The sequence below is a fragment of the Miscanthus floridulus genome, chromosome 18 (assembly GCF_019320115.1).
Source record: "Miscanthus floridulus cultivar M001 chromosome 18, ASM1932011v1, whole genome shotgun sequence".
Taxonomy (NCBI): domain Eukaryota; kingdom Viridiplantae; phylum Streptophyta; class Magnoliopsida; order Poales; family Poaceae; genus Miscanthus; species Miscanthus floridulus.
In genome coordinates, this window is record NC_089597.1 from 3,196,791 (window position 1) to 3,268,879 (window position 72,089).

Consider the following 72,089-nt stretch of genomic DNA (forward strand, 5'->3'; position numbering starts at 1 on the left):
CCTTCCCTTCTGGGGGTGGCGCCCCTCGGGTCGGTTGCTAGTACGGTGGTAGTGGCGGTGTCGGTGTTGGCGGTTATCTCAGTTGTGATGGCAGAGACCACATTGGAGGTAACCCTTGTGGCCCCTCCTCCATTGCCTGTGGTGGAAGAGGAGAGGGAGACCGGGCTCCCTGCCTCACCGAGCGGAGGGCCACATGACTCACCCTCTTGGTCGGAGCTAGACGTGTCGAGGGGAGATACAGCCGAGCTAGAGCCAGAGCATCTATCGGTGGCCCGTGAAATCGAGGTGGTAGAGATCCCCTCTGACGGTGAAGTAGGTGATGAGGTGGAGCCACCGGTGCCATCATGGGAGCTGACAGTGGTTGGACCATCAATTGGGGCCTCCTATGGGCTGGAGGCCACCGACCTGGTGTGGCCCTTCCTCGAGGACTCAAGGAAGGTTCGATTCATCCTTCAGGATGCGCAGGAGTGTCAGCTCTAGGACGTGCTTGGGGGGAGAGGATTTGCCATGGAGTCCGATCTCGCCCAACTATTGGTGAAGCTTGAGGAGACCCAGGAGCAGGATAAGTCCGTCCAGCGGGTGGTCAAAGTCAACCTACCCCACGAGGCAGTAGTGAGTTTCCTACGTTCGTTCTTGACCCCTTGGTCCTTCGTCGATTGCCTCAGCATGCTTGCTTCTCGTTTTTGCATGGTCTGGAGGAGATGTCAAGCCGTAAGTCCCATTTCCTCTAGATGGAGCATGCCCAGATGGTCGAGCTCAAGCATGAGTCCCAAGACTGAGCGATAGAGGTAACCGAGGCACGGGCGGTAGAGCAGATCACGGCGGAGCGGGCGACCGCCATCGAGCGAGGGCTTGAGGCGACGAAGGTCCACCAGGCAGAGACCGAGGCGGCGCTGTAGAAATCCCTGGTGGACACTAGGGCGGCACTCCAAAGTTCCCTAGAGACTCTGGAGATGGAGCAGAAGGCCCTGGTGTTGGAGCGAAAGTCTCGGTCGGAGGTCGACCAGGAAGTGCTCACACTTCAGGGCCGGGTGATGGGGACGGAGGATGCGAATGCTTGGCTATGCGAGCAGGTGACTCGGCAGAAGGAGGGACTCTCCATCCTTGAGAACACCCACCTTGATATGTACTTTTTCTATTTTTTGACATGTTGGTTTCTTCCTTTAGCTGGCTTCTAAGCTTGTCGTCCTTCTTCCAGAGCTGGGTGGAAAGGTGGAGTCATTGGAGCGGGACCTAGAGATGGCCAAGGCGACGATTAGCTAGAATGCGGAGGTGCTGGCCAAGTCCCTTGAAGTGCAACATGCTCTTGTGGGGGAACTTGACCAGATACGCAATGTTGCCTAGCTCGTCGTCTTAGAGGTCTTTGGGTCAGCGCCAAGAACCAGCGCGCCCGCCATTCGGCTGGCGGAGGTTCTAGATGAGGTTTGGGCCCTCATCATCGATGGGCTATTCTGTGGGATGTCGAGGGTGTTGACCTCAGTGGTGATGTACCACCTAGACCTGGACTTCACCACCAGCTATAGCGGGTATGCCGATGGCTGGAGCATGGAGGACATCTACTCGCTTGGGGAGAGCTTACTGCCACACGCAAAGTTGGTGGCTGAGCAAATCTCCGCACAGTGGGTGATGGAGGCTCGCCGTGCGGACATGGCCAAAGGCGCACTTTAGGAGGACATTGCCCAGCCTGTGGATGGCATGGAACCTAGGTCGGAAGCGGACATCACCCTACCTCCAACCGAGCCAAACATTGCCTAGTCGGAGGACGAGCAGCCCCTACCCTCGCCGGTCAATCTGGTAGCCGATGCCGCCGGGGAGCCACAGTAGATTTTTAGAGTAGAAATACTTTAGTAAATGTAAAAGATAATGTCATGGGGGAGCCCCCTGTATAAAGTGTTTTTGTGTATTCATGAATACAGTAACTTTGTTTTTGTGATGGAACTACTTCGTTCGGGGAAGTTTGTCCCATCTGTTTCTTATTTTTACCTTAGCATAACTTTGTTTTTATTCTTTTCTTTTTCACACCTGCCCATTCGCACTGTAGGCTACAACCTTAAGAGCCCTGGGCATGGCCCGCGAGGCTTAGCTGCTCGTAACCATAGGTAGAGGCGGGGTGCGATCGGTCGGAATATTTAAAGCAAAGTTATGTAAGGTAATTAAAGGAATGGGCTATCCTTTCATTTGGGAAAAAAGGAATTTACAATATGATAGTAAAAAAAGGGAGGTGGTATTGCACCCCCGTGGAGCCCTTGAGCGACCCGGGCCAAAAGTGTTCGGGTCGGGGCGCTTTATAGGAGCAAACGTTAAGTAAAAATGGTAAGACTAAATTTTAGGGGAAGAAACGACGTAACTGTTCGCTGTTCCAAGTGTTGGTGAGAAAGTTCACCATTGTCGTCCTTCAGTCGGTAGGCGCCCGAACGGATCACCTCGGTCGTCGTATAGGGACCTTTAGTCGTCTGAATCCTTACCCGCCATGCCCCCTTTCTTGGCTGTTGTCTCCTTGCCTTTTACTTCCTTTGGCCTACCAGCCTATCGTAGAAAGCGCTTGAGGAGCTCATAGTCCTTGTAGAGGTGTTTAACGGGGTAGGTGTGGTTGGTATACGAGCTCTCCATGAGCTCGTTGAAGTGGTCCGGGAGGCCCTGCTGGGGCTGCTTGCCCATGTGATCAGCCGCGGCGACCAACGCGGAGTTGGCCGATCGACGCCGATCGTTCTTCTTCCTTTTGCCCCTCTATGTGGAGGGGCCCTCATTTTGATCCTCACGCTTGGCCTTGCCTTTGTCCTAGCCTCTGTTGAAGACCGCTCCGATCGCCTCCTCGCCAAAGGCATGGTTTGTGGCGATGTCGAGCAGGTCATGGGTGGTACGGGGCTTCAGGCAGCCAAGCTTGTGGATCAGGGACTTGCAGGTTGTCATGAAGACGAATGCGCTGATGGTGTCCACATCGATGACATTAGCAAAGGAGTTGCACTACTTTGAGAACCTATGGATGTAATCCCACAGGGACTTGTTGAGCTCCTGCTAGCGGCTCTTGAGTTCCTAGGAGTTCCTAGGGAGGACATACATCACCTAGAAGTTCCCGATGAAGACCCTCTTGAGGTTCACCCAGTCGCGGATGCTATCGCGCGGAAGGAATTTGGGCCAAGCTCAAACATGTTCTCCTACATAGATAGGGAGGTACTAAATGATGAAGTCTTCAAGCCATGGTGAGCCGAAAGTCTTCAAGCCATATGCCAGGGTTTGTCTCCTCGGTATATTTGGCGATGTTGGTAGGCGGTCGGAAGCGCTGTGGGAACGGTGCTCTTTGGATGCATCAGCCAAAAGCCCATGGTCCCGGGCCATCCGGGCTGGGACTTTGGTCGTCCGACCGGTGACTGCGCCTAGGGTGCGTTTCACCACTCCCCATGATGGTCTGGCTGGGGTCTGTGTCGCCTTCCCTCACTACCGCTCGGTGGACATCATCATCATGTCCGGCTCAACGCCGATTGCTGATGACGCTGCGAGCGTCTTGGTTTGGCTCAAGCCGCTCGTGCACAGGGGGGCGGTGTGGAGCGGGCGCCAGGTCGGACCGTGGCATAGCTGCGGCCTCCTATGCGATGCTCAGCGGCTGTAATGGTGAGTGGATGGAGCGATTCGTCTGGTGTGTCCCCACTCCCTTGGTGGGGAGAGAGGCCATGAGTCGGTGTCGCGATGCGGAGCTTTCCGCCTGTTGAACGGCGGCGGTCTCCACTAGCACCTAGAGGTTCCGATGGACCACCCATTCTTGGGGGTTTGACAAGTTCGAGAACGCCGTAGAGAAGCATCACCACAACGGTGATGTTCTGGCCAGCCCGAGCGAACTGTGGGGGATCCTTCCCCCCATCCATGATGTTGAGCTGGACCTAGCGGGCACGCCCTCGAGCACCGCTCGCCAGGTTATGCACACAGGGCACAGTGTGGTGTGTCGAGTGTGCTGGCGCAGGTGGCGGCTGGTTTTGCCGCCGTTGTCGTAGCTCCTCGTCGTGCTTTTGTGTGAGCACGAGGGCCTCTGCATGAGGGTCTAGAGGAGTGTGAGTCTACAAGGACTCCGCTACCACCGGTGGCTGTCCCAGAGCATCTGTGATAGTGCACTCCTAGGACAGACGGTGGCTAGGTGCCACATCGCCAATGCTGGAGCCAACGCTCTCGACATTGTCATCCATGAGGCCGAGGAAACAAGTGGGAGCATAGCTCGCCATCCCCACAAATTCAGATGTGAGAGGAGGCAGCATCAGCATTTTTTGGGACCCTTGGGTGTATGCGTCCGCGGGGGACGTGAGGCCATAGGGGAACCGGTCGCATGGCGGTCGCGGTGCGGACAATAGGGTCCCTCCGGAGAATCAGCAAAAGATAGTAAATAGTGAGTAAATAACAAAGCGTATGTTACTCACAGTGGGGTTTGAGCAGAGCGTTTGCTTAGAATGAAGCATAGGCGCCTGATCATTGAAGTCGTTGGGTGTCCCAGAGCCGACGGAGGGTGCCCCTCCGACGGGCGTCGGGATGGGTGTCTCCTCGCGGAGTTGTATATGCCGAGCCAGTCGGCGACGAAGTCTAGGCTTCTGAAGAGGAAGGCTTGGGACAGCTCAAAGACAGGTGGAACCCATGTCCCAATAGGTGGGAGTGTAGAAAACTCCAACGAGCTGAGGCAAGTCGTATCGCTTGAGCCCGCCATGGCGGAGATGGCAGAAAAGTGGGCCATCCGATGACCAAAAGTGTGAACGTACATCATCTTCCCCACAGACGGCGCCAACTGTTAGTGCAGAAAGTGACCAACACATAAATATTTATAGTTTTGTTGTATGTCATGATCGGAGGTGGCCTGGCACTCAATGAGACAGGGTTTATACTGGTTCAGGCAACATGCCCTACGTCTAGTTTGAGTCGGTCAGTGACTTTATTCCTGAGGCCATGTGCTTGAAGTTTGCTGTGGGGTTACAAATGGAAGGGAGAAAGATAGAGGGTACAAGAGGTCCTGTCGGACTCTGGGCTGAAGGGCCGAGAGTGATGGGAGCTCTGCTATGTGCTAAGTGTTTGAGCATGTGCTCAAGGTTTGACCTAGTTGTTCTCCTATTGTGTGTGTTGTTCGGGTTGTTGTGGACTGATCGATCGTCCCTTTTGGGAGAGAGTGCATCCCCTTTTATAGATGAAGGGGATAGCCTTATAAGTGAGAGAGAGTGTATGTATGCTAAGTCTTGTTGCCCACGCCGTCGGGTACAAGATGATTGTAGGTGCCCATAACACTGTTAATCTCAGATGCACGTGAGAGGTTGCGTCTTCTTCTTCTGATATGGCAGACGTCGATGCCTGCCATACTGTTGATGCTCAGAGGCATGTAGGGAGTTTTACCATGTTCGCCTAGTATGGTAAATGCCGGTGCCCACAAAACTGTAGGGAAAATATCGATGCCCACAACACTGCTTAGGTTCTGATACGCCAGGAAGGTTGTAGGGTACCCTTCTGACATGCCCTGTTGGTATTGTCCTGCAGGTGTACAGGGTATGGTCCTTGGTATTACGGTTGACTTGAGTGCTCTGCCTTACTTTCTCCGTCCATTTCCTGGTCCTTACTGAGCGGGCGTCCCCGGTCGATTGGTCCCAGTCGGCTCTGATTGCGCCAGTCAGAGAGGAGCTGTAAGCAGGGGCTTGACGCATTCCCGGTCGGAGAAGCTTGTCGGAGTCAGAGTCGGAAGTGGTGTTTGGCCAGGCCTTCCGGCCAGAGAGGCCGTCCGGAGGCGGGCTGGAGTTGGAAGCGAGCGTTGTTCTTCTTTCGGTCGGAGAGGCGGGCTGAAGTCGGAAGCGGACGCTGTTGCTCCTCGCCAGGCCTTCCGGTTGGAGATTGGATCGCCCTTCTGGCCTGTCGTTTAGGTTTTTGGGCCGGCTCAATAGTTGTGCGTCACTTGCAACGTTACCCGCTGAGCCGAGACTTTGTTGGAAAGCCGGTCCATGAGGGACCCCAGGTTTATGAACCCGACAAATACATCTTCAAGAATCACCAAGCTTCAATAGGCCATTGTTTCAATTATTCAAACATGAGTTCTCCTGGGTTATCCATAGAGCAAAAAGCAAGTACTTTTCTCTTTTTTTAACATGGCTCGACACCCTGGTGCCATTTTTTTCTCCTTTTCTTTTCAGTAAAGTTCAGTAGGGGCTCTGGCCCCTCCTATTCCATTAAAAAATCACATAGTGTTGTCTTACCTATCTTATTTAACTAGAAGGATGTCTCTCATGATGCTACAGGATTTTTAGAAATCAAACTGTTGCATATATGGTCCCGTTTGGCTTACCCCATATTCGGCTTGTTCGACTTGTTTTTTAGCCGGAACAGTGTTTTTCTCTCGTAACAATTTATCCAGAACAGTGTTTTTCAGTCAGTTTTAGTCAAGATTCAGCAAGCCGAACGGGGCCATAAGTTAAATCATCTATATGTTTCTACATCCATTATTATCAAAATTGGTTGCATTAAGAGGTTGAAAATTAGTGGGATGACATAACTATTAGTGTGAGCTAATGTGGATAGTTAGTAAAAGATGATGTGGATGACTTGTATGTTGAGATTAAAATTGTAGTTAGGATTAGCTTTATAAGAGATATAGATTTGCTGTGTGGTCCATTATGCTTTGCATTGTTCACATCGTGAAGTCATTTGACAATTGACTTGGCCACATCTTGGATGTAATACTAAGCTTAAAAGGCTTATTAAAAAGAGAAAATTGTATACTATGGCGACATGAGCTCGCTTAGATTCATTGTATGAAACCTATCCACTTATATTGTTGTGACTTGGTATAGTGATTGTATTTTTCTAGATTTATTTTAGGATTTAATAACGTTCTATTTTTATGGTAGGTGACATGCTTGTCGACAACGATGAACCTATGGTAACTTTATCAATATTGAAATATGTCGAATTAGTCTTTTAAGGTGCTCTCGGATATGGTTTGTTTGGGTGCGTTCATAGAGGTTAGTGTACATGCGTATTTGTGGGTATTTTTACTTGTGATTCAAATAAAACAAGCTATGCTTTATTTTCGAACTAGTCTTTCAGAGGACTTCCGTCTTCGTATAAGCCTTGCAAGGCATCCTCTCCATAAGCTTTTCCCTTTACCTTACTATGGCCATTGAAATGCTCCCATTTACACGTCTGGCCCTCCTACGGAATTGAACAAATCATAGTTTAGTTAAATTGGGAAATACGAATGGAACTATACATTATCAACTAGGCAAGTCAGTAACTTGCCCAAGAATCACAGTAAGAGTTTCCATGGTAACTTCCGTCCAATAGAAGCACTCCTTCATGAGTCTTGATCCCACACATACATGTAGGGTGTGGATAACGTTGGCATGGGCACATCTTTATCCTAGACTCGATTTCAAACACTTCATGCTGAGATAGACAATGCGACTTGGGAATTTGGGATCATATAAGTATGCTTGAAAGTCACACAATAGCCAGCAATCCTGCATAACACAAGTTAATGGTCAAAGATTCAATCAATGAAAAGATAAATATCTAGAGATGATTTGTTTGGAGTACATGGAGCACTTACACTTGAGCGGTAGCTAAGATCACACACACACACACACACACACACACACACACACACACACACACACACACACACACACACACACACACACACACACACACACACATATATATATATATATATATATATATATATATATATATATATATATATATATATATATATATATATATATATATATATATATATATATAGGGAGAGGCTATTCAGTAGCCGGCTACAAAATAAGTTATTCTGTAGCCACCTCCATTTACTATAATTTTATATACTAATTTACCATAATATAAATACATATTTACGATAGTTGGGTTACTATAACACATGGGGATATTTACCATAACGTTATATTAAACCACTTAGTAAGGAGTTACTATAATCTCGTAAAATAACATAGTAATTATCGTAACTCAAAGTGGCTACAGAATAAGTTATTCTGTAGCCAGCTACAGGATAGTAGTTCTATATATATATATATATATATATATATATATATATATATATATATATATATATATATATATATATATATATATATATATATATCTCAATTTAACTGATGAGAGAGATCTATATTTTTGGAGATTACATAACAGTGGCCATTTTACAGTCTGCTCTATGTATCTTGACAAGATGAATCAGAACATGCCTTTCTCTCATAAATTGATTGGAAGTTAAAAATTCCTCTAAAAATCAAGATTTTCTCTGGTATCTCCAGCAAGGTGTAACTTTAACAAAGAACAACCTAAGTAAGATGAATTGGAACAAAAGTGTTGTTTCTGTAATTGTAACAAAACTGTTAAACATCTTTTCTTTGATTGTCATCATGCAAAGACAATCTAGAGGACTGTCTATATATATAGCTATTGGGTGAACCAATCCTAGCTCTATATCCCACATATTAGGGAGTTGGTTATCAATTTTTGATTTAAAAGATTAAAATATATTCTAGTTGGGATAGCCGCATTATGTTGGGCAATTTGGAGATGTCGTAATGATCTAATATTTAAAAGTTGTAAATATGCATCTTTTATGCAGGCTATATTCAAGGGAACGTACTGGCTGTGGTTTTAGACACTATTGCAACGTGATGATGAAACAAAAGAGTTTTTTTCATTTAGCGAGCAGGAAATTAAATACCACTACGCTGGAGTTGTTTGCTTCTCATGGATGGAAATTTAATAATAGACTCATCAAGCATGATTTCTACATCTCTTATTCTCTTATTCATCAGCAATATCACCGAAACTATGTAACATTGTAAAGGCTATGTGCGGTCACGCGGAGGCAGGGAGTTCTCTTCCATTAAGGATCAGTAGAGGCAGAAGAGAAAAATAGCATGTGGTTGGAGAAAAAAGTGATCGGGAGAGAGGGAGAGAGGCCGGGTAATTGTACGTGGGAGGGGTAGATGGTTGACGCCTGTAGGACAAAAACAAGGGAATATATCTCCCCTGTGCCCGGACAAACATGGCCTGGCTTTTCAGTAGAGCTAGTGCTCAGATGTCCGGATACGGGCATCCGTCCGGACGCAACTCATGCAAATAACCGCGCCACACGCGTACCGCCTGTTTTTTTGCCCCCTACGCGTGGACCCTACCGTTGCTTCCTTCCCTGACCGTTCATTTTGCGCGCACACACGGGAAACCCCGTGGGTCACCTACCTATCCTCGCGTGAATAACCGCGCCGCACGTGTGCCGCCTGTTTTTTCACCCCCCACACGTGGACCCCACTGCTGCTTCCTGCATGACCACCCATGCCCTCTTCATTTCGCGTGCGCACGCGGAAAACCCCGTGGGTTACCTACTCCGTCTGAAACATATGCAACATCCAGATCTACTTTTGCAACATCTAGATGAATCACTTGCAATATACGTCTGAAACAGATAAAACATTTTGAACATACACTTTGCAGTATACATGTATAGCCATTGCACACATATGTAACATCCAGATCTAGTTTTCCAACATTCGGATGAAATACTTGCTGCATACGTATGGAATAGATGAAATATTTGAAACATACACTTGCAACATACATGTATAGCCATTGCTTACATATTGCAACATTCAGATCTACTTTTGTTACATCTAGGTGAAACACTTGCAACATACGTATACAACAGATGAAATATTTAGAACATACACTTGAAACATACGTGTATAACCATTGCAACAAATGCAACATCCTGATCTACTTTTGCAACATTGATATAAAACACTTGTAACATATCTCTGAAACACTTGAAACATACGTTTGCAACATGCACTTTTAGCGCAATTGCTGCTTCGGCGAATAGAGGCTCATCAGCACGGGGAGGTCATCCATGTAGAGTTCACCGGCAACGCGGAGTTTGGCGGCGACGATGATGCAGTGGGCAGGTGGGTGCGGCAGCGGTGGCGCAGAGAGTGAGTGTGGGCATGGCGGCCGCAAAGACGACGTAGAGGGCGGGTGCGGATGGTAGCGGTGGCACAGAGGGTGGGGTGGGCATGGGGCGGCAGCAACGACGTAGAGCGTAGGTGAAGATAGCGGCAGCAACACGCAAAGGACTGGAGCATGCGCACACTACCAGAAAAACGTCCTTTGCCGAGATCCGAGATTTTTGCCGAGAGCAAAAACGCGGGCTCTCGGCAAAGAAAACGTTTGCCGAGCGCGGCTCTCGGCAAACACCGGCCGTCGGCAAGTGACAGGATCGCCGTGGGCCTACCTCTCGGCAAGCAAAGGCTCTCGGCGAAGCGGGCCGTTTTACCGAGAGCCGCGCTCGGCAAAAAATGCCCGTCGGCAAAACGGTCGTTTGCCGTAGGCCGCGCTCTCGGCAAAATCAGGCTCTCGGCAAAACATTGCTGCGGGCCCATATCCGTGACTTGCCCTGACGGCGTCACCGTTTTGCCGAGAGCCCCTCCGTTACTGCTCTCGGCAAACATCTTTGCCGAGCGCCGCTCTCGGCAAACATTTGCCGAGAGCCCCTCCCAGGCTCTCGGCAAATGTGGTTTCTATATTTCATGTGCATGTGTTTCTCTTCTCCTAACTCTCTCCAATTAAATTGTTTTTTCTTTCATATGCTCCAAAGTTTTTTCTCTATAGACATACTACAGGTTGTACTCAATATTAAAATTTTGTGTATTTTTGTAATTATTTGCTATATATAATTAATTAATTGCATTTCAAGGAGTTTTTTTAATTGATTAAAATTTGAACAGCGATTGATTTAGACACGGGAAAAAATTAAGTAGAAAATGATATTCATGCTATTTATGCATTATTGAGGGCAAATAACATCTTGTTGACGTTTTTTCGCCTTTTATTTTACGAATCGAAGACCACGAACATAAGTCGCCCAACGATTTAAAAATTCTTAAAAAAGGAAACGAAGTCGGAAAATTGTGATATTTGCAATGAAGTCATGGTATCACACTTGGAGGCTGTGGTAAAAAATTGAAAATGTTTCGCACAAGTGGTTGCGTATGATTCTTACAATCTGAGACATCTCCGAATAAGTTTCATAAAGTTGAGAAGGATCCACTAGGATTTTCAAACAATGTCACGGTCGAATTAGTTTTGGAGTTCCAAACTTTTTGTATAGCCAGTACAGAGCATAAGTTGTAACACAGCAAAATTTCATATTTTTCCGGAGCGTTTGCTGTTTATTAATTTTTTTTTGGATATTATTTGCCGAGAGCTTCAGGGGATTGCTCTCGGCAAAGGCTCTTTGCCGAGAGCAACTGGGCCCGCTCTCGGCGCAGATTTCTTTTTTTTTACCTGGCCTGGATCAATGGTTTGCCGAGAGCTGGCTCTCGGCGAATAGGTTTGCCGAGAGCTGCTCTCGGGAAATATTTATTTATTTTAGAAATATCATTTTTGTTCAGTTTGCCGAGAGCTACGCTCGGCAAATAATAATTTTTATTTTTTTTAATATTTTTTTGTGCAGTTAGCTAGTTAAAAAATTCGAACGAAATTTGAAAAAAAATAACTTTACTGAGAGCCGGATCTGGGGGCTCTCGGCAAAGGTGTAAGGTTTGCCGAGAGCCTCCCAGATCTGGCTCTCGGCAAAGTGGCTTCACATATTTAACCGGTTCGGCGCCTAATCTCTCTGTCTTCACGCACGCACACACAACGCCGCCGCCGCGAGCCTCTGCCACCGCCGTTGCGTGGTTGCGTGGCTGCGGTCGATTCTGGCGGGCTCCAGCCTACCTCTGCCCCCGCCGCACGCGTCCGACGACGACCTACGGGCCGCTCTCGCCGACGGCTCGATCCTCGTCGCGGCGCTCCGCAGGCTCGCCTGGTTGCGTGGCTGCGGTCGATTCTGGCGGGCTCCAGCCTGCCTCTGCCCCCGCCGCATGCGTCCGACGACGACCTACGGGCCGCTCTCGCCGACGGCTCGATCCTCGCTGCGGCGCTCCGCAGGCTCGCCTGTGCTTTGACGCCCGACCAGGTAGGTCCTCGATCGCACGCACCACTAGTATGGGCTCCATTTGGGTTTTGGGTTTGTTGCTCGCCCGTGATCGTACGTCATCGCAACTGCAGGGCGGAGCCTCGGCGGCGGCGGTGGGGACGGGGAGCGCCTAGGCCTTCCCAGCTTTGCCGCCTCCGACCTTGACACGGTACGGTATTCTCCCTTGGACGACCATCAGCTGCTTCCGTAGCCTGTTGAAATTACTTCTGGACTGCACAAATGTATCGGATATATAAACAAATAATTTCTTCAATGATGGCTTTTTATAGTATCTGAATATGAACATCAGCCACGTTCCAGTGTGATGCCGTATTCGAGTACTATGATGATGCACGGGGTGATTTGTAGACCTTATAGAATCTTTTACTTGGGTTATTCTTCACTCTACAAAAATGCTCGAGCAAATTAGTTCTTATGAAATGAAAGTACAATTATGTGTCAAATTTGTCTTTCTGAAAATTTACATTCTTTTAATCATTTAGCCTCAAATTGTCTTATGTGAAAAGAAAAGCTGAATGCTACAAGGGGGTGAACACTAAAAGCTAGCTTATCAAGTATGTTATGAAACAGTGCTGTGATATCTTAAAGAGTTGGATTTTATAATTAGGCGCGAAACTGCAGATATTTGTTTAATGATGCGCTCTACTGAATGACCTACTATAGGCTTCTTAAAAGCATCCTATTGTGTAGAAAAAAGATCTTTTCCTTCATCTTGGTTTGTATTCCATAAGTCTCTGGCATTAGACTATTACCCTAGCAATATAGCATACATGAAAGTTAGTTGTGATCTTTAGTATGTGTTGACATGCATAACATCCAATGAAGCTCAGAGGTTCTTCCATCCAACTAGATTTGGCACTGTTTAGACACTCCAGTGACATGCATTTTGCAGCTCAGCATGTATTGCTTGCTGCTGTTCCTAGACATGCTAAGATCGTAGCTTTATTTTATAATGCAGCCTACAAGTACTGGCAATGCAAACTTGAAACCAGCACTGTCATTGTCAAGTCTGCATTTGCACATAATTGTTTCACCAACATACTTCTCATTTGGACGGTATATTTGCTTCATGAAGATTCACTACCGGAAAAACGTCCTTTGCCGAGATCTGAGATTTTTGCCGAGAGCAAAAACGCGGGCTCTCGGCAAAGAAAACGTTTGCCGAGCGCGGCTCTCGGCAAACACCGGCCGTCGGCAAGTATACCGTCCACCTAAGGTATAACCACTCTTTCTTTGTCCTGGTCATGTATCTCCACATAACCCAGTTAGGTGTCTCCCGTTCGAAAGAGATACAGTTAGAAATATGCAGATCTTTGCATATCAATAACCGTATCTGTTTCGAATTGTCCACGTTTTTTTGGACAGCCCGAGGATGCGCAGATGGTGTTAGTTTCCATGGTCTGCTCCGATCCGAGATAGAGTTTCGACAGTACCTTCCTGTTGTTCTTCGGATACACAATCTCCCTGTCAGGATGTGTATTTGGAGAACAGCGGGGAGGTGCTGCCGAAATTATGTTTCGGATAGGACCAGACCATGGGAATTAACACCATCTGTGCATCCTCGGGTGGGATTAGGACCTATCCTTACCTATTAGATGGTAGGAACGACATGTAGATGCAAGTCCATGGTTATATTTATTACTTGGTGATATATATGTTAGAGGATGGATGACCGTGAGTGGATATACTCGGGCCGCCGAAGCGCCCGTGAGATTACCAGAGAATGGGTCGACAAGACCGAGGCTTTCATCAAGCAAGTATTTGACCAGGCTCCCGGAGCGCGTGCCGTTTTTTGTCCCTGCATCAACTGTAAGAACAGAAAGAGGCAGACAAAGGAGGTGATGACTTCACATCTGGCTAGGCATGGATTTACGAAAAACTATACCTAGTGGACCCACCACGGTGAAGCCGATCGTGTGAGAGAGGAGGTGGTGAGACCACGTGTCGAGGATTACAATGCTGATGCTGGGGTAGCAGCTTGGTTAGATGACTTTCACGAAGCACACTTTGCTGACGGACGTAGGCAGCAGGAGGAGGAGCTAGAGGCAAGCGCAAAGGCATATTACAACATGTTGTCTGCGGCAGGGAAACCCCTTCATGGCCACACACAGATTTCAAAGCTTGATGGCATTTCACGCTTAATGGCCTTAAAGTCCCAGTTCAACCTCAGTCGAGAGAACTTTGATGAAATGTTGACAGTTATTGGCTCCATCCTTCCGGCCGGTCACCTTCTGCCACAAAACATGTACGAATCGTAGAAGGTCCTTCGTGCACTTAAGATGTCGTATGAGCAGATACATGCTTGTCTGAAGGGCTACGTCCTCTTTAGAAAAGCATATGCGGATGCAAAGTACTGTCCAAAGTGTAAATCCTCTAGGTATCTGGAGGTAGACTCTGGTGATGGTGAGAAGAGGCAGAGTCCGTACCCCGTGAAAATCCTATGGTACCTTCCATTCATACCGAGGATCCAACGGCTATTCATGACAGAGGAGTCCGTGAAACAGATGATATGGCACAAAAATGGAAAAAGATACAGTCCTGAGAAGATGGTACATCCAGCCGATGGTGAAGCATGGCATCACTTTGATAACATTCATCGTAACAAAAGTGGGGAGGCACGTAATGTGCGTGTTGCACTGGCAACAGATGGGTTCAATCCTTATGGAATGATGGCTGTCCCATACACTTGTTGGCCCGTGTTTGTTATCCCTCTCAATCTCCCCCAGGCGTCTCCTTCCAATGACAGAATGTGTTCTTGTCGTTGATAATTCCAGAACACCCTGGGAATAACATGGGTGTGTTCATGGAGCCTTTGTTTGATGAACTGGTCCATGCTTGGGACCATGGTGTATGGACATACGATCGAGCTACAAAGACAAACTTCAACATGCATGTTTGGTATCAATACTCCATGCATGACTTCCTAGCATATGGGATATTCAGCGTTTGGTGTGTTCACGGGAAGTTTCCATGCCCCTTGTGCAAGGCAGCTCTGTAGTTCAATTAGCTGCAGAAGGGCGGCAAATATTCTGTGTTCGACAAACATCGACAATTCCTCCCTGCTGAGCATCCATTCAGACGAGACATCAAGAACTTTACTAAAGGTGTCATGGTTACAGACCCCGCACCACAGATGATGACCGGTGCCGAGGTTCATGATCAGATAGATGTTCTCCAGATCAATGAAAAAGATAGTAGGTTCGTGGGATATGGTGAGGAGCATATGTGGACCCATAAGTCACCCTTGATGATGCTCCCCTATTATAACGACCTTCTTCTTCCACACAACATTGATGTAATACACACCGAGAAGAATGTTGCTGAGGCGCTTTGGGCAACGATCATGGACATTAAGGATAAGATGAAGGACAATGTAAAGGCGAGACTAGACCTGGCAACGATATGTGATAGACCAAAGCAACACATGCAACCTCCTAGAAGCGACAAGAAATGGACAAGGCCTAAGGCCGATTATAGATTGAAACCAGAACAAAAGAGAGAAGTATTAGAATGGTTCAAAACATTAATGTTCCCTGATGGGTATGCAGCAAATCTGAGGAGGGGAGTGAACTTATCTACCTTGCGAATCAACGGCCTGAAGAGTCATGACTATCACATATGGATTGAGTGTCTTCTTCTGGCGATGCTCCGAGGCTATGTCCCTGAGCATGTGTGGAAGACGCTAGCCGAGTTGAGCTATTTCTTCTGCCAGCTTTATGCCAAGGAGTTATCTCGTAGCGTGGTTGCAGAATTGGAAAAAATAGCACCTGTGTTGCTCTGTAAGTTGGAGATGATCTTTCCACCCAGCTTCTTCAACCCGATGCAGCATTTGATTTTGCACCTCCCGTATGAGGCACGAATGGGGGGGGGGGCCTGTGCAGGCCCATTGGTGCTATCCAATCGAGAGATGTCTAAAGGTTCTTCGGAAGAAATGCAAAAACAAATACAAAATCGAGGCTTCCATGGCGGAGGCATTCGTTCTAGAGGAGGTTACTAACTTCACACAAGCATACTATGGTGACAAGCTTCCTAGCGTGCATAATCGACCCCCTCGTTACAATGCTGGTGAAAATGAATCAAAACTCAGCCTTTTCCAAGGGCAACTTGGAAGTGCGAGTGATGCGACCTCATTGTTGTTGAAAAACGAAGAGTGGCTCACAATCATTATATATGTGTTCACCAATCTTACCGAAATGGAGCCGTACATGCAGTAAGTGGCTTCTTGCACGAACTTGTTAATTAAATATGCCGTCAACATTCTGCATCCAACCTCCTTGTTTCTCGTTGTTACAGGGAGTTTATTAATGAGAACTGGCATCTATCAAGGGAACCTACCCCGCAAGAACGTGACACCATTCTTCATCAGGGTGTGGGAAATGGAATCTCTGATTTTATTTCTTGGTTCAAACAAAAGGTACTATGCAATTTAGCTCGTTCGCCAATTGATATTCCCAGTTGCTTGTACATTCCAATTTAACGATCTATCCTCCTTGACCTTGTAGAGCCAAACCGATTTGACTATGAATCCAGAGTTGAGACAGGTTGCCAATGGCTTTGAACATAGGGTCAAGTCATTTTCTAGTTATGATGTGAATGGATACTGATTTCACACAACAAGACACGAGCAGAGCCGGCCCAATCGAAGAACCATGAATTCCGGAGTTTTTACTAGCGGCCTTGATGGGGCCGAGTATTATGGAAGAATTGAAGAAATATACGAACTTAGGTTTCGTGGTCGCAAACCTCTTAACCCGGTTGTATTCAAATGCCATTGGTTTGATCCTCAAGAAACGAGACGAAGTCCTTCCCTTGGGCTAGTAGAAATTCGATAGGATTCTGTCTATGGCGGAAAGGATGTCTATATTGTGGCTCAACAGGCCACACAAGTTTATTATCTCCCCTACTCATGCCAAAGGGACCCTCGTCTTCAGGGTTGGGATATTGTGCACAAGGTATCGCCGCACGGTAAAGCACCTTCCCCAAACGCAGAAGACTACAACTTCGACCCAAACACATATGATGGAGAGTTCTATCAAGAAGAGGGTCTACAAGGGACTTTTGAGATTGACTTAACCAGAGCTATGGAAATGGAAGTAGACAATGAAATGGATGTTGATGTGGACGAGGGGGATGAGGTGGAAAATGCGAAGGACTTGGCGTTACTTGAAGGATTACATATTGGCAATGGCAATGATGACATAGTTGCTCCTTTGGAAAGTGTTGAACATTTCGACATGGCTGATAGTGATGATGAGAGCTATGATCCAGCTAATCCCGATGGGGATGATTATTTCTAATACATGTAATATTATGTTATTTTTTAATTATGCTTTATTTATTTTGCATCTCTTTATAATAATGTCTTGTTTATGATCCATCTAATCTGATCTTATTGTTTATGTCTTGTAGGTGATTGTGCAAAGATGGCGGGCCGCAGAGCTTTGCGGGTGGTCAGGTCGCTTTACGACACGGGGGGCAATACACCAGGGCCCTCAGGTGAAGCTGGGGGTCGGCACCACCTCAGGGGAGGAGGAGGAGGGCGGCCGGGAGGAGGCCTAGGGCGCCACCGCCTTAGCCTGCAGCAGCAGCAGCACCAGAGCCCGAGGAGGAGCGGGAGGAAGAGCAGGTGGACGAGCAGGCTCAGCAGGGAGAGGACAAGCTGTAGGCCGACCAGCTGGACGAGTAGGAGGAGCAGGAGGACGAGCAGGAGGCCGAGGTAGGAAGTTCTAGTTCCACCGGAACCTCGGGTGTCTACCAATGAGGTCTGGCGAGCCTACCTGAGCGGCCGATACCTGAGGCTCTACGCCCGGTCATTCGACCCGTTGGGCAAAAGTACGTAACTTTTACATTTTTTCGCTCCTACATATGATAGAATCACAATGGAAACTAATAGTTTTTCTTAATCACTTACGCATGTCTTGGAAGGTTGTGGACCCAGGTGCTCACAAAAGGTTGCCCAATGGCATCCTGGGTCTTCTCTGCAGGGAACACTTCCTAGGCTTGGTTCGCTACGCCGAAGCTCTGGAGCCAGCCTACACGTACGAGCACTACGTCGCCGCCCCTGATGCGGAGGACGAGACGGGCCGCACGTACGAAAGCGTGGCGGAGCGGGTTATGTGCGAGTTTTGGGTAAGTCTTCCTCCCACTACTTTGCTCAATACATTGCATTCGCTAGAGTTTCTTGAACCAGTGTATTAATACATCTTTTCTATATGCAGGACTTCTTCAAATGCGCCGAGGGCTACAAGGCGAGGGCGGCCAAGGCGTTGGCCAAATCTTTTAGAGGTCGCATCTCAGACATGCATTACGAGGCGCGGCTCCAGGCCATCATCGATTACTGTGCCGTCTACGAGCTTCGGAAGGTAAAGAAAGAAGATGCAAGATTAATGCATCTGACCAAAGAGCAGTACCTGAAGGTAAATATACAACATCAATATTGATTTCTTCTGAGATTGGGTAGGCTTGAATTGTTCTTATATCTGTCAATATATTTGATGTCGTACAGGTGCCTCCTGGCTGGTGCGCTAATAAAACGCGGGCCTGGCAGATGATGGTCGACAGGTGGGTGAGTGGCAATTGGGCGGATAACCACACCGTCCTCCGGGAACGACGTTTGTTGATGCCAGGTGTATCACACCACCAGGGCAACCTTAACATCCACGAATTCGGGGCTAGATGGGTACGTGACTTGGTGTAGCTTCATTTATTCTTTCAAACGTTTATTCCTGTATGATTTATAATCGTCTTGTTGTTTTTCTCGTAGTCGGCTGCACATCAAAACCAGCCATGCGGAGAGCTCAAGTCATGGGTTCTGGCCCACAAGGGCAAGGCGACAGACAACATCAACTGGAACCCGGACGACCCAGCCGAGTCGTTCACCAATGAGAGCATCTCCGAGTGCATCAGTCAGTACACCGAGGCGGCAAGGGGAGTCCATGGGGCAGATTGGGATCCGCACACCGCGGACATTGACGGCGACATCGTCATGAGGGTGGGAGGAGGCAAGAAGCATGGGCGGTACCTCATCGGCAACAGCACGCTCGACCCGCACACCACTCCCACTCTCTCACAGGTCCGGACAAGCAGCACAAGCGGTAGCGTGCCCATACGCCCAAGGCAGGACACTTCGACGCATCGTGTGGCAGCACTACAGGTTATTTCTGTTTTATTCGTCGATCATTGGTTTTACATTCCTCGAAATTGCTTGTAACAATGCGGTGAAAAATTATAGGCCCAGGTGCATGCGCTCGAGGAGCATAAGGCTAGGGTGGAGGAAGAGCGACAGAGGGAGCGGGAGGCCGAGCGACAGAGGTGGGAGGCCGAGCGGGCGAGGTTTGACGCCTTGGCTCAGTACGTGGCAAGTCTTGGCGTCACGATGGGTCGTCCAGCGCCACTAGAGCTGTTCGCTCCTCCACCGCCTTACCCATACCCACCTTACTCATACGTGAGTTCAACTTCTCTAACAAAAGCTCTTTACTATGCATGTCGGCCATTGTGCCGTTGATATGTGATGGGAGGCCTTTGTGCCGTTGATATATATGTGTGCCGGCCATCGTGCCATTGATATGTGGTGGGCAGCCATCGTGCCGTTGGTTTTCTTGCAGGTTTTGGAAACCCCACCGTACAGGGGAGGTGCTGTCGAAATTTTGATGTGTCTAGGCTTAGATTACAATTTTATACCTAGTTCTGCAAATTTTGACTTGTCTACGTTTAGATTACAATTGCATGCCTTAGTATTACTATAATTACTAATTTTTCTTCTCCTTTGTGCAGAATCAATCGGCGGGTTCGAATGATGTGCCTGAGCAGCCGCCGTCGGGAGGGTCGTGGCACCAACCGTATCCACAACTTCCGCCGCATCAGCAGTCGTCGGGAGGGTCAGGGTACCAACCGTATCCACACCTTCCGCCATAGCAGCGGCCGTCGTCGGGAGGGTGGGAGCCTTGGGGGTGAGCCTGTTGTTCTTCATCATGTATTAGCACTTTGTGACATGAACTTGTGTGAGATGAACTTAGCACTTTGAGATGGACATGTGTTGTTGGATTTGAGATGTTTAGATGGATTATAATGTGAGACATGTGATGTGGATGATATATTTGTGATATATGTGATGTGGATGATGTGTTATATTTGTGATATATGTGATGTGGATGATATATTTGTGATATATGTGATGTGGATGATGTGTTATATTTGTGAAATATGTGTTGTTGAAGCTGGAAATATAAACAAAAATAAAAAAATACTCTCTGGACTCTTTGCCGAGAGTAGGGCTCTCGGCAAAGAAGCCTCTTTGCCGAGAGCCTGGCTCTCGGCAAATATTACTCTTTGCTGAGAGTTTGGTGGTCGGCTCTCGGCAAACCTATTTTTTTTTTGAAAACCACCTCGGCCGCAAATCTTTTTTTTTAACAATTCTTTGCCGACGGTCGCTCTCGGCAAAGAAGTTCTTTGCCGACGGTCGCTCTCGGCAAAGACGCTGTCACACCGTTAGCGGTTGGTAGGTCGTTACTGGGGCGCGCCAGTTTGCCGAGAGCTATAGTTTACCGAGAGCCTTGACATTACTCTCGATAAATATTTTGCCGAGAGGTGCTCTCGGCAAAGAATACTTTGCCGGTAGATGTTTTGCCGACGGCTCTTTGCCGAGAGCTGCTCTCGGCAAATAGTTTGCCGAGCGTCAACTCGTCTTTGCCGAGAGCTTCGGGCTCTCGGCAAAGGCCGGGAGTCCGGTAGTGGCATCTCGGGATGGGGCGTTTGGACGCCAGTGTCTAAGCGTTACCGCTCTTTTTTTGTTTGGCATTCACCAAATTTAACGATTGCTTGTGCTGGTATATAAGAGAATTTCCAAATCCATCCCTTCAAAAGTACTAACCATTCGTGATCATGATGTAGTTGTCTAACTAACGAATGTTGCCCTAATTTAGCTAGCATATAAAACCAGAAATTAAATATCGTGAGTAAACGATCCATTCAAAATGCTAACAAGTTCCTGAACACATCCAGTGAAGCGCGTATCTGCTGCTGTTGAGAGAAGCAAAACTCTGAAACTGAACCCGTGAAGTGTGTATCTGCTTCTCGGCAGCTGGTACCGGCTATAAAAACCGTAGCACATCCTGTGTATGAGGTATGCAATGCGTGTGTGTTTTCCACTCCTCTATCAAGAATTTAAGATAGCAAGAAAGGAAAACAACCACCTTGTTCCTACTGTCGAGCAAGGCTCCTCGACACAATGGGTCGGAGCCTCCCACTGGTAGTGGCAGCAGCAGTTGTTCTTCTCCTGATTCTCGTGCTGGCGCCGCTCGTGTTGGCCGGTATGTATATTCGTAATCCTAAGGTTAATTACCACGGTGGCGCTAGCACACAGCGAACGAACTCTATATTCAGAGGCATTAAGCGCATCTGGAAGCACAGAGATGAGCTCACGCCGCCTTCCGGAGGTCAGAAGACTGATGAGGTGAAGGCGGCCGACACGGCCGGTCTCTTTATCTTCAACCTCTCCGTCGGCACCGGTGCAGCGTCGCCGCAGAACATCTCCGGCATCCTGGACATCACCACCCCGCTTGTGTGGTCGCAGTGCGCGCCGTGCAGCGATTGCTTGCCGCCGCCGGCGCCCACGTTCCAGCCCGACCAGTCGCCCACCTTCGCGGCGCTTCCTTGCGGCAGCGACACTTGCCAGAGCATGCTCACCCAGACATGCACCGCGAATGCCACGGAAACAGACCAGGACTACTGCGTGTACACCGGCGTCTACGGCGCCGACACCAACACCACCGGCTACCTCGCCAACGACACCTTCACGTTCGGTAATATATCCGTTCCCAGCTTGGTGTTCGGCTGCAGCGTCGCGAGCGTCGGCGACTTCGCGGGTGCCTCTGGAGTCTTCGGCTTCAGCAGGGGCCCCTTGTCCCTGATGTCGCAGCTCCAGCTCTCCTGGTTCTCCTACTTCTTGGCGTCCGACGACGACTCCCAGAGTGGCAGCTCCTTCTTCCAGTTTGGCGGCGAGGACGTGAAACAGACGACGACGACGACGACGACCAACAGCGGCTCTGCTGCTTCCCCTCTTCTCACCAGTCAACTACACCCTGAACTTTACTATGTCAACCTCACCGGCATAAGAGTCGGGAAGGACCTGGTGGACATCCCGGCCGGGACGTTCGGCCTCCGTGCCAACGGCTCCGGCGGCGTGTTCCTGAGCACGACGATGCCGGTTACGTTCCTCGAGGAGACCGCGTACGACATGGTGAAGCAGGCCTTTGTCAAACATTTCAACGACACTGCTGGTGTGCAGCCTGTCGACGCCTCCGCGCTTGGCCTTGACCTGTGCTACAACTACAACAAGATCCAATCCAACGTGGCGGTCCCGGAGATGGCACTGGTGTTCGACGGAGAGGCGACGATGGAGCTGAAAGAGTACAACTACTTCTTCGCCGACGACACCAGCAACGGCGGCACAGGCCTGGCATGCCTTACCATGCTGCCGTATCAAGGCGTGTCGCTCCTGGGCAGCTTGCTGCAGACGGGCAGGACCATGACTTACGACATCGGCAACGCCAAGTCCCAGCAGCTCATTTTCGAGACGGCTGCGCCCGCGGCTGCGGCAGCACCAGCGGCGCATTCTCTGCTGCTCATGATGGCACTCCCTTTGGCAGCATGGGTGCTGCTCTTCTAGCATTGCATACGAGTGCTAGATTCGGCATAGTCGCTTGCTGCGCATATGCTTGTTCACTAAAATATATGCTGGAAACCGAGATTGCAAATCACGGCCTGCGCATTTACTGTGTTGTGCAACTCCATCCCTCGATTTCATAGTTTCATCATGTATAGGGCCTGTTCGGCAGGACTGAAAAATATTGTTCCGGCTGATTGTTGTGAGAGAAAAATACTGTTCTGGCAGGACGTGAACAGTGATTCTGTGAGAGGAAAAACAAGCCAGCCGGCTGGCTTTAAGCCAGCCGAACACGCTTATAATCGTTTTCTTCCTTATGTATAAGTGTCAATAAATAAAAGTCTATCAATGTCTTATTTTCCTATGTTTTTATATTTGCGCACTCTCTCTCTCTCTCAGTTCCGGTAAATATTGTCCATGCTGTTTGTACACCTGCACCAGAAACCAGAAAACACAAAACAAACACTTATTCCTTTCTATCCTGAAATAAAATAGATTTGATTTTGTTCTAAGTCGATCAAATCATCTTAAGTTTGACCATATTTATAGATAAAAATGTTTTTTGCGCGGTTAACATTCAGAGAATCAAAGAAGTGTATAAAAAATACATTTGATAATATATGTTATGATGATACTCATATGATGTGTCAGTTTTTTTTTTCAAAAACCATGGTCAAACTTAAAATAATTTTAAAGAAAGACAACTTAAATCCCATTATATTCTAGGACCGATGGAGTATCACTCTACCATGGTATTCTGAAGGGGTCCTTCGATTTAGTAATGTCCCCAAAGCGGCAGGCATCCCTGTTATCATACACTCATGGAGGAACAGGTTTAACGAAAGTTATATTAGACTTCCTTAATGTGTTTGAGAAAGGCTAAATATAGTTACTCCCTCCGTTTTAAATTATAAGTCGCTTTGACTTTTTTGGTACATCAATTTTACTATATATCTATGTCTACGTAAATAACAAAATGGATGAACCAAAAAAGTCAAAGCGACTTATAATTTAGAACGGGAAGTATATTCTAAGATAGATCGATCATATGATTACAAAATACAATCAAGGTGGCAACATCAGGGTAGGGGGGGCAGTAGAGCCCCTCATGCCCCAACGTGGATCAACCCCTATCCACGTGTGAAAAGTATTAACAAGGTTGGGCGAGATAAGAGTCATTTTGCTTCCACAAACTATCGTCGGAGTTTTGGTTTCTTCCGCAAGCTGCGAAACCGGACAAAGTATCTCCCCAACTCTTGAAATGGTTTTAATTACCTCTCTGCCATGGTTAAGTGGTTGTCAAGGTAGTTTCATTCTTTTAAATTAAAACCCAGTAAACATCTAATAATTTTTTATAAACCACAAAAAATGGCCTGTTGGAACTTGTTGGGGCTCGCTCAGCTCATCCAAGATGATCTCTTCCAAATGTTATCCCAATTTAAGTCTTCTCTCCAAAGGCCTTTCTTTATGGAAATAATTAATTGTGGCGATGTGCTGGGCAATTTGGTCGGTCCGAATTCCGAAATGACTTGATCTTTAGAGGAGAACAACATTGGCCACGAGAAGCTCTAGTTAAGCTATGGGCTAGGACTAAATACCAACCATCTCTTGATGGCTAGCTTCCTTTGTGTAATTTTCTTAATTTTCTTTGTCTCTTTCTTCGTCTCCTGAACGTTTGTTGCAGACTCTGTATCCCTTTTTGTTGTTTAATAGAATCCAGTAGGGGAAAAACCCCCTGTTTATTCAAAAAGATCTAATTAAGAAGAACTAGAGATATATTAGGACACAAGGAATCTAAATAATATATTTATAGCTCATGAAAAATATAGAGTAAAGTTCACTAGCGGTCCTTTAACTTGTGCGGCTGTGTCAAGTCGATCCACGAACTCGCAAGACGGGTGTTTAGATGCTAAACGCTGTTTGGGTTTCACTGTAGTCCAACCGGGCGCCGACCCGTGTACAGTTGATGCAAATAGCCCCCTGCGGTGTGTTTATCCCTATCTGTTTGTCGTTCAGGTTACCACCCCCAGCCGCCGCCGAGTGTCAGCCTCCTCCGCCCGTCCTTGCCGCCATGGCGACCTCTTCTCAGCACTCGAGCTCGTCAGCGTCTCGTTTTCGCCCAAGGCAGAGGCCCGACGTTGAACTGATTACCTGCGATAAGTGCGGCCTTCACCAAGTTCTCGAGCTGGTAGTCAAAACTGATGAGCATGGAAATCAAGGCCGCATTTTTTACAAGTGCCCAGCTGGCAATGTAAGTGATTTCGATTCGGTTGTTCAGTTAGTCTGAAATCTGTAGTTTTTTTTGGTGAATTTTGCTCGGTTTTAACTCGTTTCTGCTATTGCAGAGGGATGGATCTGGTTGCAGTTTTTGGTATTGGGAGGAAGACTACGGGAAGCATCTGAAGGATCTTGCAAAGAAAGAGGAAGAGCTGAAGGAGCTTGCAAAGAAGAAAGAGCAAGAGCTGAAGGAAGAGGAACAGATCAAGGAGCAGGAACAATGTAGGTGCAATGAAGATGAATTAGCTCGTCAGATTGGGGATTTAGTAGTTGCTGTGAAAGAAATTGTATTGGTCATGAAAATTGTAGTCCTTACTGGAATTTGTGGCCTTGCAGTGAATGCATATGGTGTAATTTGGGGTTAATGAAATGAACTGATGTATGTTTCAGAACATCTGCAACGCAAGTTTACTGCTCCGTTAACTTTACTGAATGCAAAGGTCTGTCCTACTGATGAATCCATTCCAACATAAGGAAGTATATAACTGCATCATCATATTTGACATAACAACCATGACAAGTACCTGCATACAGTACGAATGCTTTCTAACTGGTGACATAACTATAGTTGCATCTTAACAGTTTGATGCTTAATAACTGCTGACATAGATATGGGTGCATCATATCAGTTTTGATGCTTACAAAATTGCATGCCAAAAGACAGAACAACCAAAACTACAGTTTGGGAACATTTCAAGTGCTGGTGCCTTCGTGATGTCCTTCAGGTTGCAAGTTCCCAGATTTCCTTGTAGCCCTGGATTTCTTTTTAGCTCCTCCCACATCAGCTTTTTTAGTTGGTGGCTTCCTCTTCGTAGTTGCTGCTGCTTTCCATGTAGAGGTGCACCTCCACAATACCCACTCTTTCTGGCAGTTATGTCTTCCATAGTATGTCTTCACCACAAAAGAGTTCACTCTGCTATCCCAAGATGCATATAGATTCCAGGGGCAACCTTCAGCACAATGAGCCTTAACTCTTTTCCTATCATTCCTAGGAAGCTTGATCTCTACTCTGTTCCTAATATTGTACTCTGTAATCGCTTGTCTGACACTCTCAACTGAAGGAAACACAAGGCCAACAGAGAAAGATGGGTTGTTCATGTCCTCTTGATTCCAAGAATTGAATCTCATTCTCTCTTCACCTTCACCATCTGTGTAGCACCTGGTTTTAAAGACAAAACCAGATACACACCATAGGTGTGCCCAAAAATTCAAATCACACATATAGATACAAATGAAGGGATAATATCGAAGACAATGCCTTTATTACATAGCGCAAAAATATTTGTTACAAATGACATAGTCTTACTTTACAGTATATACTTTAACTCTAATCTTCTGACGAAACCTCCAACGCCATAGGAATCGTCAACTGGTTGATCACAAGCCTAACGCCTATTGGAAAACTCCACTGTAGAACCTCCATCTGGTAGCCATCCGAGATTTTGTCAAGGTATTGAAATAAAACAAGCATAAGCGACTACCGCTTAGCAAGCATAACATGGGGGATGCAGGATCAAAAGGCTTGACACGGCTGAACTGCGGTAAGCACTTTTAATTGGTCATATTTTATTATTAATCATAAATTGCTAAGTTATGCTTAGGCTCTCGAATATGAATAATTAAAGATATTAGCAATTTTAATCATAACCCAAACCATCCGAGTAACTAACTATTCAGTAAGGATCCAGGCCGTTCGTGTCCGTGAGCACGACTGATATACTAGTTTTGCACTCTGCAAAGATTATACACTTTCACCATGAGTTGTGTTGCCCTTATGACAGGGTTAATTACTCCCAAAACACTTTCAAGGTGAGCAGCCAGGGTACACTACAAAGCTTTTCTCCTGTCATTCTAATAAGAAGCAGCCGCTAAGGATTTCATCTTCCAAGTGTTATGGAGTCATCTCCAAAAATGGCACTAATACTCGCAGCATAGTACACACCCTGGGGATGAGACCCATACCCAGCCTGGTATGTCCCTCTTGCTCTTTCGGTAAATTGCTACAAACTAGAAAGATTAAGGTACTGGACTAAGACCAGAGCCATGTGGTCCTCATGGTTGTACTGTAAGTCCTGGGTTGCCACTTAAAGATGAGTCCTTATGGAGAGAAACTAGAGCACCATAAGAAAAAACCCAATGCTCTAGCCCCCTTGGTTCCATGTTGCTAAAAATCATCTTTTAATACCATGTTACATATATCTTTAATTGTATTCTTTAATCAATATTAGTTGGAGCAAACTGAGTATACTACCCACATGCAAAACCCATAGGTAAATCAAGGACAGGATAATCAATATCAAGGTAAATAGACTCTAAGTGGTTCATTAACATATGCATATGAATTGATATTGCATTAAAGTGTATAGGTAACAAGGAGCCTCATATTATACTTGCCTTAATTCAAAGTATCGCTACTGGTCTTGATCTTCAAAAAGTTGCTCCAGACCACCAACACAAAACTCAGTGTCTACTCGAGATCAAACAGCACCACACAGACATCCATACATACATGCATAGTAAATAAATATAAGCTAATTAGAACAATACATCAAACAGTAGAAATAGAAGTTAAAAAGGTTTTAAAACTATTCTACACGATGCTACGAACACGCAGATGCGAGAATCACTCAAATCGGAGTTAAAACAGAAAAGTTATGAATTAAATAAGATTTTTCTTAGTAAAATAATAGATTAAATCTAACCTCAAATTTAAAAGTTGAAAACATAGTTAACAGTAGTATGAACACGTAGATTATGGAATTACGAACCTAACGCAAGTTGAACGGATCAAATTGGAGTTAAAACGATAAAGTTATAGCCTAAATAAATCTAGTGGCAAAACTATAAATAACTGAAAACATATTTTTGAAGTCAACCGAACAAAATACGCTTTTAAAAGAAGAAGGCATAATCTGTGGAATACGCAATGGACCATGGGTTCGATAATAGAAAAGCGCAGGGGTCCTTTTGAAAGAAACTAGGGACGACGGGCGCAAATATCCAAAAGCCGAGGGGCTCTTTAATAAAAATACCAGTGAAAGGGTATCTTCTAATCTGAGCCATAGATCTCTAGATGGACGTCCGAGAGCGTTCGGGAGGGGACAGGAGTGGCCGTCACTGTAGCCGACGGCGACGCCATGGCTAGAAAACAGAGCACCACGCCGCCGTGATCGGTTTAGGCGACTCCGACCACCGTTGGACACGGGAAAGGCACGAGAAGCAAGAGGAGTTCGAGCCGAACTCGAGGAAGGGTTAAGAGCGGTTGCGACGGCACGGTGGCGATGCGGTGCTCGATTTGGCGACCGGTGATGATTCGGCGGCGACGCGCAACCGACAGGAAGTGAGAGAGAACAAGATAAGGCACCAGGAGCTTCATTACCTCGCGACGAAGACTAGAAGGCGGCTCTGATCAACGGTGGGGCACAGCAGCGGTGGAATCACATGCGGCGGCGGAGAGCTAGGGTTTCGGCGCGCAACAAACTTGAGCGAGGGCGGCTGGGCGTGCTAGGGTCGCGGGTAGGGGTTGCGGTGCATGCGCGTCCGCTATTTTTGAAGCCGGCGCGGCTTGGGGCGCATGTCATGGCGGGGAATCGTGGCGGCGACAGAATCCGGCGGCGGTGGTGAAGGAGTCCGAGGGGAGAACGACAAATCTGACAAGGGGACCTCGCCTGTCAGCGATAGAGGAGGTGCAGGGCCACGGTGCAGTGACGACGCGAGAGGGAAACGGGTGCGCGACTTCACGCGTGGGCCTGCGCGCCGGTGTGGGCCGAAGCCAAGAGAAAGGGGAAAGTGGGCTGGAGCTGGGCTGCTGGGGCCAGATTCAAGGGAGAGAAGGAAAAAAATCATTTTTCTTTTTCTAAACTAGTTTTCCAAACCAATTTTGAGTACAAATTCAAATCAATTTGAAATTTGATTTCGAACCACCAATACAAAAATAATATGCAGCAGCATGAATGCACAACCATGTTGCTAAACTTATGATAAATTTTAATTTCAATAAAAATTATTATTTTCCCTAGGTTTAAATGTACACCAAAATACATAATTAGATGAGTTTAACTCTTTTTGAAGAAAATCAAATTTTAAAGTGTTACAATCTAACTCAGGAAGATCCAGGCCATCATCCTCTGTGTCTACATCATCATCTACTGCAGTAGGTACTCTGATCTCAATAGCCTTCAGCTGGCTGCCCTTGGCCTTCTTCTTCTTCCCTTTAACCTCAGGCACATTCAACTCAACAGCATCCTCAAATAGATCTTCATCCCCATCACTGATTTCATAGTCACTGTCAAAGAAATCTTGTTGTTCATACTCAATACCATCATCAGGTCCTTTGCTTGATCCAGCTTGGTCTACTCTGCCTTTGTTCAAATTAGTATAGAACACAGGTAACTTCTCTGCTGGGTTTCTGTCAACATGCACAACTTTATGTGGACTCAGTACTTTAGGTAGCTCATTAACAGGATTGGCAACAATGTCATCCCAATCCACAATGTTCAGATTGTCTTCATGCTCAACATAGAGAACCAAAGTTTTGACCTTGTGAACTACACTGACCATTGCATTAGTATCTCTATTTGATTCAATCACCCTGAACCCATCACTAATATCTTTCCCTGATAGCAACCAATGGAACTTGCTGTTTGCCACACTCTCATAACCAAGTAGCTCAAAGAAATCCTCAAACCATAGTGCAGACCATGTATCATAGTCAATCCAGTCGAACCAGTCAATTTCTCATCAATATAAGATCGAAGATTTCCAGACCCAACAAAGAAGCCCCCATGGTGTAATTCAATCATGAATGAACCACTATTATCAGGACCTACATTATTACCAGAAATCAGCATACTGTAGCAATTGATGGAAAACCCTAACAAATCATACCAAAATTGACAATCCACAGCACAAAATTGATTATTTCGTCTAAAGGAATCACTACAACTATTATGCGTATCCATAACCCTAGACGTTGGATGCAACGATGAACTCACTGTACGGCGGTGGTCCTTCCGCTTTCCCTCGCAATCGCCGCGGCATCCTTCCAACCAAGCGCTGCAGACACCTCCAGAGTGGATGGCTTCGACTCGCGCTCCGCTTCTCTAACCTCCGACCACCAACTAACGCCGCCGATCACCTCCGCCGTTCAGAGCCTACAATTCATCTCCAGCGTCGAGAAACCAGAACAATCATGGACGAAACCGGGGAGAAATGAGACTACGAGAGAGACTCGGTCATCTGAGGGCTTTCTTGCAAAAATGGCCCGCGTCTAGGCGCCCAGTCAGTAAAACCCAAATAACATTTAGGCACCTAAACACCTGTTTTGCGAGCCCGTAGACCGACTTGACACAATAGCGCAAGTTAAAAGCGTCAGTGGACTTTGCTAAAAAAAAAATCTCTTACAACTAAAAACAAGATAGCCTAATATTTTTTTTTGTCCGACGTTTGTTTTGGTTGAATCGTGTGCAATCCGCCCTGCCTTCCCCTGCGATCCCCTGCCGCTCCTCCTCCACAGCGCCGTCGACGCCATCTCTGTAAGGACCTCCACCTCCGCCGCGTTGTCCCGCCCGCCGCCGGCTCCCTCGACAGCTCCCCCGAGTGCGTCGCACCCGTGAAGCCTGGATCTGTCGAGAGCATGCCTCGCCTCCGGAGGCCGCGTCGGCTGCGGCGGCGGGCGCGGACGACCTTGACCGCAAGCTGGTAAGTCGGGTGCTCGTTTCTTGATTCGTCTGGTGATTGCATGCATTGCCTCTCTGTGATTTCAGCATCTGATATCTGCCTTGGTTCCCCGCTGGATCAGGTGCTCGCGCGGTTCAAGCTCGTCCGCGACCCGCGCTCGTTTGGGTACCGGCGCCTGCTGCCTTTCCTCAACGAGATGACGAAGAACGGTAACATCCTCTCCGATTCCCTCTAGATTCGTCTTCGTTTTGTCTGGCTCGCATTTCCTGTTCTTACGTTGTCTCCTGCAATTTGGTTATATCTTCCAATAACCTTCTCTTGTCCAAGCGACATCAATTTCTGTTCCTTGTTTTTAGTTAAATACATGTTACTTGACGGCCGCAGGATTTCAGCATGGTTGATTCTGTTCATGAAAATATTGTGCTGAACAAGTGTATCAAGGACATCCTTGCACTAACCAAACCAGTAGAGGATGATAGAAGCAAGTGACTATCCACAATTCAGGAGCTGGAAAATTGTACCATTCTCTTGCATCTTTGCCAGGTAACTTATATTTTTTTCTGTTACAACTGAAACCTTCTCGATTGTGTTTACACTCACACCTATGACCCTGATATAGTTAAGGTGCAACGATGCCACTTTCGACACTGTAGCTTGAGCATACTTGCATGCTGTATAGAAGATAAATGTTTTTCCCTGCATGTGCATGTTGTATAGTGGATTTCCATGGTAGATTACTGAAAGAAATTCAATTATTCACAGTAGAATATATATGTGGAAGTTAATGTCTCAATCTCTGTTGTGTTATTCGTCGACACAGTAAAGAGTAAAATCTATATGTGGTAAGCATTGTTCAAGTGAAGTTCAGATCATGTTCATCTGAATAGTTTGGACAATACTAATATGGAAACACGGCCTATCAAATTCGTAATTCTAAAAAGGGTAGGTTTAATTGCATGAAATGTTGCAAACAATGATATTCCTGCTGCAAGTACTGTAGCCTATGTTGGCATTGCCATTATACGAGTAGCTATGGCAGTAGGCAACAGTTTGTTTTGTCATGCTATAACTCTGTACGATCCTTACCCTTACTGTACTGCGATAGCTGCTGCAGTAGTAGGTGTCTGTATTTCTAGAATGGAGCTGCACAAACAGCAAATGATGGAGTTAATAAGCTGAGAAGTTTTTTCCCCCGCTTTGTAACCAATGCATCAGTAATCTTAATGACAGGAAATGTTCGATACCTTTTGGGTCCTTTGTATCAGATCTTTACTCAAAATCAGGGGACTTAGCTCTATCAGTTCATCTCTGGAATGATTCAAACCTCCCTATAAACAAGAAAAAGAAGCAGAATGCCTTGAGAGAAGTTAGGAAAGCTTTACTAAGCCGAGGTAATCTTTGTTATATTGCTCCCAAGATAGATAAATATTTATGGTATACTGCACATTCAGCATCCATGAAATAACTTTAACCATCATGATATACTTGTTCTATCCTACATTTTCTGGCAAAACCGCAAAAGAGTGATATTTTTGTTCCATTGTTGCTTGATTCACTATGATACGAACCATCGTTGGTGTATCTCAATAACTGTTGGTGTATCTCAATAACTATTATAAAACTCTCTCATTTACACTTGGTGTTATTGCTTTTATTTATTCAGGTGTTACTGGATACATGCAGTTCATTCCACATGCAAGAGTTCCAGTCCTTCAATATGTGAGCAACGGCTTTGGCGTCTCCTGTGATATATCAATCAACAACTTTGCTGGTCGAATTAAGTCCAAAATCTTCTACTGGCTCAATACTTTAGATGAGCGGTTTGGTGATATGGTTACTGTCCCTCATGACCTAGCTAACCAACAAGCCAGTGAGTTTGATGTAGGAACACTATGTGTTGCTGCTAAGCCACGTATGATGGTTGTTTCGTTTAGACTTAGAAGTCCTAAATATTTTTAATGGGCCACATTTAAATCCTAATAGGATGTGTAATCAGTTTGATTTTATTTTGGTTGTTTGGTTGATATTAGTATCACATGGCGACTTGAGGGAGCTCAACCAAGTGAGACCTAAATAAAACAAGGGGTATTGTGCGCTAAGAAAACTCAGATCTTTCAGCAAAGATGTTCACATGTGGGACACGTAACCATAATAATATTAAATCTATTTTTGCTAGACTAGGTAGGAACCAAAATGAGGTAATGAACCAAAATGAGGTAACTAAAAATTATTCTCTCCTGTGGCAACGCACGGGAACTTTTGCTATAGTATATAAATATTAGAGAGGAGGAGGAAAAGCAAGAAATCTTCTACAACTAAAAAGAACAAAACGTGGACATCTTTTGGTGCGACATTGGTTTTGGTTCGTTCGTGTGCCTCCCTTGCGATCCTGACGACATCCCGTGAAACTTTCCGCGCCGCCAGTTGGGACCGTGAAACTTTCCTTCATGGCCGTAGTCCCGGATGAAAAGGAATCGCCGCAGCCTGCCGCTCGCCCACGATGCGCAATCATCTTCACCCACGCCTGCCTTCCTGCGATAGCCCACGCCGCCGCACCCTAGCGCCTGCACCGGCACCTTGCCCTGCCCTTGCTCAAACACCGCCGAACACCCGTTGCCGCGCTTGTCGCCGTGCCTCGTCTCCTCCGGCTACTCGGGCCCGGACGTCCGCCCCGCCGCCACCACCTACGTCTCCGCACCGCTGGCCGCCTCCCGTGCGTCCGCGCCGTCAGCCGCCTGTACGTGAGCCCACGTCGCTGGCCACCTTCTCTGTGAGTCCGCGACATCGGTAGCCTGCAACATCCACTCTAGCAAGCAGGGCGGAGCTGCCTCCACGACGCCGGTGCATCTTGGGTTTCATGGCCGCACGTTGTTGGAGCCCTTCCTGTGGACGTGAGGTACTGCTGCTCTCTCTCAATCTCAGATCTGGATAGTAGTGGTGGAAATTAGTAGGTGTAATGCTACTGTCTCAGGATTTGTAGGGGCGGAAATTAGTAGGTGTAAAGCTTTTGGTTTGATTTAGTGAATAAAAATCGATCTGCAGGAACTACAGTGACAGCTTCGATTATTAGGCATTAGTGAATCCGAGGATTTTTCAGTTTATTTGAAATGGATCTAACTATTTCCTTGCATTTCAGTCGAAACTACAGTAAGAACTTCGATTATTAGGCATTAGTGAAAACATATGACTACTGCATTTGCTACGTCGCAGGAACCAGAAAGGTAAGTTATCTCCATACACTTTTACAACCATCTATAGATCGGCCACTGTATAAGCTCTTATTTTTTCTTACTAGCTTTGCATCATCTTCAAAGAGAGTTCAATAGCTTCATGATTGTGTAAGCAATAACTTTCAATATCATGCTTTGTTCTTGCAGCTCAAACCTCTTTCTTTTTTTCCAATTAAATGTATAGCTACAGCGTTATCATTTTATATAGCTGCATTGTCGGGTTTGGTCAGTTTGGTTGCTGCGACGATTCATATCAATTTTAGATAGCTGCACTGTCAGGTTTAGTGTATGCTATCATGACTATCCATGCATTCTTCAGTTTGGGTGCTGTGAAGATTCATCATATCTGCAACCAGCAATTCAGTGCACTTGGGAATTCTTATGTTTTTCTTTTCCAATTAGCCATTCACAACCAGACCTGAGATGAAAAGATGCAAAAAATACCTCAGTTATTGTTAGGCTTTTTTGCCTCATAGTGCTTGTTTCTGTTGATATGCTTAGATTAGGTTCTTATATATAAATTTTGAATGCTTAATTTCAGGAACAACTGAAGGAATGATGCAAGATACCGATGGGGTTTCGGATGCAGTTTAATAAATAAAAGGAAGACCAGACATTGTATAAATTTGTTTGATACTTCAAGATCGACAAGAAGGAGGTAGGGACTTTGATCATCAATTGAACCTACCTTTAGGCCTGTAGTGCATACCTCAGTTAATGTCATTATGCTCCTCGATTATAATTTTATCTTCTTCCATAATTTATAGTGATATATTTCTCACAACATCTAATTAGTCAAGGGAATGCAGGCACGGTCAACACTGTATGTTTCGGGTGCCCATACCATCTTCCTCTCTGAGATCAAGTAATGAATTTTCTTACCCAAATTTCAAAAAATGATCATGAAGCTGTTCAATGTGTGCCACTAATGACATGCTTTCAGTATCCATGATCATGTATAGTACAGTATGCCACAGAGTTTTCCAGTTAGGATTACTAATGCTGTCCATTTATGTCAACAGAGACGCAGCCTACTTTGGTTTGGCCCAATGATTTCGAAGGTCTTCTAATTATAGAGGTGTCGGGTACTTTAGAACGGGGTACCCCGTGCGAACATCAAAGGGGTCACTTAAGTCCTATCAAAAAACAAAGCTAGAAGGTAAGCCGTGGGCCCCTCACCTGCCATGTCCGAGCCCGCCAGACTCTCCGCCTCGCCTCGAGCCTCGCGCAGAAGGTCTCGGCGTCCTAACGCAATCTCCGCCTCGCGCGAGGCTCTCCACGGAAGGCCTCGGCAAGGGATGCATTCTCCGTATCGCGCAAGGCCTCGGCAAGGAGTCCGACCTCCATCTCGCGCGAGGCTCCGCTCTCCGTCTCGCGCGAGGCCTCATTCTCCGTATCGCGCGAGGCCAGCTTATCCATAATCCGTCGCCCCCGCCTCGGCCGGTCTTTCCGACAGCACGTCATGTCCCATTAATACTTCAACCACTCCCGTAATCTCAGCCGGACGATGGCTTAACTCCACAGAATGGCCGACGGGACATGAGGTTGCATCGGCCCCATACCAGCTGAGACAGGGCACGGCGGGGATTACCGGTCACTGTATCCTGATGCTGTGCCCACGATCAGCGCCCACACTGCACTGTGCCCCGCGATCCCCGCCTCGAAAACAACGCGACATGGACGGCCTGGCCCGGTTCAGCACCGCCTCCAAGCTAGCACCCCGGATCAACCTCTCTCTCTGGGCCTCAGCACTATACACCAGGGTCTCGGCTACCTCGGGATTCATGTCTACCGAGACCCCCCACTACGGTGCAGCCTCGGCACTGACCAAGCCTCGGCCTCACGCGCCGCCAATCCACAGCGATCCGCGTCCTGGCCACCGCGCTTGCTCCGAGGCAGCCCAGGAGCTCCCATGACGCACAGGGTCGGACGTGACCAGCACGTCGCCCCAGTGCTCCAAGGACGGACCACTCCAACGACCACGCCGCCACAGGAACAGGCCACAGGCTCGGACACACCGCCCCTGTTGGCACAACGCCGTATAGTCAGCATATGTACTGTCCTTGTCCTCCCTTCAACTATAAAAGGAGAGGACTTGGGCCACTTAGAGGGGGGGACAGGGAAGAACACCTTGTAACACACACACACGCACACATCCCAGCCGCCTGAGAGCAACGTCTCAAGTAGCCCACACGACACCTCGTCGAGACCTGGGATCAGCTCCCTCTCTCACTCAGCTTGTAACCCCCTACTACAAGCACTTCGGTGTAAGGAATACAAGGTCGATCTCTCAGACTGGACGTAGGGCATCGATTGCCTGAACCAGTATAAACCTTGTGTCTCTTTGCATCACTATCCGGAATTAGGGGCACGCAGTTCACATTTACTGGTTGGTTGAGGACCCCCCGGTCCGAAACACCGACAAGAGGTGTCGTGCTTGAAGAATGCAGCAGTTTCTATCTTCGATCACAACGTCCTTGGCTATATGTATGTGTTTAACCTCATATTTATTATGACCTCTCATTTTAATACTCTTAAATAAAAGTGAGCCCAAGCAACCTGATTCGGTGGTTTACTTGGTTCTAGGTTAGTCGCCTATTACCTTCCCTGCATTCCCATTTACTTATTTGGGTCTTTGAATCATTCATTGGTCTATGAAACTATAATGAAACAGTAGTAGCAGTAGCAGCAGTTCATTGGTACTTCCAGTGCCTGCCTGAGATGATTTTTGAATATGCACTTTTTAAAATGCCTATTTTTCTGCGCCGGTCATGTCAATAAGATTTGCAATGTGTTGCTGCAGCAACTGGTGGAGCTATTCAAATTTCTGTAAATAATGTCATCGATGAGGTAAGCATGCCATTTTTCATTTGCTTGTCATCTGTTCAATTGTCTGTTTTTGATGGATTATTGACTGGAAATTTAGGATTAATGTCAGCTACCTGGTGCTGAGTGCTTTTGCTATAGGTGGTCGATGCTTGTGTACTGGAATGCCATGCTCCATTTAATAAACTGATTTAGTTGTGGTTTCCATCCGTTGTTAGATTTCCGAACTCATTATTTCTTTGCAGATCACTTTAGCATTTGGGCTGAGGCGTTATAAATGTTTTATGATTATATGATTTATATAAGATAGACTATTAGGTTGTTGCTTTTAGAATGACAAAATATTCAAAATGATGCAAGTTTGCCAATTGCTTTCAGGCGTGTCCTTTGAGGCGTTAGTTGCCATTATAACTTTCTTAACTTTTTTCTTTGCCATGTGCAAGACAAAAGTTGTCTGGCCATTCTATCCAAATTACTACTTCCAAGGTGCTAATTGTCATCATAAAAATTGTGGTTTTCTCAAACCTCCCTGCAGGTTTCAAGGGCTAATTCCTGCAGCACATGAACATTGGTGGAACATTTATCACAGATAAATCCCTGTATTCAGTTTGCACAAATCTGAAGGTGTGCTTCTTTTTTTCCCTGAATCTCAAGTACTTTAGTTGCAAATAGCTGCACAAATCTGAAGGTGTGCCTCTTTATATTTTACTTCATATGGTGTTTGGCATTTTTGGCATAGCTTAAAACTATGACCTCCGGTATTCTCAGTAAGGACCACCCCTGTTCTAAAAGCTTCTGTTGTTCTCATCAGGATGTAGTTCTTTTTTATAAATATTTCCTTTCCAGGACTTCCAAGAACTTAGGATCAACCTTAAGGACTAATATTAAGATGTGTCACTTAGCTTAAACAATTTTGAGGTAATTGCCTTGAAGCATTCATGATTTGTAATTTATGTTCTATGGTAAATTTCTCTTTCAAATATCTTTGAATATGTTCACATTAACTTCAAGATGCTACTGAATATGGTGAGAAAAAAGTAAGTGGAGGAGAATACAAATAATGGCTTGTCAGCAAATTGAGGAACTTGAACGTAAGAAGCAACTTAAATATTTTCCTACAGGTTTCAAGGGCTATTTCTTCAAATTGGGGAAATTGAAAGTAAGAATCAGGGGGTCAAGACTGTAGTCAATTAGTATAGTTGCATGAATAACTCAATTAGCAACAAATAGTACTTTTGTATGATGTAGTTTTCAAAAGCTAGGCGGTGAGTAGCTTTGTACGAGTGTTTTCTGGATTACATACATGATCATATACAATTGCGTGCAACTTAAACTGTATGAAAAAATATCGTTGTTTGGTTATTTTTATGTGCATCCCTGAAATAAAACCGTGGCGTTAGCACGGGAACTATACTAATTTGTTTATAGCCTACGCAATCGTCTGCTTGTTGATGAAGCTAGACGTCGCTGAGTTTAAGAATTTGCTAAGGACACCGTGTCGCGTCTCATAGATTTAGAGAACTAAATAATATTGAAATTATTTACATGCTTGTGACACGCACTTTGAATAGATAATGGACATGAATTTAGTTTAATATAATAGTCATTTTATGCATTTTCATTGGTCAAACAGGTTCAAAATATGTGGATTGAGCAATGTTTGTCTGACATATTTGATTGCTTCACTTAGTTTGTAATATCGAAGATTTCTTACCGATATAAAATATTATTTTAACCATATCACGGAAAGGTCTATATAGTAGAGTTTGTGAGCCTATGGTGCCGTACTCTTAGTGACTGTTAATTTCACAAACTTTGCTTTTTGGATTAAATATCAGTTTAATGTCTTACAGTATTGTTATCTTATCGTACGATCCGTGTGTTTTTAGTACAAAAGTTTAGTTGTCCCATAGCAACAAACGGGCATACTACCTAGTATATCTAGAAACTTCAAGAAATTGCATTTAGGAAAATATGGAAAATATCCCAAAAATCTTGCAAATTCCCAAAATACTGTAATCAATATCTACATGCATCTTTCCAAAAACTTTCCATAGGAAAATAATGGTATGCATCCAGCATGAATGTAACATTAATTATGATTATATTCATGCTAGTTGCAACTCCTGTTTTTATTTATGAAAGTTTTCAAAATGCAAGTCGACATCGATTACCATGTTTAGCAATTTTCAATATTTATTGGACTTTTTTCAGATTCCTAGTGCCAAACCATTTTTGAAAGCTTCTAGATGTTCTCACTATCTATAAATGTTATTTAGGTTTCTCGCCTACCAATATATCTCTAGAATTTTCATCCAAATTTTTGTAAACTTAAAGATATTGTTTATGTTATAAAAAACCTCATCAGTTGTTTACCATATTTTCTAGACTTTAAAACCACCTCTAAGGGCTACTTTGGAAGCAGATAACCCTGTCGGGATCCCTGTGATTTTCCGGGGTGAGAAACCCGCCGGCCGATCTGCCCCGGGGCTATCCCCCACTGCGTTTGGAAGACCACGGAGACGCAAATATAAGCCTCCTCCCCCTGAGTTTTCCACGGGGGAGAAATCCATGACACAGGAGGCTAGGAGCGCTTCCCCGGTCCTCTCTCGCGAGTCGCAATGGTGCCTCGACCGTCGCTCTACGTGAAGCCGCCGACACTTCCGTCTCCACAGACAGCAGGTTAGTTCACTTCCTACCCAAAACCGCGATGTCGTCGTCATCTGATTTCTTCCGTTCCCGATAGAAGCAGGGGAAAAAAGTTTCCAAACAGCAGCAGGGGAATGATCCCACACATGAAATCTTCCCTGAAGAGGAGAAGGGGATTATCATGTCCAAAAAAATTCCTCCCTTGCCGTTTTCTTCCCTGGGTTAATCACCCTGTGTTGCCAAAGTAGCCCTAAATGGGATAGGGAATCTTTTTATGAGTTGAGGAAGATAGTTTGTCTAATTTCGGTCAGGGGGAACCTAAGCTCACAATTCAGAGAGGTAAAATGGCCCTTTACTTAATAACTCACAATTCATAGCTTTCTCACCGAATAGAATTTTTGGTAGAAAAGCCCTTTTTGTTTCTATGAACTATTGTTGTAGTCCAGGTTTCCTCTTCGAACTTTAAAATCAGGAAAATTGTCTTCCTCAACTCCCAAAACATTTAAACTACCTCCTAGTGTCATCTTAGATATTAAACAAGAAATAGTTGGTCACTTGAAGTTTAACCATTATTGGGCTAAACAATCACTTAAACACATAAAATAGTCGTTTAAATGAGGGTAAACGATAGATTAAATGAAAATATCATACCACTATACAATGTTTAAATGACCATTAGGTGAACATTGATTCCTTGCCTAGGTTTGAAGTGGTTTTCAAGGTGGCTTTGTCTTATCTAATTAAATTCATTCTTGTAAGCACTTAGATAAGGTATTTAAACTATGAAAAATATCTCTATGCTTATAAATTTTTTTGAAGAAAAACTTATAGATAGATTGGGACATGATAAACCTAAATAAAAAGTTTGGAGGTCATGAATATATATCTATAAACTCTATAAATTAGATTTAGCTATAGAAAAATGAAAATATCCAACAAAAATCTATAAAAATCCTAAACATTCTAATCAATGTCTAAATGTGGTTTGTAAATTTTTTACAACAAAACACAAGATGCAACTAGTATGAAGCTGTTGCATTTTTGTTGTAGAAAGTTGGTAAACCATGTTTAGACATTGATTATAATGTTTTGAAAAACGTTTCCATATTATTCTGAATATATTTTCCATTTTCTGAGATTTAAATCTAAGTTTTGGAAGATTCTAGATATATTTTGACAATCTCAAATTATTTTGTTTGGGTTTTATCATATCCCAATCTATCTTTAGGGTCTTTCTTAAAATTTGACAAGTCTATATGTCATTTTTGTGGTTTAAAAACCTTATGAAGCGTTTATTGAAATTTTATTATTTAATTACAAAAAGAATAATGTGACAACTAATTCCAACTAGAGCATGAAGATAATTTTATTGGGAGGCACTAGCACCTGGACGTCTGGCCCAGCAGCACGTCTAGATGCAACTCCCCACCCGTACGATACTATCCATAGGAGCCCATCCGATACGAGCGACTCGTCCTAGCCTTCCCACAGCGCATGGCTTGTCCACAAGCACAGCGTGTGCCGGCCCCAGCCCACCCTATCCGTAGCCCCCACCATGTCGTGCACCCCGTCTGTAGCCCCTAGGGCGCCGCGCCCCATCTTCTGGCCTGAAAGGATCTAACAATGCCTAGAGGAGAGTGAATAGGCGTATCTAAAAATTTACTGCAAATGCCAAGTTCAAATTTTTCAGCAACTGTCGAAAGTCCTGATAGTTTGGATCGGAACTTTCAACGTCGTCAGAAGTTTCGGCGTAAACTGTCAGAAGTCCTGACGCCTACGTGAACTACAAAAGCAGTGCCAAATTTAATTTTGTGGATAAATAATCTTACAACCCCACTTCCTAGTGGTTAGATGAACATGTTGGGTCACTCCCTTGACGCCGAAATGCCTCCAATTTGTAGATCGAGTCCAAACCCTAAGAAGAAGCTTGGGAGAGAGAGACAAACAAATATAAGTAATTTCAAGCAAATCACAATAACAACAAGCACACGGGACACAAGGATTTATCCCAAGGTTCAGCAACCCCACAAAGGAGCTCCTACATTCTCGTTGTTGAGGTGACCACAAAGGTCGAAGTCTCTTCCACCTCCTTGCCTCTCTCAAGGAAACCACAAAGGTCACTTGAGCTTTCCACTAAGAAATCGATGGTAATACAAACTTCCTAAGGTTCTTCCACAAGATGGAAGCTCTTGAGTGATGCCTAGCCAGCTAGGAGCAAAGCTCCAAGAGTAATAGATGCAAATCCAACCAGTTTGATGAAGGAATTAAGTGCTCAAGCTTGCTAGATGATTTTCTCACTCAATCCACTCTCTTTACTCAAATCCTTGGAGGAATCAAAGTTGGGAGCAAAGGGGAGAAGAGAGGAGCCTAAATGCTTGGAAGCTATTATGGTCGTGAGTAGGATGCAATCAATGAGTGAGTGATGGTTAGAAGAGAGGAGAGAGCTATTTATACACATAGGAAAAATCCAACCGTTCAGATCTACGTCGGAAGTTCTGACGTAGATCATGGGACTTCCAACCTCTATAGAAAACACTATAGAAAGCAAGGTCTAGGTCACTGTGAACACGTCAACATCAGGAGTTCCAATGATTGTTGGGAGTTCCGACAGCAGGTACTACGGGTAGGCCAAGATGTCAAGCGTCGGGACTGCCGACCGGAGCTAGCACTTCCGACCATTAGGAGTTTGGACTCATGTCATGACTTCCAACAACTAGGTCACTGAGCAGGCTAAGTCACTAGGCATCAGGACTTCTGGCTTGAGCTAGGACTTCTGACAGTCGGGAGTTCTGACTCACGTCAGGACTTCCAACGCCATAAGTCACCGAAAAACATTCTACGTGCTCATGAGGTGCTAGAGTGTCTCTCTTTTGATTTTAATTTTATACTTGAGCACTCTATCTTCCGCGCTAGCACAATAAGCCCCAAACATATACTTCATGAAGAACTTGAACTTACTAGAGGGCTTACCACCGAAGGAGGAGGAGGAGACATGCTCCTTACTATGAGCATGGCGAGAGCACAAAGCACATGGTGGAGAAGCATGAGAAGTGGAGCCTAAAGCACCTTTGCCTTTGCCTTTGCCTGTGGCAGCTTTGTTCAGTTCCCTTGCAACTGTAATCGATAGCTTGTTGGCAATCTTGAGAACTTTATGAGAGGAATCAGTGGGAAACTGAATGCCTGACACTTGCTCAATCACATGCATAAGATAGGGAGCATACGGATAGTGCTTCATAGGATCCTCACTCGCATCATGAATCTTGTTCCAAAAGTAGTGACCGATGGAGAACTTGTCGAAATCCTGATCAAAGTGCTCAAGCACCTTCTAAAAATTATCACGAAGATAAGTGGAGTCACCACCCTTTGAGTACAGGATCTGACAAAGGACGTTGTTCAGAACATAAAAGTAGGGCTTTAGATACACTGTCTATCCATCAATGGGATAACCATCAAGATACATGTGTTGGTACTCCTCCATAGCAACATCCTCATACTTAGTAAGCTTAGGTGTAGTACAGTCGTATTCACCCAAACCAAGAAGGCGAGATAAAGTGATGAAATCCACCTTGTAGTGCTTGCCCTCAGTGGTCCAATGGATGATGTTAATGGCACCGGAAGAGGTGGTCTCATGGTGATAGGAGGCATAAAATTGACAAATGATATCATTGTTTCAATGCTTACAAAACTCCAGCAAGTGGGATAGCCCCATTGAGCGCAAATCACGAACCATCTGCTCTAGCTCTGGCTCCTTGAACAGACCAAGGGAATAAGCATCAATGACCTTCATTTGAATGATCGGTGGCTCAACCTTCCACAGGAACTTGCGATAGATCAGGGAATGACAGAAGTCAAAGTGGAAGGGATGCCAAAAGTGATACTCAAGCCATAGATCCTTCTCATCCTTAGCATAAAGATTTTGGCCTCGCATTGACCTGATGTCCTAGACCTTGTGATGGTAGTCAATCAACAGAGGAGGGGTGAAGCCACCACAAGGATTAGGAGCTAGCTGGGGCTCCTGGAGGACTAGTAGAGGGCACATAAAAGGAATGAGATCACTGATAAAGGTAGGACCGCTGCATGATGTACGTGTAAGCTCAGCAGCGATGGTGTGGACGGCTCGCTCGAGGGCTTCTTCTTCTTCATCAATAATCGGATCATCACCAACAAATGTGCGTGCTAGAGGAGATGGAGGAGTAGCTATTGATCCTTAACCACCATGGCCATGTGCACCTTTGGCCTAGGCACGGGAACCACCAGCACCATCACAGGGACAAGCTGCCTTGGTGTGGCCAGATGGCTTGGGGGCAGTGGCATGGTCTTGGTTGAGCTTGGACCGCTTCTCTTGGTGGCGGGGAGGACTGTCTTCACTACCGAATGCCATGACTGTGAAAAACACGAAGCGAAACTAAGACCCAAGGCAAAGAGAAGCGAACAAAAACCGAGAAATGGAGAAACATGAATGGAGTGGTGACCATGGGGTCAGGACTTTCAGCTATTGAGACCTCCAGTGGTCGCCGAGACCTTTGACGCACATGGTGACTAGCCTATTCATGGGGCTCCAGATCGAGGCACTCAAACATAAGGATGGTAGAGGAGAAGAGAGGGAAGAAAAAGAGAAGCAATATTCAAGGTACATTGGAGTTAGGGTTAGGGAGACATGGCTAGTACCTTGAGCAAGAGGAGAAGAGAATGGAGAAACTTCAAATCCATAGTGAGCACGACGTCCACGAACAGATCCACTTGCAAAATAACACCCCAAAACCACCAATCCACGGAGGAAGGTGAAGAATCGAGCAGAGCACGACTAGGGACGGGCTGGAGGTGGAGGAGCGACAAGAACAGACTACCGGGACCTCTGAGAAAAACAAGGGAGGGCAGGTAGGAGCTAGAGGCGCTAGGGAATGATGGGACCTCTAGCGCAGGAGCTGCCGGGGGCGACAGCAGCGCGGGCGAGGAGCGCGTGGAGCGACGGCGTAGGGGCACAGGTGGGTGGCAGAGGGAGAATGGAGCGGTAACTAGGCCAGGCCATGGCGAAAGGGGTTTTACCCTAGGTCAAATAGGTGTGGTCAAAGTATAGTCAAAGCGTCTGACTCATATCTATGTCGGGAGTTCTAGCCTGAGCCAGGACTTCCGGCAAACGCCGGGACTTCTAACGCAGGAAGACTGAAAAACTCCCTAACTTGAACTCACAACGCCATGTGGGGCAAAAATATGAGACATTAACATTTTTAGGTGTGGCTAGATTTCATTCAACCATCACAAAGCAATAGTCACACATGAAAAGTACAAAATAGATTTTAAAGGAATCACACAATATTTTTGTAATTCTTTTCTCCTAGATAGATCAAACAAAGATGTGCAAGACATCAAGCTACGTTATGAGAATCAATGATATTTAACTCACTCCTCACAGCACAAAATCTTGACTCATCTAGGGGCTTTGTGAAGATATCGGCTAGTTGCTTTTCGGTGCTCACATGATGAATTGTGATATCTCCTCTGGCTTCGTGGTCTCTCAAAAAGTGATGTCGGATGTCTATGTGCTTTGTTTGAGAGTGGTCTATAGGGTTGTTTGCCAACTTAATGGCACTCTTGTTGTCACACAAAAGGGAAATCTTGGTTAGCTCACAACCAAAGTCTTTGAGAGTTTGCTTCATCCAAAGTAGTTGGGCACAGCATGCACTGGCCGCCACATACTTGGCTTCAACGGTGGACAAAGCAATAGAGTTTTGGTTCTTAGAGCTCCAAGACACCAAAGTCCGACCAATAAATTGGTACGTCCCAGTAGTGCTCTTTTGGTTTACTTTGCAACCAGCATAATCTGAATTGGAATAGCTAAGTAAGTCAAAAGTGGAGCCCTTGGGATACCACAAGCCAAGATTAGGAGTGTGCACTAAGTATCAAAAAATTCTCTTAATGGCCATAAGGTGGCATTCTTTTGGATTAGCTTGAAATCTTGCACACATGCACATGCTAAGCATAATATTGGGCCTAGATGCACAAAGGTAAAGGAGGGATCCAATCATGGAGCGATATACCTTTTGATCGATGGCCTTTCCTCCTTCATCAAGATCAAGATGTCCATTGGTTGGCATAGGTGTCTTGATGGGCTTGGCTTTGCCCATGTCAAACTTCTTCAACATGTCATTAGTGTACTTGGTTTGACTTATGAACGTGCCATCCTTGGGTTGCTTGATTTAAAATCTAAGGAAGAACTGCAACTCTCCCATCATGAACATCTCGAACCTATTTGTCATAATCCTACTAAATTCCTCACAAAAAGCCACATTAGTACTACCAAATATTATGCCATCGACATATATTTGGCAAACAAAGATATCATTATTGACTTTGCGAGTAAATAAGGTAGCATCGGCCTTTCCTATCTCAAACCCTTGTTTGAGTAGGAAATCCTTCAAGCAATCATACCAAGCTCTAGGGGCTTATTTGAGCCCATAGAGTGCCTTATCAAGCTTGTAGACGTGGTTAGGATACTTGGGGTCTTCAAATCCCAGTGGTTGCTCTACATACACCAACTCAGATAAGGGGCTATTGATAAATGCACTTTTCACATCTATTTGATATAGCTTGAAATCATGATGTGCGGCATAAGCAAGTAGAAACGAATTGATTCTAGCCTTGCCACCAGTGCATAGGTCTCCCCAAAATCCAAGCCTTTAATTTGAGTGAACCCTTGAGCCACCAACCTTGCCATGTTCCTTATCACCATATCATGCTCATCTTGCTTGTTGCGGAAGACCCATTTGGTTCCAATCACATTTTGATTGGACCTTTCCACCAAGGACTAGACTTCATTCCGAGTGAAGTTGTTCAACTCCTCTTGCATGGCTATCATCCAATCCGGATCATCAAGTGCCTCTTCCACCCTACGAGGTTCCAAAGGAGAAACAAATGAGTAATGTTCACAAAAACTTGCTAAACGGGAATGTGTCGTTACCCCTCGTCGAATGCTCCTCAATATGTTATCAATGGGATGATCTTGTTGAATGGAATGATGAACTCTTGGATGTGGCACTTGAGTTGATCTTTGGATGGGGCCATCATCTTTATCATCATGGTCTTGATTGATTTGAGGAGCAACACCATGGTCTTGTGGAGGGTTGTCTTCACTTTTTTCTTGATTGTTGAGTTGAGGTCATGCTTCCTCATCACCATTGATAGCACCATCTTCATGTGTATGACCTTGTGCATCATTTGATCTTCCATCTTAGTTATTTCTTGATGTGGAATCTTCACCATGTTCATTAGATGAAACACGATGAATTGGATCATGATCGACATGCACAATGGTGTCTTCATCTTTATCTTGTACTTCGATGGGCTTTACTTCACCAATTGCAAGCTTCTTGATAGCTTTATGTGGAGCTTCTTCATTACCTACAATCTCAACATTGACTTGCTCCTTTTGAGAGCCATCGCTTTCATCAAAAGTCATGTCTACCGCAATTTCAATTTAACCGGTGGTTTTATTGAAAACATGATATCCATGTTTGTTAGTACCATAACCAAGCATGAAACCTTCATCAACCTTTGGTTCAAACTTTGAGCTTTTGGATTCTTGTTAAGTATGAAACACTTGGATCCAAAAACTCTAAAGTAATGCACCATAGGCTTTTCACCGGTTAGAAGTTCATAGGTGGTCTTTTCTCTTTTCTTGTGAAGATATAAGCGGTTAATGGCATGACATGTCATGTTGACCGCTTCCGCCCAATAGTTGGTTGAAGTCTTGTACTCATCCAACATTGCTCTTGCGGCTTCTATGAGCATTCAGTTCTTCCTCTCCACAACTCCATTTTGTTGTGGAGTGTAGGGAACTGAGAACTCATGCTTGATGCCTTCTTCATCAAGGAACTCTACAATGTTGGTATTCTTGAACTCTGTCCCATTGTCACATCTAACTCTCTTGATCTTGACATCAAACTCATTTTGGGCTCTTCTTGCAAACTTCTTGAAGACACCTTAGACTTCACTCTTTTCACGCAAAAATAACACCCAAGTGAAACAAGAATAATCATCAATAATTATGAAACCATATTTGTTACCACCAATGCTTATATAACCGATGGGTCCAAATATATCCATGTGAAGCAATTCCAATGGCCTTTTGGTTGTCACAACATTCTTGACAGAATGTTTGGCTCCAACTTGCTTTCCAGCTTGGCATGCACTACAAATTCTATCTTTCTCAAAAGAAACATTTGTTAGTCCAAGGATGTGTTCATCTTTTTGAAGTTTGGCCAAGTTTCTCATCCCAACATAGGCAAGACGATGATGCCATAACCAACCCATGCTAGATTTTGCCATTAAACAAGTCTTCGGATTTACTCTATTTGATGTGAAATCAACTAGATAGAGTTTCCCTTTTAGATGACCCATAAATGCATTAGAGAAATCCTCCCTTCTATTGACTTCCACACCCTTATCCATAAAGAGACAATTGTAACCCATCTCACAAAGTTGTGAAACGGGCAACAAATTGTATCTCACTGAATTCATAAGTAAAACATTGAAAATGCAATTGTCATTTGAGATAGCAATTTTACCCAAACCGAGAACTTCTCCTTTTCCATTGTCACCAAACACAATGTTTCCACTTTGGTCATGACCAGGTTGGAAAGATGTGAACATGTGCTTCTCTCCGGTCATATGATTGGTGCATCCACTATCCAACACACAACTTGTTCCACCAGAGGAGTATTCCTTCTCCCCCTTAACCATGAGGCAAGTTGGAGTGTAATATTCATTGTTGATGAGGTTGGAGAAGAGCCTTGCTGATGAAGATAGGTTGAGGAAGAGTTTTGGTGGTGAAGTCGAGTCGGGGAAGATCATGGTCAGTGATGAAGAGTGGTGTATGGTGATATTTGCAGCTCCTTTCTTCTTCTTCTCATCATCACTTGAGTCACTACCATTTGACTCCCACTCTTCACCAAGATGAGCTTCACCTCTCTTCTTGTCTTTGTTCTTCTTGTCATCATCCTTGCTGTACTTGTTCTTCTTCTTCTCATTAGGACAATCAGCTATGAAGTGACTAGTTTGACCACACCCATAGCAAAACCACTTCTTGTAAGTCTTCTTCCCATCACCATAGGTCTTGCGGTTGCTCTTCTTCTTTATAAATTTTCTAAGATTTCTAATCATAAATGCAACCTCTTCATCGGGATCTTCTTTTTCACTTGAGGACTCATCCTTCACTTTCTTCTTCTTCTCTTGACTTGAACCTTGAACTTCATGTTGTTGAGTTGCTTTTAGGGCTGCACTCTTATTGTATCCCATTGCACTAGGATTTTGATTATGAGCATTGATTGCATCTTCATCTAGGCACTCATGATGCTTGAGTTTTGAGAGAAGTTCTTGGGGTGTCATCTCATCATAACAGGGTCTTTCCATGATCACAGATGCAAGCATGTTATTCTTGGCTCTATAGGTTCTCAACATCTTTCTAGCAACCTTGTTGTCATCCCATTCTATGCTTCCAAGAGCTCTTATGTGGTTAACCAATGTCATGAGCCTATCAAACATAGCTTGTGTTGTATCACCTTGCAAGAACACAAACCTTTTCAATTCACCATGAAGTAGCTCAATGTTGCCTTTCCTCACACTCTTATCTCGCCTTCAAAAGATACTCTCAAGGTATCCCAAACTTGCTTTGCACTTTTCATTCCATTTACTTTGGCAAACTCATCTGGACCCAAGCTTGTAACGAGCAAGGATATGGCTTGTCCATTTTGGTGAAGGTTGAAAGCTTCTTCTAGAGTTTTTTTTCTCTATCTTCATCGGTAGGAATCATCACACTAACTTCCACAACTTCCCAAAGTCTTACAGCAATAAGGTGCATCTTCATATTGTAAGCCTAATCGGTGTATATTGTTCCATCAAAGTGAGGTGGCTTGCCATGATTGATGGTAGGAAAATGCATAGAGGGACCTTTCATGAGTTGTCCATAGTCAAAACCAATACTAGAGTAAACTCCCTTTCCATGTGCATTCTCATTTCCTACTCCAACATCACTTGCATTGTCTTTAGTTGCATCATTCTTGCCACATATAGCATCTTCAACCTTCTTGCTCAACTCTTCCTTCATCTTGCTCATCTCATCTTGCATCTTCTTCATTTCATCTTAGAAAACTTTTCTTGCTTAGCCATCAACTCTTTTGCAATTTGCTTGGCCATCTCGGTGGCATTGGCTTGCATCTTTTTGGTGTCTGACATTATTTCCTCTCACCAGGTAAAGCACTAAAAAAAGACCTTGCTTTGATACCAATTGAAAGGATCTAACAATGCCTAGAGGGGGGTTGAATAGGTGTATCTAAAAATTTACTGCAAATGCTAAGTTCAAATTTGTCAGTCACCGTTGGAAGTCTAATAGTTTGGGTTCGACGCAAACCATCAGAAGTCCCGACGCCTACGTGAACTATAAAAGCAGAGCCAAATTTAACTTTGTGGATAAATAATCTTATAACCCCACTTCCTAGTGGTTATATGAAGATGTTGGGTCACTCCCTTGATGCCGAAATGCCTCCAATTCATAGATCGAGTCCAAACCCTAAGAAGAAGCTTGGGAGAGAGAGAGAGACAAACAAATACAAGTAATTTCGAGCAAATCACAACAACAACAAGCATGCGGGACACAAGGATTTATCCCAAGGTTCAGCAATCCCACAAAGAAGCTCCTACGTTCTCGTTGTTGAGGTGACCACAAAGGTTGGAGTCTCTTCCACCTCCTTGCCTCTCTCAAGGAAACCACAAAGGTCACTTGAGCTTTCCACTAAGAAATTGATGGTAATACAAACTTCCCAAGGCTCTTCCATGAGATGAAAGCTCTTAGGTGATGACTAGCCAGCTAGGAGCAAAGCTCCAAGAGTAATAGACACAAATCCAACTAGCTTGATAAAGAAATCGAGTGCTCAAGCTTGCTAGATGATTTTCTCACTCAATCCACTCTCTTTACTCAAATCCTTGGAGGAATCGAAGTTGGGAGCAAAGGGGAGAAGTGAGGAGCCTTGAATGCTTGGAAGCTATTATGGCCATGAGTAGGTTGCAATCAATGAGTGAGTGGCGGTTAGAAGAGAGGAGAGAGCCATTTATACACATAGGAAAAATCCAACCATTTAGATCTACGTTGAAAGTTCCAACGCAGATCATGGGACTTCCGACCTCTATAGAAAACACTATAGAAAGCAAGGTCTAGGTCACTGCAAACACGTCAATGTTGGGAGTTTCGATGATTGTCGGGAGTTTCGATGGCAGGTACTACGGGTAGGCCAAGATGTCAAGCGTCAGGATTGTCGGCCAGAGCCAAGACTTCTGACCGTCAAGAGTTTTGACTCACGTCGAGACTTCCGATGACTGGGTCACTGAGCAGGCTAAGTCACTGGGCACCAGGACTTCTAGATTGAGCCAGGACTTCTGATAGTCGGGAGTTTCGACTCACATTGGGACTTCCGACACCATAAGTTACCGAAAAACATTCTACGTGCTCGTGAAGTGCTAAAGTGTCTCTCTTTTGATTTTAATTTTATACTTGAGCACTCTATCTTCCTCAGACCATCTAAAATTGCATCCCTCTTTATAGTACGGTGGATCCTAAACTCAAAACAAAAGATAAAAACTTTGGAGAGCGCTTTGAGTTCGTTTGCCTTTTTAAATTAAAGGATTAAGGGATACCATTTCATCTTAGATCAACTCTTTAAAACTTTCAAGGGACTAAAGATGCAATATATCTCATTAAGATCTCATTAGTCCCTAATTTGTATGCAATCAATACACCAAAACCCACATAGGGGGCAAATACACTTTCATGGACCCAGCGCACCCCTTCTGCAGGGCCCCATGGCTCACAGTGCCCCATCCCCTAGCACCCGAGCTATGCCCCCATGACTCTCTCAATGTATCTCTCAAACATGAAACACTTACAACATAAAAACACTTGAATGCAACATACGTCTAAAGGAGATGAAACATTTAGAACATACACATGCAACATATGTATGAAAGATATGCAACATTTAGATTAACTTGCAACATGAAAACACTTATTGCAACATAAGATAGAAACAGTTGAAACATTTAGAACATACTTGTCGATGTTTCATAAACTAGACTAGTAAATTTATACGATTGCCGCACTGCTCTAGGAAGACAATGGTAGTATCTAATAGACATGATGATTTATACTGGTTCAGGCCGGAGCCCTACATCCAGTCTCAGAGAAGTTTGAGTGCGTGTTCCTCGATTGAATGCTCTAAAGTTCTTACAATGGGGGTACAAGAATGGTGAAAAAGGTGGTAGAACCTATGCTAGACGAGGGGCAGCCCAAAGAGAAGCTCTAGGAGCCCTACTGCTATGGATAGAATGGTAAAGGATGAAGAATGAGAATGTGTCCCAAGGTGGGAGCCCTGGCTGCCCTTATATGGAGTTCGGGGCTAGGGCTAGTTACAAAGAAGAGGCTCCCCTGACCAAAGGGTCAAGAGCCTGAGGGAGGTTCTAGCTGACTTGGCTTGCAAGCTATGCCGTCTTCTAATGCTTGCCTAGGCGTGGCTATCATCATAGTCTTTGTGGCCACTTCGTAGCAAGGTCTGATGTGGTGCTACTGTGCTGGATGTGGTGGGCACTATAGGCACATCGGTAGTTCATCAGTCATGGTCTTTGCCATTATCCCTAGGTTCCTCGAGGCATCATACTCATAGTAGGTAGCTATCCTGGGTCGTTGTTCGCCTAGTCACTTCGTGGGGATAAGGGCCATGACCCTGCTCATTGGGGTTGGGGCACTCCACTAGCTAGAGAGGTCTCTTGGTTGAGACCCTTGCCATGGATCCCATCCCATAATGGGTGGGATCATATGCGCGTCCTGTCGGTCCGTATTCAGATGGTGCATTTTGTACCCATTGCCACCGATGTGCGGTGTTGTCTTATTTGTGCGGCGTGGCACAGAGATGGTGTCTGACTGGACCGAGGTGACCATTGTCACATCAGTTCTTGTGGGGTCAGCACCGCACGCCTGCTCCTATCAGAGCAAGCATACTAAGCTATGCTCGACCTCTCCCTGTCTTGCTCGAGGGTCATGATAGGGGAGAGGTCACACATCTTCCATGTGGCTAAGGTAGGAGAAGGGGTCATGGCTAGGCGTTGGTTTGGCATGCTCGTCCTAGCTGGGCCTCAGTCATTCGGGCCATTGCTAACCCGATGAGTTACGGGCTGTATGGCCTGCCAACTTATCGGCACGTTGAGACACCTTAGGGTCATGACCCTGATAGTAGCCCCCAAGCATTTTTGTGATCATGAAGTGATCATGAAAGCGTTGATGTGCGTGCTTGTATGAAACATGGGCTCATGGTCGTGGCCCGTTTGAGCTTCATTGCTTGACCCCATGCGGGCTGACACATTCAATGTGGTGGGTGGCCGTTGTGTTCCACTTTGGTAGGATGTCTTAGTGTTTGTGGTTCATGACCACTGTGCCTTATTGTGTCAGTGTGCCACGCATCGAAGTTTGCGAGCTGAGCAAAACTTAGTCTTTGTCGATGTTGTATGAGTCCACCTTTGTGAGGGTCTTAATCTTTCCAACCTCGTGTGGGCATCTGACGTTGGTCGTGTCTCCCCATGGTGCGCCATGTGGCATGGGGGTATATATAAGCAAATGTTCTTCTACCATTTGAGCTACTAATGGTTGCGACTCCAATTCCTCCTAGAATTTCCTAAAGGCTATGCGCCGAGGAGGTGAGGAAGCATGAGTATCGTTATTCGAGGGGAACCATGTGGTTCTCATTATGCGTCTCGCCGTAGGTCGCTTATGATGGTAGGAGCCAATGTTGTTCCTTTAGCAGTTGATGCTAGAAGGGAACTTGCGAGCAGGGAAGGATTGGGGCGGCGCTTAGGCCAACCATGGGATCTCGTGACTCAAGCGCTTCCCTGAACCCATAGGTTTTTGGGTCACTGAAGCACAAGCACCAAGGACAACTTCTAGTTTCTCCCTGTACCTGCAGATGACTTTAAAAACCTATCTTAGGTTTGGGGGAGGTGTTGCCGTCCCTTGGTGATCCCTTTATGCCTTTTGAGGCATGATGGTGGTGGCCTGTGTGTTCATCCCTACCCCATTCTTTCTTCCCTACGCTCCCCACTCGTGAGACTAGGGTGCTATGGGGAGGAACGGGAGATGATTTCTCACCTTTCTTCCTCCCACACTTGTAGCAGGTGCCTCCGGGGTCCCCAATGAGACTGCCTAGATAGCGGTGTCGTGGTTCAGTATGTTTCAAGCGGATCATCCGCTCTTGTACTGCCCAAAGTTGGGTGAAAAGAATGTTCTTTTTAGTATGTTTTTGGCTCCCCCAACGAGCCCCTGAGCTCTTGAGTCGGGGTCGTGTCCATGTTTTTGGGGTTCCTTAAGGGCGCTTCACGCCTTAGTTAAATGGGGGTGCATTTTCCTGACCTCTCTCTCGCTCAATCGTGAGAATTTTTGCAATCGTACCCTGGCTCGTAGGTCTTTGACCTTTCATTTATTCCATGTGATCAAGATGTGATCATGTTCAGGGCTTCACGTTGCACATCACCCTAGCCCCCTTGCTTCGTCAATCTCTCCTAGAAGGGTCATGGACCCCTGATGGTTTGTGAGTCTCCGGAGCAGGCCTTAGGTCTATGACCTACGGCATAGGAGAAAGGTCCTAATGGCTAGAGGGGGGTGAATAGCCTAATAAAAATTTCTACAACAACACTTAACAAACCGGTTAGACAATTATAAGGCGAAGTAAGTGTTGCGCTAGCCTACTAAAATGCAAGTCACCTACCACAATTTTAGTTTCAATTGTCTCTAACCACACAATAGCTATGGCACTACACTAAGTTAGTGTGCTCTCAAAGACTAACTAAAGAGTCACACTAACCAAACTAACAAGCTTTCGCAACTAGCTACACTAAAGAGCTTGATAACTAGTTTGCGGTAATGTAAAGAGAGTGATCAAGAAGGTTATACCGCCGTGTGTCGACGAAATATGGTCGGCAGTCTACCTAGGGGTATGCCCAAGGTAGTAGATTATCGACAGACAGATGCGCAAGCCCCAAACAAGACGGTGACGCGAGACAGACATGAGGTTTTATCTAGGTTCGGCCGCCAAGAAGGCGTAATACCTACGTCCTGTGGCTGATTTGTATTGCTGTATGTCAATGAGAGATATTTTTTAGAGGGGTCCCCTGCCCACCTTATATAGTCCAGGGGGCAGGGTTATAGATCTGGAAACTAATCCTAGTCAGTTACAATTGCCATATGTGGCCGAATAAGGATTCCTATTCTAACCGACCAGGATCCTGCTTGGTCACCAAATCCGTCTTGATTCCTTGTGCGGGACTCCGACCAGGTTAACTGGACCGCACGTCATCTTTCGGGTGGACTGAACCCATTCCGGGCCAGCCCAAGCTTAGCCGTAAGGGTATAGGGGTTAATACCCCCACAGCTAGTCCCCGAGCATCATGTATTATGCTGCGACACGCCATTTTAACCTTCTCCGACAAGCGAGGCTTAAATCCTTGACGCCTCCGACCACCGTCATCATCGGAGAAGTAGGTTGTCCAAAGAATGTATGGTGCTCTTAAGAAAAAAGAAAAAGATTTCTGTCCTGAGAAGTGTGCCCACTTGTATTTCTGAAAAGAAATGTAAGTGGTCTTGAAGCATAGCATCCCTAAACATCAGAAGCGTAGGGGTCGAAAAACAAACACATTCACCACAAGGTGAAGTGTGCCCACTTAGTCCCCGAGCCTGGTAGTAGGTGACGTAGGCACGTGGTGCCGGGGTCTAAAAAGAATCCATAGTTTAGTAAAAAACCAAATTGCCGTACAGGCAAAACATGATGCACCGGGAGGTGCATCGTACCGACGTAGTCCCCGAGCTTGCTGGAAGGCAAAGTATGAGCCTTGTAGCAAGGTCTAAAGAAAAGTCTCTTAACTGTATGTGAGTACAGATCACATGTAGCCAAGGAGAACCATTATTCAAGCAGTGGTCGGGGCAGTCCCCGAGCACACTAATAATCCTCATAATCATTCAAAACATAGGGGTCGATTTAAACAAACACATTCACCGCAAGGTGAAGTGTGCCCACTTAGTCCCCGAGCCTGGTAGTAGGTGACGCAGGCACGTGGTGCCAGGGTCTAAAAAAGAAATTCCACTGAAGTTAAGAATCCAATTGCCATACAGGCAAAACAAGATACACCGGCAGGTGCATCGTACCGACGTAGTCCCCGAGCTTGCTGGAAGGCAAAGTATGAGCCTTGTAGCAAGGTCTAAAGAAAAGTCTCTTAACTGTATGTGAGTACAGATCACATGTAGCCAAGGAGAACCATTATTCAAGCAGTGGTCGGGGCAGTCCCCGGGAGCGGCCGTGGTCGGAGCGGACCCCGAGCACAAAAGTGGTCTGGGCAGTATCCAAGCACAGTAGTGATCTGGGCAGTCCCCGAGCACAGTAGTGGTCTGGGCAGTCCCCGAGCACATTAGTGGTCTGGGCAGTCCCCGAGCACATTAGTGGTCTGGGCAGTATCCAAGCATAGTATTGGTCAAGGCAAATCCACGATCACTTGCGCTGCTTGTACTATTATTTGGTGTACTTATTTTTCTCTATTCTCTGCCAAGGCCAGTCTGACACGTCTGGTCAAAAAAGTAAATAGGTATAGTACATCATTCTATCTTTTCTTCTTTTTTTTTGCAAACAGTCGGTTGACACCTGTATTGAGGTGTGTCAGTGTGGGCCCCCTTACACTATCAACGAAGAGGCGCGTACACTGTTAACGAAGGAGCGCGTTTATTGGCGCAGATTTCGAGGTTGTGTGAACAACCGTCTGCGGCGCGTGCGCATGACTCCCAATATTCTCGGGCGAACGAAACGACGGTGCTCTTTGTTTTATATAATGCAGATCTGGTAAGTTACTCATACCGTTCCCCATTGTCATCTACCGCCGCAACCTTCTTCTTTCTCCTGCCGAACCCTATTCCCCCAAAAATCATCACCAATCCCCTCAGTCTCCCGCATCCACCCACTTAGTAAGGACGAACTAATGGCGAAGAGAGACGCCCAGAAGAAAGGCGGGGTCATGGCGAAGGAATGGTGGAAGTCGCGGAGCAATGAGCAGACCATCGAGGACCTCGTCGCCATGGGAGTGCTCCACAACAAGGCACTTGCGGGATGGCGTGCACCGGAAGGAGAAAGCTTCCCCGATCCACAACCAGGTGAGATTGTGGTCTTTGAAGATTTCTTCAAACGGGGTTTTGGGATTCCAGTGCACCCTTTCCTTCAGGGTCTCTGCTTGTACTACGAGATTGGGATTTGCAATCTGCATCCCAACTCGATTCTTCTTGTCTCCACCTTCATCCATCTCTACGAGGCTTATGGTGGCTTCCAGCCCCATTTCGACCTCTTTCGCCACCTATTCTGTCTTCGGAAGAAAGGGAGCGGTGGCTCGAAGATCGCCGGAGGCATCTACCTGAACCTGCGTGACGGCATGAAGGCTCAATACCTGCACTGCCCCTGGAACACCTCATTGGACGAGTGGTACAAGAAGTGGTTCTACATCCGTGAAGAGCTAAACACCATCACTCTGTGTAACACCTCGGGTGTTTAAAATACTAAAACCTGACATATCATCATATGCATTGCAAAGCATTTGGCATTTGGTGAAAACTTGGATATGCATTTACTAAAACAAGTTTACATTTGTGTAATGAGTGTTGAATTGTATTGTTTGACTCAAGTTCAAAGTTTGACTGGGTTTTGAATTTTTCGAGAAAACCCCGCGTTTCAACATGTAAACCCTACCCTGAAAATCCATTTAAAAATCTAAGCATATTTTGGGGTTGGGCCCAAAAGCAAAAGTGTAGAGCTTGGCAAGTTATACAAAGTTTATTTTTGGAATTTTTCAAGTTGTTTAGAAAATTTTTGAGTAAATCAAAAAGGCGTAATTCGGTAAATTTCCCTATTCAAATTCAAAAGTTCATTTCAAAATCTAGACCGAATTAGGAGATGGTTACAAAAGCAAAGTTGTAGAACTTTTGATTTTGAACAACTTTTATTTTTGGAGATTTTTGAGTTGTTTAGAAAATTTGAGAGTAATTTGTGAAATTTGGCGAATGGCAAACTTGTAATTTCTGTGAACAGTGTTCACCGCCGAGGCTACACCGCCGGCGACCTTCTTCGGCGTTCCAGGCGCCCGCGTGGACGTCCTCGGCTTCGCGCTGGCGTGGAGACGTCTCCTGCGTGGCTTCCTTGAGCTTCTGCGTCACGTTATAAGAACCGAGACGCCGTCGTCGTCGTTCTTCTTCCTTCTCTGTTTTTCCAGTCACCGCCGCCGCAGCTCCGTCGAGCTTTTGCCGTCGACCTAGCACCGTTGCCGTCTCGGCAAAGCATGCTCCAGCTCCGCCGTATCCTTGCGCATCTAGCCAACCCACCAATTTGGCTAGTCTAAGTCAGGAACTCGAGTTGCATCGTCTTCTTCCTCGCGGCCGGCAACTCCTCCGCCGAGCGCGATTCGTCGCGGCCAGAGCTCCACGGTGCATCTTCGTCCCTGGTTTTGGCTGATTCCGTTTCGTCTCGATACTGTGGTGCTTACGCCATAGTTGGTTGTTCATTTTGACCACTGCAGTCGCCGGTACACCATCGCCGACGACGTTTTGCTCCGCCGTGATCACCGTGATCGTCGTCACGCCTCTCCGTTGCTTCTCCGACCTCGCTCCTTGCTTCAATACGTTCGGGGTGAGCTGCTGGTGCTTCCTGAGCCATCCGTTTAAGCTTTACAGGTCTCCCATCGCCGGCGTAGTGCAGCAGCGCCGTCGTGGCCGCCATGGTCGACGTAGTGCTCGGTTCAGTCCGTAATTGGTCGCGTTAGTGCCATAAATCGATGCGCCTAGACTTGGTGATCATTTTGGTACGTTGGCCGTCGCCGGTGATCTCACCGTCGGCGAGAAATCGCCGGTCAGAGCCGTCGTTGCCTTGGTCAACGTCGGAGGTTGAAGATGACATGTGGGACCCGGATGTCAGTGACTCAGCGTTCAAATGGATTTTTTTTCTATTTTCAGATTTGAATGAATAGTGTCTGTTTTTGTTATTTTTGTGTAGATTTATTTAGAGCTCCAAAAATTATGAAAATTTTTGTGTGACTTCTCTAAGATATATAGTATTTAAGAAAAATATGAAATAATGTTTTTCAGTAAGTTTTAAATGTGATAAAAATTGCTCAATTATTCATAAATGGATTTCCAGGATTTTTCTAGGCTTATTTATTTGTCCAAAAATTATGAAATTTGTTTTGCCACTTAGTTAACATGTAATGAACATGTACTAAAATTTTGGGCTCAATTAGAATAAGTTGATTTATTTCATAATTTTGAATTAAATAATTAATTCATAAAAGCAAATAGTAACCTTTAGTGATTTAGGTTTTGTTTGAAATTTTGGATTGAGTGATGACCTTGGGTCATTTGTTGTTAATGATCATTGGCAGTTGATGTATGTGTTTACGAAAAAGAATTAGTTTGTTTGACTTGCAACTGTACCGCGAAGGAAAGTTGTATTCAAATTATTAATTTTTCATCCCTCATTGAGCATCATGTTTCGAATTCCGCATCATGTTAAACATGGCATTGTTATTACGTGTAGTGAACGAAGGTGAGAACGTGGTAGTTAATTAAGCTGTTGAAGAGGTTAATCCGTCTGTTGAGGTCGGATCGAATACTTGTGTAACGTCGCAGGAACCGGACTTTTCCGTCAACGAAGGCAAGCCCCGGATGCATACAACCCTACCTTGTATTTTATAAATTAATTTCGCTTTTGCTTTCTGTTACTGCATTAAGTGATTAGGAATTAAGTAAAAGCCTAATTGGTGCATTACCATCCCTTGTTATTCCATATTTACCACTATTACCAGTTTTTAAACTCGTATATGCCTAGTCTTGCTTAGCTATGCATAGAACGATAAAGTCGGGTGACTACCTGCCACCCGCAAGTTACAAATGGAACACTGGTTAACTATGTTAACATGTGATATGGGAATGTGGAGTAATAAATCTAGACCGGGCGGACTCGGTGAGTGTGAGCCACAAGACATGGAGGTCTTGTGAGCGGGTTCTTTCCGCCTGTGTCGATTAAGGCCCGTACCGTTGTTGAATTGCATGAGGTGAGAATTTGTAGTACTAACCACATACTCCGGTAAGCCTTAACTTGGCGATTCTATTACGAGAATGGCTACTCGCGCACTGGGAGTGGAGAGATGGCGGGAATAGCGTGTACCCACGTGGCAATGGGCTGGATTGGTGGAGTACTGTATTCTCGGGTGGCGCGGACCCGTTCTTGTTTGAGAGGATCCGAGGGTAGGTTGATATATGTGAGTCGGGGACCTGCATATGTCGTGTGGTCTGGAATCCCCAGCTGGGTTTAATCGGTTCGAATCGTCGTTGCTCCTCGGTTATGGAGACTCAACTCACTGTTCATCATCGTAGTAATAAATAACTGGAACTTGAGGATGGTCTGTGAAGGTGTTGGTTATGAAGTTTCATGATCTCAATACGGATCGTGTCAGCTTTGTATATGATTTTATGAAGTTTTAAATGTTGACATAAAGAATTTCGTTAAAGAGCTTTTACGCAAAAGAACTTTGATTATTGCCTAAAGCCATACCTTGAATCCCTGAGCCTGCATTCCTGAGTTTTATCAATTTTTATTTCGGTTAAGTCTTGTTGAGTACTTTTGTACTCAGGGTTCGTTGACCCTTGTTGCAGGTGAGCCTTATGAGCAGGTCTGTTTTGGGCCTGTGTTGCATGACGGTTGTTCGATCCGATGATGATAAGTAAATGTGTGGCCCTTGGGCAGGGCAGTTTAATTGCGTGTTTTGTATTATGTTATAATGCCACTCCACTACTACGGTTTGGAATATTAATCGAACTTAGTTTGTAAGGTTTGAAACAACTGTTTTGTAAACTAAGTTATTGTAAGACTTCCGCTATATTACTCTGATGTATCTATTTGAATAAACTGTTGTAATACTGCAATGACTCTGTAACGTGATCCTGCTCGGAAATCGTGGATGATTCGGGGTTCCCCGAGGACACCCGATAGTCTTTTTAAGTTATTGGAAACATATGCATAAATGTCAAAGGTCGTCGGACAGTGACAGGTGCATGTGGGCCCTATAACTTAGGAGGTTCTGCCACAGAATGGTATCAGAGCGTTTGTTACAAGGTTTTGTTGTATTGTTTTACGAAAACTTCAAAATGAATTGGGATGACTAAATTTAACTTGATAATTTGGTCCAAATTGCTTCTGACTTATCTTAATTCTTTCTCACCATTCCCTATTTGATTAAAATGTTTTGTGTGGTGGAGTAGTAATTATGCTATGCCCTATATAAAAATGTTGTTGATATGCATTATAAACTTTGATGTTTTTGTTCGTAAGAACGATTCATGCATCATGAATAATTCACTCGTTACTTCCTTCACCTCTTAGTCTGGAGTTCAGTAGTGAGACTGGTTTGAGGAATGTAATCCATCTTAGCTACTCTTTGGATTTTGATCAAATGGTCTTACTTGGATTAAATTGGTTTCCTACAGTATGGCTCGTGCCAAGATGACGCCCCGTAAGTCCACCTGGACCCAAAGGAGTTCCTCGTCACCAACTTGCCCCTAGAAATGATGGTGCTAGCAGTAGCAGTACTAGGCCTGATCCTCAGGCAAAGATACAGAGGATTTCCGCAGAGTTAGCACAATCTACTAGAGATAGGGCTTTGGATGTTATACAAATAGGTGAATTACAGGGTCAATTGAGGCAGCTCACCACCGCGCATAGGAACTGCGAAAGTATGTTAGTTCGTACGGTGGAGGGAAGAAATGAGGCTTGGCATAGGGAAAATGTAGCTAGAGCTAGAACTCATGAGCTAGAATTCTATGTAGAAGATTTAGAAGAACATAATACATATCTACATGAGGAAGTTCATAGGCTTAGCAATCTACTGAATCCAAATCATGAGCCTCAAGCTGATGCCATGGACCCCGGTGTCATCCTTGCCGATGATGATGAATCAGAAGAAGAAGAAGATCCTGAAGAATTAGTAATGATCGATGAAAGTGATGATGAAGGCGGTAATAATTCTGGAATGGATACCGAGCCTGAAGTTTGAAGAAATTATGGAAAGGAGGAGAGTTGTATAATAGTAGCTTTAGTTAAGTTATGTAGTTCTGTTTTCGTACCCGTAGGTTTGTTTGTACATTAGTAAGCTCCATGTAATGTGTCTAGAGTAAGCTTTGGTACAATTCAATAAAGACATGTGAATAAAGTTTGGTTTGTTATGAGCAGATGCGCCGTACACGGGGTTCGTTTATCCCGGGAACTTCACAAGATGAGGACGGTATTCCTGATCCGCCACCAATTCCAACCAATTTAGCTGATGCTATAACTGCACTCGTCAATGTGACGGCTGAAAATTCTCGTTTGCTTCATGAGATGGCTCAGAGTAATCAGAATCAGATGTACGGAAACCGTGGACGCCACCATAACCGACAGGAGGCTACATATGTTGATTTCACAGACACAAGACCCCCAGTGTTTACCAAGGCAGATGAACCATTGGAGGCTGATGACTAGGCTTCGAACCATGGAGCAGAAATTTGACCTTATCCCATGCACAGAGTATCAGAAACCTACGTTTGCCACCCAACAACTTAGAGGAGCAGCAAGTGCTTGGTGGGCAAACTTAGTGGCTATGCAACCAACTTGGCATTCCAATAACTTGGGCTGAGTTTCCGTACAGCCTTCAGAGCCCATTATATCCCTGAAGGAGTAATGGCTATGAAGCTAGATGAATTCCTTGCTTTGAAACAAGGAGATCAAAGCGTGATGCAGTATGTGGGAAGATTTAATCATCTGTCCCAATATGCATCCGAACATGTCAATACCGATGTCAAGAAGAAGAGGTGGTTTATGAGAGGCCTGAATACCAAGTTGCAGACTATGATGACCACTTGCACCAATGTCACTTATCATGAGGCAGTAAATATTGCAATTGCTTCAGAATCAAAGTATCGGCAGCACAAGGAGCTCAAAAAGAAAAAGAGTGTGCCGTCTGGATCTTTTGGGGGAAATCCGAAGAGGCAAAGGGTGATTTATCATCCAGTACATCATAATCGTCCTCCTTATCGTCCGCCGCAGTTCCAAGCTGGGCAACAGTCAAATGTCCGTCCTGCTATAACCTATCCGAGTTCACAGTCAACCAATGCTCCTGGTGGCAATGCTTCAACATCCCAGGGTCATAACTATCCGTGCTATAATTGTGGAAGGACTGGTCATTTCTCCAGGGAATGTCCATATCCTAGGCAGGCTAATCAAAATTATCAGAAGACTCCTGCCAATCAACAACAGGGTCAGGCACCAAACAAGAATCCCAATCAGAATGCTCAGAAGGGCAAAGATGAGAGGAAGACAGGAAGGGTGTTCTATATTCAAGCTGGAGAAATTCCGGAAGGGGAGCCAGTGATGATGGGTATGTTTCTTGTTGCCAATCACCCTGCAGTTATACTTTTTGATTCTGGCGCATCGCATTCATTCATCAATAGAACATTTGTCGTGAAGCATGAAATTTCGATTGGGGCAACAAAGGAAAGTTTCTTTATACAGTCGCCCGGGGGACGTCTGTGTACTAAGGAGATGGTTTACTAGGTACCCGTAAACCTAGGTGGGCATATTTTTCCCACTACCATGATTATCCTTAAGGATCATGATATAGATGTAATCTTGGGAATGAATTGGATGTATCAGCATAAGGCTGTTATAGATGCTTTGAATAGGACCTTAAAAGTGAATTTGCCTGATAGTAATTCTCAACTTCTTATCCAACTTCCAACCCTAAGAAGATCAGTGAGTAAGATTTGTGCAACTGTTGTCAAAGAGATTAGAGATATTCCGGTAGTGTGTGGATTTTCGGATGTGTTTCCTGAAGATTTACCTGGTCTACCACCTGATAGGGATGTACAGTTCAATATAGAGTTACAACCTGGAACAGCTCCGATTTCTCGGAGAGCTTATAGGATGCCACCTAAGGAATTAGCCGAGTTGAAAACTCAGTTACAAGAATTGATTGAGAAAGGGTTTATCCAACCTAGTTCTTCACCTTGGGGATGTCCGGCAATTTTTGTGAAAAAGAAAGATGAGACCCTGAGGTTATGTGTTGACTATCGTCCATTGAATGAAGTGACCATTAAGAATAAGTATCCATTACCTCGGATAGATCTGCTTTTTGATCAGCTGGCCGGAGCCAAAGTTTTCTCCAAGATAGATTTGAGATCAGGATATCACCAAATCAAGATAAAGCCTGAGGATATTCCCAAAACGGCATTTACCACAAGATATGGGTTATATGAATACTTGGTAATGTCTTTTGGTTTGACAAATGCTCCAGCTCATTTCATGTATCTTATGAACTCAGTATTCATGCCTGAGCTAGACAAGTTTGTAGTGGTGTTTATTGATGATATTTTAGTATATTCCAAGAATAAGAAAGAACATGCGGAACATCTCAGAATTGTTCTGACCCGCTTGAGAGAACATCAACTATATGCCAAGTTCAGCAAGTGTGATTTTTGGCTTAAGAAAGTGCAATTTCTTGGACATGTCTTGTCAGCCGAAGGAGTTGCAGTTGATCCCAGCAAAGTAAAGGATGTGCTTGATTGGAAACCGCCAACCACAGTTCATCAAGTTCGGAGTTTTCTGGGTTTGGCAGGATATTACCGTCGGTTTATTCCAGAATTCTCTAAAGTATCAAAACCTATAACTGAATTGTTGAAGAACCAAGTCAAGTTTGTCTGGTCATCAGATTGTGAAGAGGCTTTCCAGACTTTGAAGAGACTGTTGACTACTACGCCAGTGTTAGCCCAACCTGACATCGAGAAGCCGTTTGATGTTTATTGTGATGCTTCAGGTATTGGTATTGGATGTGTGTTGATGCAAGAAGGCCGAGTCATTGCCTATGCATCCAGGCAACTTAAGCAACATGAAGAACATTATCCGACTCATGACTTGGAGTTAGCGGCTGTGGTTCATGCTCTAAAGATTTGGCGGCATTACCTGCTTGGTAATACGTGTCATATGTATACAGACCACAAAAGCTTAAAGTATATCTTTACTCAGTCAGAGTTGAACATGCGACAAAGAAGATGGTTAGAACTGATTAAGGATTATGATTTGGAAGTACATTATCACCCTGGTAAAGCAAATGTGGTTGCAGATGCTCTCAGTCGCAAAAGTTATTGCAATTGTCTGACAGTGAGAACAATGGGTTTGAATTTATGCCAAGAAATGGAGAAGTTGAATGTAGAAGTAATTCAACAAGGAAGTTTGACCAACATAATTGTTGAAGCTACTATTCGAGATCAAGTTATTGCTGCTCAAAAGGAAAACAAGGGTATATCCCATATCAAGGAAAGAGTCAGGGATAGAAAAGCAGAATGCTTTAGCATTGACAATGAAGATGTGTTGTGGTTCAAGGATCGCCTGGTGGTACCAAAAGTTCCTGAGTTGCGGCAGTCAATTCTAAATGAGGCACATGCTACTAGGTTATCCATTCATCCGGGAAGTAACAAGATGTACCATGATTTGAAGCAAAGATTTTGGTGGACTAAAATGAAAATAGAGATTGCCAGATATATAGCAAAGTGTGACACTTGTCAAAAGGTGAAAGCTATACATTTGAGGTCTGCTGGTGAATTACAACCATTACCTATTCCATCTTGGAAGTGGGAGGACATAAGTATGGATTTTATTGTTGGTCTACCCAAGACATCAAAAGGATTTGACTCAGTATGGGTTATTGTAGATCGACTCACTAAGTCAGCGCATTTTCTTCCAGTCAAGACAATATATCCTACGATCCAATATGCCAAAATGTACTTAGCAAGAATCATGAGTCTCCATGGAATACCCAAAACTATTGTGTCAGATAGGGGTACACAGTTTGTCTCCAACTTTTGGAAACAATTGCATTCTTCGTTGGGTACTAAAACTTCTGTACAGTACAGCTTATCATCCGCAGACTGATGGACAGACTGAAAGAGTCAATCAAGTACTTGAAGATATGTTAAGGTGTTGTGTCCTTAACTATTCCAAAAAGTGGGATGAATGCTTACCTTTAGCTGAGTTCTCATACAACAATAGTTATCAGGAAAGCATTAGAATGGCTCCATTTGAAGCACTCTATGGTCGTAGATGCAGAACATCATTGAGTTGGTCTGAGCCTGGAGAAAGAAGATTCTTTGGAGTTGATCTTGTGAAAGAAACAGAAGACAAGGTTAGGCAAATACAGAGTAATTTGAAGATAGCTCAGTCCCGCCAAAAGAGTTATGCGGATAGACGACGGAGACCATTGGTATTTAACAAAGGAGATTTTGTATATCTGAAAGTATCCCCAATGAAGGGAGTTAACCGTTTTGGTGTTAAAGGAAAGTTGACACCCCGATATATTGGACCCTATCAAATTTTAGAGAGGTATGGAAAAGTAGCATATCGTTTGAAATTACCTGAACATCTTGCAGCTGTGCATGATGTGTTCCATGTTTCTCAATTGAAAAAGTGTCTCCGAGTGCCTGAACAAAATGTTGAAGTTGAAGGAGTGGAACTAGAACCGGATTTAACTTATTCCGAATATCCTATCCGACTGTTAGATCAGAAAGATCGTGTTACTCGAAGACGGACAATCAAGTTCTATAAAATACAATGGAATCAACATTCAGAAGAGGAAGCTACTTGGGAATCAGAAGATTACTTGTTAGAAAAGTTTCCCGAATTTTTAGCGTCAATATAGAATCGAGTAATGTTAGTTGAGCTCGGTAGTACATGTTGTGTGTTGTAGAGTAACCTTAGCTGTTTTATGGACAGAGTTTGTATGTGTTCTTGCGACACATTTCCTTTTCCATTACTTACCCTATGGCTTTGAATCTCGGGGCGAGATTTCTTTTAGGGGGAAGGATTGTAACACCTCGGGTGTTTAAAATACTAAAACCTGACATATCATCATATGCATTGCAAAGCATTTGGCATTTGGTGAAAACTTGGATATGCATTTACTAAAACAAGTTTACATTTGTGTAATGAGTGTTGAATTGTATTGTTTGACTCAAGTTCAAAGTTTGACTGGGTTTTGAATTTTTCGAGAAAACCCCGCGTTTCAACACGTAAACCCTACCCTGAAAATCCATTTAAAAATCTAAGCATATTTTGGGGTTGGGCCCAAAAGCAAAAGTGTAGAGCTTGGCAAGTTATACAAAGTTTATTTTTGGAATTTTTCAAGTTGTTTAGAAAATTTTTGAGTAAATCAAAAAGGCGTAATTCGGTAAATTTCCCTATTCAAATTCAAAAGTTCATTTCAAAATCTAGACCGAATTAGGAGATGGTTACAAAAGCAAAGTTGTAGAACTTTTGATTTTGAACAACTTTTATTTTTGGAGATTTTTGAGTTGTTTAGAAAATTTGAGAGTAATTTGTGAAATTTGGCGAATGGCAAACTTGTAATTTCTGTGAACAGTGTTCACCGCCGAGGCTACACCGCCGGCGACCTTCTTCGGCGTTCCAGGCGCCCGCGTGGACGTCCTCGGCTTCGCGCTGGCGTGGAGACGTCTCCTGCGTGGCTTCCTTGAGCTTCTGCGTCGCGTTATAAGAACCGAGACGCCGTCGTCGTCGTTCTTCTTCCTTCTCTGTTTTTCCAGTCACCGCCGCCGCAGCTCCGTCGAGCTTTTGCCGTCGATCTAGCGCCGTTGCCGTCTCGGCAAAGCATGCTCCAGCTCCGCCGTATCCTTGCGCATCCAGCCAACCCACCAATTTGGCTAGTCTAAGTCAGGAACTCGAGTTGCATCGTCTTCTTCCTCGCGGCCGGCAACTCCTCCGCCGAGCGCGATTCGTCGCGGCCAGAGCTCCACGGTGCATCTTCGTCCCTGGTTTTGGCTGATTCCATTTCGTCTCGATACTGTGGTGCTTACTCCATAGTTGGTTGTTCATTTTGACCACTGCAGTCGCCGGTACACCATCGCCGACGACGTTTTGCTCCGCCGTGATCACCGTCATCGTCGTCACGCCTCTCCGTTGCTTCTCCGACCTCGCTCCTTGCTTCAATACGTTCGGGGTGAGCTGCTGGTGCTTCCTGAGCCATCCGTTTAAGCTTTACAGGTCTCCCATCGCCGGCGTAGTGCAGCAGCGCCGTCGTGGCCGCCATGGTCGACGTAGTGCTCGGTTCAGTCCGTAATTGGTCGCGTTAGTGCCATAAATCGATGCGCCTAGACTTGGTGATCATTTTGGTACGTTGGCCGTCGCCGGTGATCTCACCGTCGGCGAGAAATCGCCGGTCAGAGCCGTCGTTGCCTTGGTCAACGTCGGAGGTTGAAGATGACATGTGGGACCCGGATGTCAGTGACTCAGCGTTCAAATGGATTTTTTTTCTATTTTCAGATTTGAATGAATAGTGTCTGTTTTTGTTATTTTTGTGTAGATTTATTTAGAGCTCCAAAAATTATGAAAATTTTTGTGTGACTTCTCTAAGATATATAGTATTTAAGAAAAATATGAAATAATGTTTTTCAGTAAGTTTTAAATGTGATAAAAATTGCTCAAATTATTCATAAATGGATTTCCAGGATTTTTCTAGGCTTATTTATTTGTCCAAAAATTATGAAATTTGTTTTGCCACTTAGTTAACATGTAATGAACATGTGCTAAAATTTTGGGCTCAATTAGAATAAGTTGATTTATTTCATAATTTTGAATTAAATAATTAATTCATAGAAGCAAATAGTAACCTTTAGTGATTTAGGTTTTGTTTAAAATTTTGGATTGAGTGATGACCTTGGGTCATTTGTTGTTAATGATCATTGGCAGTTGATGTATGTGTTTACGAAAAAGAATTAGTTTGTTTGACTTGCAACTGTACCGCGAAGGAAAGTTGTATTCAAATTATTAATTTTTCATCCCTCATTGAGCATCATGTTTCGAATTCCGCATCATGTTAAACATGGCATTGTTATTACGTGTAGTGAACGAAGGTGAGAACGTGGTAGTTAATCAAGCTGTTGAAGAGGTTAATCCGTCTGTTGAGGTCGGATCGAATACTTGTGTAACGTCGCAGGAACCGGACTTTTCCGTCAACGAAGGCAAGCCCCGGATGCATACAACCCTACCTTGTATTTTATAAATTAATTTCGCTTTTGCTTTCTGTTACTGCATTAAGTGATTAGGAATTAAGTAAAAGCCTAATTGGTGCATTACCATCCTTGTTATTCCATATTTACCACATTACCAGTTTTTAAACTCGTATATGCCTAGTTTTGCTTAGCTATGCATAGAACGATAAAAGTCGGGTGACTACCTGCCACCCGCAAGTTACAAATGGAACACTGGTTAACTATGTTAACATGTGATATGGGAATGTGGAGTAATAAATCTAGACCGGGCGGACTCGGTGAGTGTGAGCCACAAGACATGGAGGTCTTGTGAGCGGGTTCTTTCCGCCTGTGTCGATTAAGGCCCGTACCGTTGTTGAATTGCATGAGGTGAGAATTTGTAGTACTAACCACATACTCCGGTAAGCCTTAACTTGGCGATTCTATTACGAGAATGGCTACTCGCGCACTGGGAGTGGAGAGATGGCGGGAATAGCGTGTACCCACGTGGCAATGGGCTGGATTGGTGGAGTACTGTATTCTCGGGTGGCGCGGACCCGTTCTTGTTTGAGAGGATCCGAGGGTAGGTTGATATATGTGAGTTGGGGACCTGCATATGTCGTGTGGTCTGGAATCCCCAGCTGGGTTTAATCGGTTCGAATCGTCGTTGCTCCTCGGTTATGGAGACTCAACTCACTGTTCATCATCGTAGTAATAAATAACTGGAACTTGAGGATGGTCTGTGAAGGTGTTGGTTATGAAGTTTCATGATCTCAATACGGATCGTGTCAGCTTTGTATATGATTTTATGAAGTTTTAAATGTTGACATAAAGAATTTCGTTAAAGAGCTTTTACGCAAAAGAACTTTGATTATTGCCAAAGCCATACCTTGAATCCCTGAGCCTGCATTCCTGAGTTTTATCAATTTTTATTTCGGTTAAGTCTTGTTGAGTACTTTTGTACTCAGGGTTCGTTGACCCTTGTTGCAGGTGAGCCTTATGAGCAGGTCTGTTTTGGGCCGTGTTGCATGACGGTTGTTCGATCCGATGATGATAAGTAAATGTGTGGCCCTTGGGCAGGGCAGTTTAAATTGCGTGTTTTGTATTATGTTATAATGCCACTCCACTACTACGGTTTGGAATATTAATCGAACTTAGTTTGTAAGGTTTGAAACAACTGTTTTGTAAACTAAGTTATTGTAAGACTTCCGCTATATTACTCTGATGTATCTATTTGAATAAACTGTTGTAATACTGCAATGACTCTGTAACGTGATCCTGCTCGGAAATCGTGGATGATTCGGGGTTCCCCGAGGACACCCGACAGTCTTTTTAAGTTATTGGAAACATATGCATAAATGTCAAAGGTCGTCGAACAGTGACAGGTGCATGTGGGCCCTATAACTTAGGAGGTTCTGCCACACTCTGTGCGATGTGGGACTGATTCCAGAGAAGAAGAGCAGCTGGTCGGAGAGGCCTGAGAACTTAGAGCAGATCACCGAACTGCTCGGAATGATCCCGTGGGGAAGGCTGGATGGCCCGAGCATTGTCGGCAACTTCATCAGCCGAAGAATTCAGCCCTGCTAGAAAAGGATTCACCCTGGCTTCGAGTACTAAGGAGGCGCTAATCCAACGAGGACCAGGAAGGAGCCGCTCGACAAGATGGAAATCAAGGCCAGGATTGGAGAGCTATTCAACCTGGCCGATCCCAATTATGTTGCACTGAGCGCCATCGAACACGCCTTCAAGCTGGCTCGACCTCCCCCAAAGGTAAATGACGCCTCCTTTTAACTGTGGAGTCATGTTGTATCAAGAAAATAACTGTCTTTTCCTTCATTTTGTGTCTCAGTGTAATGGCCGTGACCGGGCAGGAGTGTTCGTGTCGCCTCCCCCCGGTGTAGAATGGCCGCAAGCTACCGGGCCAGCCGCCCAGACCAGCGCCAGGACCGACAACGTTCACTGGGCGGTACTCGAGACCGTAGAGGACGCCTCGACCAGAGCTACTGGCAAGCGTCCGGCTGCCAGCAAACATCATCAAGCCATCTTCCCCCTGTCGGACGACGAAGCAGAGGATGCGGACATCTTCCGGCTCGTCCCCTAAAAGAGGAGAAGGCAGATGGGACCGACGGAGCAGGGTGGCTCCTCTGGGCCAGCAGTGGTCACAGCACCGACCACTGCAGCACAGAGGACAGATGAAGGGAACATGCCGCATCATACTCCGACGCCCATACCGGAGGAAGAACAAGTCCCGGTGGAAACTGCTGAGCAAGCGGAGCAGGGGCGGTCGAGGAGACGTTCCTTTGCCACATCCTTCCGCAAGTCAAAACTGTAAGTATCTATATTTTTGATGCAAGCTTTGCATTTTGCATTGGATGCTATTATCTTCTGAATTTGTCTCTGAATGCATTAGATCGGTGTCCACCGAAAGCCCCGACCAGCTAGCTGGGTGCGGAACGTCCTCACCAACAACGGCGGGACAAACTGCTCAGCAACCAGCCGTGGAGGGGCCCATGGCAGGGACTCCGCCTGGGCCTCAGCAGGCGGACGACCAGGCGCCAGTCCCCGAGCAGCTGGTCAAGAAGACAACTGAGCAGAATACAAGTGCTCCAAGCATGAACCCTGACGAGGCGGATACCACGGCGCCAAGGGAGCTGGATCCACCCGAGGGGCAGCAGCCAGAAGATGCCCGGAACATGGCTGCCGACGCGACGGCTCGTGGGAAAGCCCTGGTGGTCGTGGAGTCTGCGAACTCCAGACCAGTGCCGCCTCCCGAACAGGAGGCTGAAGAGGATGAAGTGGAGGAAATCCTGGGCCGTCCCCAAGATAGGCGACAACATGTATATGTGTCGCGCTATCGGAACGACGAATGGGTCATGCACGAGGAAATCCCAGAGGTCGAAGAGACCTTAAGAGTCGAACGGGCGGCCAAGCGCCTGGTGACAGAAGTCCAGGTATATTTGGCTTTAGTCCTTGACCCTATTGTGTAGTCGAACTGTCTGACATAGCTTGTCTGTATGCAGGACTTGATGAAAACTGCAAGATACCGAAAAAGGTGCTTCGACCAGATAGAAGGAATCACGACGACCAATAAGGAGCTAACGGCTGAAGTGGAACACCTACGGCGCCAACTTGAAGCCGCCGACCAGGAGAGGACAGACCAAGAAGCAAAGAACCAAAACCTGGTCGGCCAGCTCATAAACAAAGAGCGGGAGAAAACAGGTAAGTTTTCACCGTAACATAGCAAGTGCGGGACTTTGTGTTATTTTGTTCTTGGCAGTAATAGCTGTAATGCAGGTTTAGAAGCTGAAGTGACCCGCCTCCAGGGGGAGAACAGCCGTGCGCTTGCAGAATGTGGTCGCCTGAAGGAGGACAATGAGAAACTGGCACGCCGCCAGTTGGAACTCCAAGACCATACTAACAAAATGAAGGACGACCTGAAAAGTAAGCACTCCAGACCACCGTTCTCATTCGATTGCCCACATTGCCTTGTCGTGTCATCACGTTTTATGTCCTATACTGTTTGCAGTTTTGAAAGTCAATGCCAAGAGGCACCTGGAGGCCGTGATCAAGGAGCGTGACGAC

General features: G+C 45.2%; 1 protein-coding gene, 2 long non-coding RNA genes and 1 pseudogene across 3 annotated transcripts; 3 read left to right on the forward strand and 1 right to left on the reverse strand.

Annotated features, from left to right (window-relative positions):
- Positions 1-19,099: 19,099 nt before the first annotated feature.
- On the forward strand, positions 19,100-19,865 carry LOC136520778 (uncharacterized). Its single transcript, XR_010775369.1, has 3 exons — positions 19,100-19,160; positions 19,239-19,451; positions 19,781-19,865. It is a non-coding gene; the product is annotated as an uncharacterized lncRNA (long non-coding RNA).
- Positions 19,866-21,233: 1,368 nt separating this feature from the next.
- On the forward strand, positions 21,234-22,673 carry LOC136523168 (aspartic proteinase nepenthesin-1-like). The gene has a single exon (XM_066516943.1). It carries the CDS (start codon positions 21,234-21,236, stop codon positions 22,671-22,673), a length of 1,440 nt encoding a protein of 479 aa, XP_066373040.1.
- A 2,967-nt stretch (positions 22,674-25,640) lies between these two features.
- LOC136523169 (uncharacterized) lies at positions 25,641-30,167 on the reverse strand (annotated as a pseudogene).
- A 233-nt stretch (positions 30,168-30,400) lies between these two features.
- Positions 30,401-32,674, forward strand: LOC136522736 (uncharacterized). The gene is made up of 5 exons (XR_010775972.1): positions 30,401-30,647; positions 30,748-30,835; positions 31,011-31,169; positions 31,857-32,017; positions 32,290-32,674. It is a non-coding gene; the product is annotated as an uncharacterized lncRNA (long non-coding RNA).
- The last annotated feature ends 39,415 nt before the right edge of the window (positions 32,675-72,089 follow it).

Coding starts and splice junctions, on each gene's coding strand:
- LOC136523168 (XM_066516943.1), top strand. CDS start 21,234: ATGGGTCGGAGCCTCCCACTGGTAGTGGCAGCAGCAGTTGTTCTTCTC.